The 72,089-nt window shown below is 40.5% G+C and overlaps 2 protein-coding genes across 3 annotated transcripts; one reads left to right on the top strand and one right to left on the bottom strand.

The window, feature by feature from the left end:
- Positions 1 to 4,417: 4,417 nt before the first annotated feature.
- Positions 4,418 to 35,257, top strand: TNFAIP2 (TNF alpha induced protein 2). 2 transcript variants are annotated; one of them, XM_063439236.1, is made up of 12 exons: positions 4,418 to 4,449; positions 7,766 to 7,989; positions 8,801 to 9,425; positions 10,923 to 11,037; positions 14,252 to 14,374; positions 14,453 to 14,553; positions 16,594 to 16,692; positions 20,911 to 21,037; positions 23,311 to 23,433; positions 24,163 to 24,318; positions 29,442 to 29,563; positions 34,685 to 35,257. In XM_063439236.1, exons 2-12 carry the CDS (start codon positions 7,872 to 7,874, stop codon positions 34,833 to 34,835), a joined length of 1,860 nt encoding a protein of 619 aa, XP_063295306.1. In that variant the 5' UTR covers positions 4,418 to 4,449; positions 7,766 to 7,871; the 3' UTR covers positions 34,836 to 35,257. The 2 variants fall into 2 exon arrangements, with proteins under 2 accessions (XP_063295306.1, XP_063295307.1); XM_063439237.1 differs by lacking the exon at positions 4,418 to 4,449 and adding an exon at positions 5,703 to 5,725 and having other exon boundaries at positions 7,790 to 7,989.
- A 14,248-nt stretch (positions 35,258 to 49,505) lies between these two features.
- LOC134582567 (tumor necrosis factor alpha-induced protein 2-like) lies at positions 49,506 to 62,012 on the bottom strand. The gene is made up of 12 exons (XM_063439245.1): positions 61,823 to 62,012; positions 59,259 to 59,303; positions 57,837 to 58,461; positions 57,040 to 57,154; positions 56,814 to 56,936; positions 56,628 to 56,728; positions 55,717 to 55,812; positions 54,482 to 54,608; positions 53,873 to 53,995; positions 53,601 to 53,756; positions 52,404 to 52,525; positions 49,506 to 50,971 (listed from the first exon to the last, which is right to left on the bottom strand). Exons 1-12 carry the CDS (start codon positions 62,010 to 62,012, stop codon positions 50,830 to 50,832), a joined length of 1,965 nt encoding a protein of 654 aa, XP_063295315.1. The 3' UTR covers positions 49,506 to 50,829.
- Between the last annotated feature and the right edge of the window lie 10,077 nt (positions 62,013 to 72,089).

Below are 72,089 nucleotides of genomic sequence, written 5' to 3' on the forward strand. Positions count from 1 at the left end.
ATCTGATCATCATCTAAGTCACAACAATAGACAATAGGGAGATGGAGGGGAAAGAGCATGATGAAGGCGGGGGAGATGGAGATGTATATAAGTAGAGGCTTCCATGGCAGCAGGGCCACCATCAGGAGGATAGGGCCCATAATCTTTATTTATAATTGGTTTATTCTCAAGGTTTTCTTTACAAAATAAATGGATAAAATGAGCCAGTCTCCCCGCATTTCCGAGAATGTATTCCTTTTACATAGATATGGCCAGGGGTCAAGTCCTGGGGAATAAAGTGTGGGAACTCACTCGAGTTCCACCCTCACCCCACCACCAGAAAAAAACAAAACTTGCATGCATATATAAACACGTACACACACACACAGACTCACAGACACACACACAGACTCACAGACAGACACACACACACACACACACACACTCCCAGACACATACACACACACACACTCCCAGACACATACACACATACACTCCCAGACACATACACACATACACTCACAGACACACACCCAGACACACACACACACCCAGACACACACACACCCAGACACACACACACACACACACACACACACACACTCACAGACATACACATACACACATACACACTCCCAGACACACACACAGACACACACACACACTGACAGACACACACACACACACACACACACTCACAGACACACACACATACACTCACAGACACACACACATACACTCACAGACACACACACATACACTCACAGACACACACACATACACTCCCAGACACACACACATACACTCCCAGACACACACACACTCCCAGACACATACACAGACACACACACTCCCTGACACAGACACACACACACACACACACATCCACTCACAGACACACACACACTCACAGACACACACACACTCACAGACACACACACACACCCAGACACACACACACCCAGACACACACACACCCACACTCACAGACATACACATACACACTCCCAGACACACACACACACACACACACTCCCAGACACACACACACACACACACTCCCAGACACACACACACACTCCCAGACACACACACACACTCCCAGACACACACACACACACACTCACAGACACATACACACACACACACTCACAGACACACACACACACTCACAGACACACACACACTCACAGACACATACACACTCACAGACACATACACACTCACACTCACAGACACATACACACTCACAGACACATACACACTCACAGACACATACACACTCACAGACACATACACACTCACGCTCACAGACACACACTCACGCTCACAGACACACACACACATACACTCACAGACACACACACACTCACAGACACACACACTCACAGACACACACACACACACTCCCAGACACACACACACACACACTCCCAGACACACACACATACACACAGACACACTCCCAGACACATACACAGACACACACACACATACACTCACAGACACATACACACACACATACACTCACAGACACACACACATACACACAGACACACTCCCAGACACACACACATACACACAGACACACTCCCAGACACACACACATACACACACACTCACAGACACATACACACACACACTCACAGACACATACACACTCACAGACACATACACACTCACAGACACATACACACTCACAGACACATACACACACACACACTCCCAGACACACACACACACACACACACACTCCCAGACACACACACATACACACACACTCACAGACACATACACACTCACAGACACATACACACTCACAGACACATACACACTCACAGACACATACACACTCACACTCACAGACACATACACACTCACACTCACAGACACATACACACTCACACTCACAGACACATTCACACTCACAGACACATACACACTCACACTCACAGACACATTCACACTCACAGACACATACACACTCACACTCACAGACACATACACACTCACAGACACATACACACTCACAGACACATACACACTCACGCTCACAGACACACACATACACTCACAGACACACACACACATACACTCACAGACACACACACACACACTCCCAGACACACACACACACTCCCAGACACACACACACACTCCCAGACACACACACATACACACAGACACACTCCCAGACACATACACAGACACACACACACATACACTCACAGACACATACACACACACATACACCCAGACACATACACAGACACACACACACAGACACATACACACACTCACAGACACACACACATACACTCACAGACACACACATACACACTCCCAGACACATACACAGACACACACATACACTCACAGACACACACATACACTCACAGACACACACAAACACAAAAATTATTTGTATATTTTTTTTTACATTTAAAAATGTCCACCCAGCCTCCCTACCTGGAGAGCTGGCGTGGACCTGTCCCTGGGTTCCAGTGGGGCTTCAGTGCGGCCGGCTCTTGTCTCGCTGTCAGACGCGGCGAGGGAGCTGTGTCCTCTCTGCTCCCTCTCGCCGCGCGGGCTGTCTGCTGATGCCGGGTGCCGGAAATGACGTCATATTCCGGCTCCCAGCATCAGCAAACGGCGCGGCGAGAGGGAGCAGAGAGGACACAGCTCCCTGACAGCGAGACAAGAGCCGGCCGGGGGGGATCCTTCAGGTGGCCATTAGGCCACCTCTTGGGCCCCCCATGACAGGGGGAACACGGGGACATTTTGGGGGCGGCATTTTTTGCCGCCCCCTGAGTGCCTGCAGGACCATAAACGGGAACTGCGTTCCTGCACTAGAAAAAGTGCAGGAACGCCGTTCCCACGCGTTCCTGCAGGACTCGAGCCCTGGATATGGCACTATTTGTTCTTCTCATTTTACCCTTTGAGAAGGCGCATTGGAAGACATCAGCTCTTGGAAATACCCCTGATGGGACACAGGCTCATTTTATTCATTTGGTTTGTAAGTTCTCTCCCTCCTGGGTCCCCTGATGCGATCATTCTATACTTCACCATATATCGTTTCCTTGCTTTTTAGATTCAGCACCAGGTTATACTTTGAATTATCCTGATTTTTAGGTTGTATTTCTGACATATATACTTCCTATGTGCATCTGATACCACCCTTTCATACACATCATTTTTTTTTTTTTTTAATAAAGTATATCCCCAAATACAAGAAGGAATATAGATGTGAGAAGGTTTTATTTTTTTTTTTCTTCTTCTTCAATTTTTGTACTTTTATTTTTATTTCTGTTTCAATACTGAACAGACTGGTTACATTTAATCACTGGGTTTGTGATTTATTACTTATTAATAAGAGTAAGCATACACACTCTTTTTTTTAAGAATTAGCATATTGAGCAATATATCCCTTTAACTGGGATTGTATATTTATCATTTATTGGGCACAAGTAACTTTAAAAAAAATAAAAAAATTATTGTATGCTTTGGTGCTGACGTGTACTATAGTCATTGCTGCTGCCCAGGAGTAGTGGGAGTTTGAGCGTAGGGCTTAAATTTGTATATATGATTTGCTTTTGTATCACACAGCTATGTTACAGTGCTGCCTGCCGCCCACCACCCACCCATGTGTTCCCTATTAGTATGTAATTAGTATGTAAGGGTTTAGAAAAACATCCCTCTCTGTCTCATTAGAGATTTAAATTTTAGCTGAAGGAAGCAAGGTGGATTGTTAGTGTAGGACTCGCCAAAGAGGTAAAACCAGTTCACGATTCTTACAATTATTGCATCCTATATATATGTAATGATTTTGAAATGTATTTGTGATCCTGATGAAAGTCCACACGATGGACTGAAACGTTGATTTGTTTTAAGAAGCTGGAATAAAAGTTATATTTTATTGGAATCCGAGAGTGCAGCCAACTACTTTACTATATATATATATATATATATATATATATATATATATATATATATATACACACAGTTGCAAGAAAAAGTATGTGAACCCTTTGGAATGATATGGATTTCTAAGTCACAACAATAGACAATCACAGTCTGCTTAAACTCAGGGCCGTCTTTAACAAGGGGCAAACAGGGCAGCTGCCCCGGGCCCAGTTGCTCCTGGGGGGCCAAAAGCAGCTGCCCTGTGGGCCCCCTGTCCGCAGCCAGGTCTGAACAGCCCACGGGAATACTGAGAAATATCCCGGTGGGCTGCAGCAGGTGAAGTAATCAGGGGCCCCGCCCTTTCAGAGAGCTCCTGACCGAGCCCCTGTCTTCCGGCCTGCTGGGAGGAAGTGTTGTGAGGTCACTTCCTCCCATTTCACAGAGTGCCGCTGGGGAGGATTAGACATACATGGAGAGAAGGAGGAGGTACAGACCAAGAAGAAGACTCCCATCAATCTCAGCCATCCAGCTCCCACTGGACTACAGGGAAGCCACACTTCTGTAAAGGTAAGGAGGGTGGCTAAACTATGTGAATTCATATGACTGTGTGTATCCCACTGTGTGTGTATCTCATGGTGTGTGTGTGTGTGTGTGTATATATATATCTCACTGTGTGTATATCTGACTGTATGTGTATCTCTCTGTGTGTGTGTATCTGACTGTGTGTATCTGTGTGTGTGTGTGTGTGTATCTGACTGTGTGTGTGTGTATCTCACGGTGTGTGTGTGTGTGTGTGTATATATCTCACTGTGTGTGTATCTGACTGTATGTGTGTATGTGTATCTGACTGTGTGTATCTCTCTGTGTGTGTTTGTATCTGACTGTGTGTGTGTATCTGACACTGTGTGTAAGTGTGTATCTGGCTGTGTGTCAGTGTGTGTTTATCTGTCTGTGTTTGTGTCAGTGTACATGTACCTTTGTGTCAGTGTGTATATGTACCTGTGTGTGTATGAGTGTCAGTATGTGTAAGTGTGTATCTGTGCGTGGATGTGCCAGTGTCTTTATCTCTGTGTGTGCACGTGTATTTATGTATGTGGCTGTGTGTGTATACGCCAGTCTTTGTCAGTGTGTGCATGTGTCCAGATGTTTGCATGTATCAGTGTGCTAATGTGTATGTATATCTGTGAATGTATATCATTCATCAAGGCAATCAAACACAACATGCAACCACACCCCTGCAAACATTACATACAAACACACCCCTGAATTCAAACTCAAAAAGTATATAGAAACACATCCCTACACTTAAACACCAATACTACACCCTACATGCACACACATACTGTATACAACAAAATGCTCACATTCAAATGCACAAACACTGCTCACAAATACAGCCCTGCAAGAATGGTCAAATGGTAGATCCCCAGCTGGCATAGCATCGTGGGAATTGTACAACAGATGAGGATCTATCTTTTCTCTGCTCTTGCGCTAGAGGGAAGGCTCAAAACAATGTCTTGCACCAGGGCTCTGTCTACATTAGTTCTGCCACTGTGTTGGGGTGGAGGGCGTGATTGCATGCCAGAGAGTGAAAGTTTTGGGGGAGGGCGAGGGATGGCAGGATCCAGGGGGGCCAAACAAATGCTTGCACAGGGTCCAATCAATGTTACAGACGGCCCTGAATGCATATGTTATAACACATTCCATGTCACACACAAGACTATCTTGTGATTTAATTGGAAGGGTGGGGCATCTCTTCTCTGCTGAGTTACATGATATAAAGCAGTCAGCAATCCTTTTCAGTACCAGATTCTCAGCCCCAGCTGGTGAATTCCTGATAGAGGTAAGCTGTCCCGAACGCATTCTATCTGCTTCGTCTTCCTTCGGCTGTGTCTGTCTGTTACTAGGGACAATAAAAACACAGTAGCTGATCTCTTGAATTCTTTAAAATAAATCATTTTTTTTAGTATTTTCCAAAACAGGGGTGCCCAAAAGGTAGACCCCCCCAAGATGTATTTAAACTAAAGCTTCCATGATGCTTTGACATTCTAAAAGCATGCAAAGCATCATGGGAGTTGTAATTCTACCACATCTGGGGATCCCTGTTCTAAACTCTGTCAGATAAGGTAAGATCTACAAAATATCTGGCATACTATTGTATGTGTTTATTAGTAGTGTAGTAAAGCAAAAAAAAATACATATATATATATATATATATATATATATATATTTTAAAAACATTTTTACTTTTTGTTGTTGTTGCTAAAACGTCGTTAAAAAGAACAGAAAATAAAGATGAAAGTAAGCATGCAAATCACAAGTCTGGTGGAATACAGCAAACGTAACGAGCTATTAGATTTGATTCTGTATTATGTGTGATTAGATTTTTTTTGGTAGCATTGAAGTGCGTTCGTATTATACAGAGAATCCTTTTAACCCCTTAAGGACCAAAATTCTGGAATAAAAGGGAATCATGACATGTCACACATGTCACGTGTCCTTAAGGGGTTAATAAAGGGGCTGTTCAAGGCTGCATCTTTTCACAAAGTCATCTCTAATGATAACTGCAGGGTGTGGTTTATTGATTCCGTTATCCATGTTATTGTTTGACTGCCCACCTCAGGAGGGGTGGGGGGTTACTAAGCTTCAACAAGGGATGTACAGCAGGGAAATACATTATTGTTATTATTATTGCCATTTATGTACGCCAACAGATTCCTTAGTGCTGTACAATATTATGAGAGGGGGGAATGTAACTATAAATAGGACAATTACAAGAAAACTTACAGGAACCATAGGTTGGAGAGGACCCTGCTCAAACAAGTTTACATTCTATATATACTACATTGACAAATTCTAGCATTTTTCATATTAACCATTCATTGGGGTCTGTTCACTAAACATTGACTTGTGAATTATCTGGCAAATAAAAGTAGTTTTTGAAAATATCGCTGTGGCCTGGGGAATATTTCGAGGATATTGCCTTTTTCAACTCATCTCAGCTTATAGTGATACAGTTTTTTGCAAATGCGCTGTATATACTATTATTACAAAATGAATTATAAAATCTTTCCAATACATGAATATCTAGCTGCTGCCACACTGTATGTGCAATGCTCCCCAAAGCACACATAAATAGTACAAAATCAATCATAAAAAACAGTGGAGCGCTATTTTACCCGTAAAAAGTAATTGTGATCGAAAAAAACAACACTTCGCTTTTGGTTTGTAACCAGTGTATATCCCTTTAAAATACAAAAATACAAATAGAGTGAAAATCCTTTATCTCAGCTTAGTTTACCCATGAAGTTAAAATGTTGAACAATACTACTTACATGGTGCAATGTCCACGTACAGTAAGCAGAATTACCTGGATAAATTCAGGCATCTTTATTATACCGGACATTGCAATCTCCAATTGCAAATTATGGAGAAGCCCTTAAATGTGTAAAGAGACCCTCTTCTCCTGCTTCCCATAACTCCTGTAATGCAGCTCTGTACATTTGAGCTCAGTATTGTTTTGTACAGTTAAAGAATGACATTCAAAGTCCTATAGCATATTACCTAGGGCAGGCATAGGCAACCTTCGGCACTACAGATGTTTTGGACTACACCTCCCATGATGCTTTGTCAGCATTATGGGTGTAAAAGCATTATGGGGGATGTAGTCCACAACATCTGGGGTGCCGAAGGTTGCCTATCCCTGACCTAGGGACTCAATTAAAGATTTAATTCTAGGCCAAGCACTTGAATACTTTTTCAGTAGGGATTGTTTAATTTTTATTTTCTAAATTTGAAATGGTCTTATTCTCTGAATGTCTTTAAATGTTCTATCATGTCTCCTTTCACCTAAAAATTTATAGTAACATTCTTTACTTGAAAGGGTTTACAGCGTCTATAACGCAAGTAATAAGCATCACGCAGGGACATTTCAATCAGAGAACTTCTAATAAAAATGCAATCAGACCTAAAGAAAAGCTGTTAAAAATATGGAGAAGAAGCCCGGACTACATAAGGGACTGCAAAAAAAATTTGCGGACTATTTGCATGGCAAAAAATCTGATGGGAGCTCTGCAGACAAAGCAGGCAAAGACAGAGAAATTACAGGTAACTGGAGAAAATATTGATGATGCTTTAATAACAAGTGTGTATAAAGTTTATTTAATGTATTAGAGGACATTCTGTATATTTGAGTTCAGTAAGCATTCAGCATCATTCTAAAAAAAAAACAAAAAACAAAAAAAAAAAACACATTCCTTTCCTGGAATCCTGGAGGCTAATCCTCAAAACACAGATTCCGATTGGCTGCTAAATTCACATGCTCTATGCCAGGCTTCCCCAAACTCCGGCCCTCCAGATGTTGCTGAACTACAACTCACATGATTCTCAGCCTATTTCATTCATAGAATCATGGGAGTTGTAGTTTAGCAACATCTGGAGGGCTGGAGTTTGGGGAAGCCTGCTCTATGCAAACATTTTGTTTAAGGAAATATAGGGGAAATCCCAATGGCCACCTCCTCTGAGGAGGAGATCTTCAAACAGCAAATGCAGTTTAAATTGCTATAATTATTTTAAGATGGATAGAATGTTAAATTATTCAAGTAACATCTTCTTGGTATCACTGTAAGATACTAATGCACAGCTTGCAAACTTTTAATTTTCCAAACATGAACAGATGTTTATTTAGTGTTAATATGAGCATTAAAGGAACACTAAGCATCAAAACAACTTTAGATTTAAGGGACACTATATGGTCAGGACGACAAAAGTGTAATTCCTGACCCTATAGTGTTAAAACATATTACAGGTGCTTCCTGAGAATTCCTGAGAATGATTGTGAGCAATCAGGTATGTATTGTAATCACGTACTAAGATGAACATGATGCTATCTTGATTATCTTATATATTTATTTACCAGTTGCGAATATCGAAGAACATATTCTTCAGAAACGATTCATGAAAGCCAGTCAAGATCTGATTGCTTTAGAACATAAGATCTTTGGCAAAACGGATGATGATGTACTTGAAGAAAAAAAGCGAGAGATAGAATGCTTGTATGAGAGGCTGGGTGACGAGGTATTTAAAGTCGTGAAGGTATCGATTGTAGAAGACAATGCATGTTTGTTGGCAGAAGCTGTGCAGGCCATTGTGGAACAAGAAGCAGAAGACACTGCTTTTAGCTTGGAGGCCACCACTGAGCAATGCAACACTGTTCGACCAAGAAAATGGAAGCAGAAATGGCTTGACTGTGTCGAACAATCAGTGAGAGAACAGATAAAATATAGAACAGAAATTCCATCCACTGACTCCAGTTCCCTATTCTCCAAGAATTTTGTAAGTCTAGGCAAGACCTTAAAAACAGATCTAACGCATGTGGTTCAACATCTCAAACCACTTTACCCGGCAGAACTCGATGTGTGTAATACCTACGCAAACTATTATCACGTTCATTTCAAATCCTACATTGAACATATTACGGCAAAGGAACTCAATGGCAAAGACATACATTTTGTTTTATGTTGGATACATGATATATACCCAAAGTAAGTAAATCAGATTACATATTTCTTATTTACTAGTAATGCTCTGAACAATTAGGATTGCCTTCAAAATTCACATTTTCAATTGGAATACATTTTATACTAGTTATATTTCCACTTGTACCAGCACATCTAAATTATGTCAGTGACGATAAGCCACTGATTGGCAACACGTCAGATAATAGAAACAAGACTATGCTTGCTGCAGTTGTTTCCCAAGTGGCACATGTTTACTTCGACAAAACTGTTGCAATTTTGGAATAATGTGCTAGGTAGATGAGTCGCCAAAAAAAAAAAAAAAACCCAGCAGATGTCAAGATTAGTTTCAGGTTAATATACAGATTTTTTTGTTTTTGCATAGATTTTTTTTAAAAGTGTTTAAATGGATTAAAACAAACAATGTATTAAAGGGACATTATATAGTCACCAGAACAACTACAGTTTATTGCATTTGTTCTGGTGAGTAGAATCGTTTTCTTCAGACTCTGCAGTAAACACAGAGAAAATGCAGTGTTTACATTACAGCCTAGTGATAACTCCACTGGCCACTCCTCAGATAGTTGCTAGAGGTGCTTCCTGGGGCAGTGCTGCATGCAGACATTGAACTTTCCTCATAGAGATGCATTAATTTAATTCATCTCTATGAGGAGATGTTGATTGGCCAGGGCTGTGTTTGACTTGTGCTGGCTCTGCCCCCTGATCTGCTTCCTTGACAATCTCAGCCAATCCTATGGGAAAGCATTGTGATTGGCTTAGAGAATCACTTCTGATTATGCCAGTTAAGCAGCCAGATCAGAGGCAGAGGCAGAGGCAGCAGCTGCAGACTTACGTACTGTACAAGTAAAAGTGTACTATATTTAGGGAGGCAAAGAGAATGCAGGGGGGCTTGATGGTGGTTTTAACACTATAGAGTCAGGAATATATGTTCGTGTTCATGACCCTATGGGGTTCCTTTAACAAACTAGAGATGTGAAGCAAATTCTTAAATATCTGGTTTGTTTTTCTCATTCCTCCAAATGTAGCACTTTGCACCAAAATTACTCTGTTTCCCCCTCTCCAGCCCCCATGTCTGTAAACCATTTGAGAGACAAGAAAAGCAATATTGACTTTAAAACAGAAACCTTTTAATTCTGACCATTGCATGCAGTCTGACAAATCAGTTAAACTGTTCCATTTATATTCGTGCTAAAGGACTTGAATTATGAGCCAATGTGACTAATTCATTGATATTTTTTCTCTGGCAAGCACGCTATTAAACATTAGCACCATGACTTTATTGCATAACAGATGTCTGTGCATTTAACTTCCCTTCATTCTAATGTAACATTTTTAATTTTTTGTCCTTCTGTCATTCCTCTGGCACTTGAATGGTTAATTAAAACCCACAAGAAGCGGGGGTTAAGTGGTTGAAATTGTTCCCTGTAATTGTACTTCTCTTCAGCCTTTCAAAACATCTGTATCAAGAAAGCTATAATTTCTAGACAGACGCTATTTTTACAGCAGTATTATGAAAGATCCGGCTTTGAATGGACTCATAGAAGCAACAAAATTGGGAAGCATTTTGCCACCAGACAGGATGGAAGAGTTGGAAAACAAGTATATCTTCCACGAAGTGGTAAGAAATGTATTTTACAAAATCTAGCTAAAAGTTCCCTACGAAGCCATTACAGGTTTTTTTTTTGTTTTTTTGTAAGGTTGATTTGATTAATCTCTAACCCCTTAAGGACACACGACATGTGTGACATGTCATAATTCCCTTTTATTCAATAAGTTTGGTCCTTAAGGGGTTAAAGGGACAAGATAGCTTAAAGGGACACTCAAGGCATCCAGACCACTTCTGCCCATTAGAGTGGTCTGGGTGCCAACTCCCATCATCCATAATCCTGCAAGTGTAATTAGTGCAGTTTTTAAAAACTGCAATAATTAGCTTGCAGGGTTAAGTCCTCCTCTAGTGGCAGTCTATCAGACAGCCACTAGAGGGACTTTCGTGTTCTGTGCATGAGGACCTCCAGCGTCGCCGAAATCCCCATAGGAAAGCATTGAAGGGGTTTTAACCCCTTAAGCAACATGGGATGGGGGGTGGGAGGGAAGGGGCACTGCAGTGTCCTGCAGTGCCAGGAAAATGGATATATTTTTATGGCACTGGAGAGTCTCTTTAATGTAGTTGTTCTGGTGAGTATAATGAATCCCTTGAAGCTTTTTAATGTAAACATTGCCTTTTCATAGAAAAGGCAGTGTTTACATTGCTGCCACAAAACACCTCCAGGGACAGTTACTCAGACAGCCGCTAGAGACGCTGAACTTTCCCCATAGAGACACATTGATTCAATGCATCTCTATGAGGGGGTGCTGATTGCTCATGGCTGTGTCTGGCTTCGGCCCCTGCCTTGCCTCCTTGGCTGAGATAATCAGACTCCTATGGGAAAGCATTGTGGTTGGCTGAGATCATCAATTCTTACGATGTCAGCCAAGGAGGTAAATCGGGGGCGGAGTCATTGCCAGTGGACCTGCGCGGTGCTGAAAATATGGTGAGATTTTACTATATTAAGAGGGCAAGGGGGTGTTAAATATTGATTTTAACGCTATAGGGTCACTAGTAAATCTCTTTTTTTTTTTTTTTTTTTTTTTTAAATTCTTTATTTTGGTAGTGCATAAGAGTATTACAAACAGGCATGAGGTGCCCCGAAAGCAATCCCCAGGCATTTTCCACGCTAAACATGCGGGACCAGTGTTTAACAGGCACTATTTTTAAAATTTATATTCAGCTTAAGGTCAGTTTTCACAATAGATTAATACGGTTACAAGGCTTGGTCATATTCTAAACCTTGGTGTCGAGTATCGTCGCTTCAATATCTATACATTGATAAACATCGGCTTAGGGCTATCGTTGCCGTCGAGTGTCGTCGCTGCAATATCTATACATTAATAAACATCAGCTTAGAGTTAACATTGATGTCGAGTATCGTCGCTTCAGTATTTATACATTGATAAGCATTAGTTTAGAGTTAACATTGATGTCGAGTGTCGTCGCTTCAAAAACTATACAGTGATAAGCATTAGCTTAGAGTTAACTTTGATGTTGAGTATTGTCGCTTCAATATCTATACCTTGATAGGGTTCCGCTTGGCTATGCTTAAGTAGGGGGGCATACGTTTTATGCGGAGAAAACAGGCTCATAGGATAGGCTCATAGAAATGCTAACAAAATATATGACATTGACATTTCGTTATAATACGCTGCAACTATGCTTAATAGTAGTTTGCTCTGCTTAAGTAAGGAATGGCAGTTATAGAAGGACTTGTAAACTTATGAATTACAGGCTCGTGAGACAGGCATACTATAATACTAATAAAGGAAATCAAACGTTAAACAACATGTGTGACATTAGCATTTTGGTATAAAACATGCTAGGCCCTAGAGGCGGTGTGGGTAGGCGCCAAGTAGGCATGGTAGGCATCTGTGCCAAAAATTTCTACTAAAAGGTAATATGATGGCAGTTCATAGGTCTGTACATTATGTGAGGAGCAGTTCTTGTGTAAGGAGGCATGATGGGGGAGTCTCGCTTTAACAAGGTGTGCCTGTCGGACCCTGTGCCATCGCCTGGGCTCATCCAATCCCTTCTGGGTGCCGCTCGCTGACCTTGTGAGTCTTTGGTTCCTGGGGCTTCTGTAGCTTATGTGTGGCTGAATGCCAGGCATCCGTGTTGTGGTGGTGTTTCCCGCGGTTCAGCAGGTCAGAGAGATGTTCCCGGCCTCTGGACTTCGAGCGTGACATGTGGGGCCAGTCGGGTCCGTGGGTTGTGGTTGGTGAGGGTGTCCGAAGTCTGCGGCGATGAGCATAAAGAGATCTTTTGTGTCGGGTGCGTTGCTTCAGCTTCAGCTTGCATTGGGGTGATGTGCTGAACCCAGTCCGCTGCCTCTGTGTGAGTGTCTTCCCTGCGGGAGCCGCTTGTATTTTTTGTGAGCGGAAGACCTGCAGGGGGTCTCCATAGAATCGTCTGCGGGTCGCCGGTCGAATCCACCCGGCCACCGCCTGCGCCGCTTGGAAGTGAGGTATACCCCTGCTGCGCTGTAGGCTATAGAAGGCTGAACACAGCCAGTCGAGGGCCTCCAAGGAGGAAGGCCTTGTTCGAGTGCTCGTGGTTTGCCTCTGTGAGCCGTTACGGGCGGCCATCTTGGACGCACCTCGCCCGACTCGTGTGTCTGCCAGATTACCGAAGTTGAGCGCCGTCGCTTGTCCGCTTGCCTTGCGGGGACCGGGATGACCCCCACCGGTCCAAAGGGGGGGGGGTTCAGCAGCTATTTGTGCTTGCCGGGATGTCCGGCTCCAGAGAGAGCGGCCGCCTCTCCCCGGCTCCATCTCCCGCAGGCCTCAGGTAGCTTATTGGGCTGTATGCCCCGATCAGCTTCAGGAGGGTATCCTCCACTTCCTTGGTGTGTCCCCGATGTGGGTGGCGCACCTTGGGGGGTCTGTGGGCTATACAGCCGTCGGTATTGCCCGTTGTTCCGCTTGCCCGCCGGGAGCTCCTTCCTTGCACGTCTGTTCGCCTCGCCGGTCAGACTCCGCCCCCTAGTAAATCTCTTTAAACCTTTCCTAATTACCGAATGAATAGATTTAAAGATCCTTGTTGCCTCCTATATTTCATTATCCCATGCATATCTTAACATTGAATTGATTATATCTTAACATTGCATTATTTAAGACCGAATTGTTTTTACCTACAATTAGACATGAAGCTGAAAATACTGTGATATTTTACCAATGTCCAGTATTTAAAGAACATTACTGATTCTCAAGTTATCTACCTGTTTTCTTTATCTCCACAAAAGCAATCTATAAAGGAATGGATGGACAGAAGCTTACAGATGGAAATTCAGCATTGGAAGGACGGGATGGAACCATTACAATTGGGCAATTATTACCATTCTGAGTTACATATTGACATTATTCAGGTACGAGAAAGGTTTCGTTTGTGTTTTAATGTCAATGTATTTCTTTTTTCCTAATTGAACACATTTCCTGTTGTGCAGAGTTACAACGGAGGAATCCAGAGAGCGGGGGAAATAGGTCCAAAGATGTCACAGGACATGTCACCTTTCTTGGAAAACGAGCTGAAGGACATTCTGATGAGGTACTACTGTTAAGGTCACTATTCATGATGTCTTGGATACAGGAAGGAATATATAGTTGGATAGCTTTATTACGTTTATAGTCAAAGTTACAATTAGTATATGATTAAATGGGATTTCAGTTTAAATATATGTAGATCTATAATTTTGTTAACCATTTTTTAAAATCAAGGACCCAAGTTATGTAATAATAATTTGCGATTTTTATAGCGCTTTTCTCCCTTTGAGACTTAAAGCACTTTACAAATATACAAACATAAAGACATAAAAGTTAGGAGTTTCTGATGGTCAGATGAGCAGACTGGATGCCTGATGGAAGAGGTGGTCTTTAGCTTTTTTTTTTTTTAAGTCTGTAAGGACGATGTCTCTCTGATTGGGCACAGTAAAGAGTTCCAGAAGGTAGGGGCAGCATGGCCCTGGAACCTGAGTCGGTCTTTATTCTTGGCACTGACCGGAAGGATTTGCTGGCTGACCGAAGTAAACGGGATGGAATGTAGGGTGTCAGGAGCTATATTAGGTACTGAGGGCCTTGATTGTTTAAGACTTTGAAGGTCAGCTGGTCAATTTTAAAATATGTTTGCCATTTAAATTGGAAGCCAATGCAGGGAGTGGAGAACAGGTGTTATGTGGCAGGAGCGAGTTTGATTGTTCAGTAGTCTGGCTGCTGCAGGCGATGGAGTGCTTATTCTGGGAGGTCCAAGTAAAATACATTACAGTAACCTACCCAAGAGGATACAAATGCATGGATTAATGTTGGCAAATCATCTGGTGGAATTAAGTGTTGTATCCTGACTGATTTTCAGATGAAAGTAGGCAGATTTTATTACAGAGGAAATCTGCTGTATAAATGATAGTCAAGAGTCAATCAGCACTCTGAGGTTTCGTACCTCTGATGAACTAATGAGCACTCTGAGGTTTCGTACCTCTGATGAACCTCCAAGCTCCAGGCCAGTTAGGTGATCATGGGATATTTTTTTTTTGTCCGGGGTCCCCTCACCAAGAGTAACTCTGTTTTGTCTGGGTTCACTTTTAGCCAACTAGCATTCATCCATTCTATGAGGTCTGCTAAGCAACTGTTAATGCGGCATTTTGGGTCTCGAACAGGGACGGACTGACAGCTTTCTGAGCCCCCGGGCAAAATTACATCCTGGGCCCTTCAAAGACCAAATATTAACTATTAAATAGGACACTATAGTCACCAGAACAACTACAGCTTAAGATAGTTGTTCTGGTATCCACAGCCAATCCTTGCAGGCTCTTCAATGTAAACACTGCCTTTTCATAGGTTTCAGATAGGGGACACAGTTTTTGGATGCTGGTGAGTCATTATCAAACAATCATTTCTTAGATTATTATGAAAATACAAACTTCACACAACATTTTTCCTAAGAAATATCATACCTCCTCTCGGCCCGCGCAGCTCCGGCCTCGCCGTCCGTCCTGTCCCTCCACTGCATGCAGACGGCCGGTGCGCGCGAGAACGCTATTACCAGCTAGTTGGCATGTGTCTTACTTGTCTCCGGCTTATTAAAAGGGGAAGTACCATTTTTTTTACAATTGAACTAGCACTCTATTTAGATCTATTTAATTACGGCCCTATTAGGTTCCGTAGCCTATCAGCTCTCGCTTAGCCCTAATTATGCCTTCCTCTTTCATCACTTCCTTGTCCTGTTGTGGTCTTTTGTAGCTCAAGAGTGCGTTTTTCATTGGTTTGTCTTTTCTGGTATCTGACTTTGGCCTGTTTCCTGGTTTTCCGTCCTTCTGGCATTCTTGATCCTTGGCTTTATTCTTAGTTTTTTCTTCCGTCTCCAATCCTGACCTCGGCTCGTCTGACCATTATGTTCTCATCTCGGTACTTTCACACGTTAAGTCTGGCCATTCCAAAGACCGGTAATACGTCTGGCTTTGTGTATCTATTGAGCCCCTTAGTTTGCATATTGGTGAGATTGACCTTGACAATAAATACATCTCGCCTTGGTAGTAGTAACAGCTTTTGCTTTTTTTTGCTTCTACTTAAACTTGTCTATAATCATTACTTTCAGATACAAGATCTTGTTTGAAGAATATAAAGAGCAAAATAAGGACGACACGAATTTCCGGTCTATAATCATAGCCAATATAAACTGTTGCTGGAATTTCAGGTATTTGAAAAAATTTGAAATGGCTCAATGTATCGCAACGTAAACCCTGGTATAATATACATTTCATGGTTTTCCTAGATCAATTTTAAAAAGTGGATTAATAGGAGTATTTCGTTTAGGTCTGAGTATCATATTAAAGCACGAAGATAGAGTGTTTTATACTTACCTGACACACTACCTTGTTGGCAGGGCCATCTGATCCACCAGGAGCCAACGTCACTGCGTTACTTCCATGTATATGTGACATACAGCACAGACTTTGGGGACAATACTGTGCAATCCTCCATCGACTAAATTTTTTTAATACAGAAAATTATGCCTGTTACCCACAGCTATCACATGTAGGTTCATGTATTATCTAATTGTCCAAGTAGCATATTTGTGGCTGCTAACCCGGGAAATATGTGGCATAGGAAGATAGGAAATGTTCGAGCTGGTCCAAATCTATATAGGTCTTCTATATAGACTTTTAAATGTAAAAATATCTGCTTATGGCCACTCTGCTTATTTGCATACCTTCAATGCCTTTATTCTTGGGGGGAAATAGAGTTTGCATGGATTGCGTGACACTGCTACCAGGGGGGGAGGGGGGAATCTGATTTATTATGAATAAAAGGCTTGTATTGTGACCTTGCCAGACTCATAATGTTTCTTATATATTGTAATACTACCCTCTCCCTCTGCGGAATTGATTGAATCCAGGAAATCTGGCATGGACGTTTAACTAGATAAACAATGAATGCAAGTTCTGTAAAACTCCAAGAATAATGTCAGGCGGTGATAGAAAAGAGAGGATGCGCTAAAGAGAGCACGGGGGAATAGGAGGGGGAAGAAAGTCGAGATACACATTACTGTAAATGGGAGGAGATGATGGAGGGTGTGTGATTTATTTTAAACATTTACATTACATTCAGCACTAAAAAATTACATTACAGTTACATTACAATCCATCTGGCTTCTAGATGTAACTTAACCCCCTAAGGACCAAACTTATGGAATAAAAAGGAATCATGACATGTCACACATGTCATGTGTCCTTAAGGGGTAAATAAAGATGTTAAAATAGGATGAAGGAAGATAATTCAGTTGGTGCCTTTGATTGTTATGCCTGACAGTTTAGAGGTTTGGGAACATTACCCATGATGCTGTTCGCTTTAAAAGTGCCCAAAACAATATTTATGAGCATTTAATAAAGAAATAAGATACTCATAAAGACTGCATTAACAGTTCACTGAAATTCCAAACCTGTCAAAAGATATCAAAAGGAACCAAGTAGGGACTGCTTTCTCTTATGGTAAACTTAACGTGATAAAACTTGACAAAGAACTGAGCTATAATGTTTATGGAAGCTCCTGCGGTCCCGTAGGATCCTCCATAGACAGATATCGGTGTTTTCTCTCGCGCCATTGGCGGATCCAGAGCTTTATCTCGGGAGGGGCACTCATAGATTATTTAAAGAAACAATCCGGCACAATAACCACTACAGCTCTCCGTAGTGGTTATGGTGCCAGGAGTGCCGTGGCGCCCTCCCAGAGTAAATAGTCATACTGTTTAAGAACAGTTTGACAATTTACCTGGGGTCTGCCAGGATAGGGGCTGTAGCAGCGTATAGGGCCTCTAGTAATGTGTGTGTGTGTGTATGGGAGGCACTGAGTGTGTGAGGGATGCAGGGTGGGTATGGGAGGCAGAGTGTGTAAGGGGTGCAGAGTGTGTGTGTGTGAGTGTGTACGGGAGGCAGTGCATGTGGGACAGTATGTATGGAGGTGCAATAGGTGCGCTGTGTAGGAGGGGCAGTGTGTGTTTGTGTGAGGGGAGTAGTGTGTGCATGAGTGTGCAGTGTGTGTATATGTGGGGTGCAGTGGGAGCACTGTAAGTGTATGAGGGTGTAGTGGGGGCAGTGTTTGTGTGGGGGTGCAAAGTTTATGTGGAGGAGCACTGTGTGTATGGGGGTGCAGTGTGTGTATGGGGAGAAGTGTGTGTGGTGGGGCAGTGTGTATATGGGCGGCTGTGGGGGCAGTGTGTGTGTAGTTGAAGGAGGGGGCAGAGTAATTTTGTAATATTCTTTATATCCCCCCTCCCTTCTTACCTTTTCCTGGGAGAGGGGATATTATTTCCAATCCCTGGTGGTCCTCTTGGTGAATCCCTGGGGTTCTAGTGGGGAGTGAACTCGAGCCTGCAGCTCTTGGCCTAGAGTTCACTCTCACGAGAACGGAGCGTTGCCATGGTAACTGCGGCACCGCTCTGTGCTCGCGAGAGAAGACCCGGCGGAGCTGCAGGCTGAGCTCCCGGGTCTCCTCTCCTTCCTCTCTGTGTGCCGGCTGCCCAGCAATGTGCCTGCGGACCGGTGAGGGATATCTCTGATTTCCCCTCTGTGGTGTATCACCAAATTAATATAAATATTACACAAGGTTCGTCTACATTAAAAGGTATTTATTTAGAAGGCAACAACACAATACTATAAATGTATCACAAACACACAGCCCAGACCCACGGAGCAACAACCTTTTTAAATCTATCTATTTAGTAATCCCCTTCCCCACACGTTTGATCTCACCCACGGTTAGGCCTTCACATCTAGTAATGGCTCACTGCTGCAAGTCCAACATCACATCTACCAAGGAAGAAAAGGAAGCAATAGAGTGTAACATGGTTCCCCATGCTAGCACATGGTGTCTGCCCACGTCTGCTCTGCAGCACATCCAAGAAGGAACAGAGAGGAATGAGGATAGTGAGGGAGTGGCCTTCTCTCTCCTGACTTGTAAAGGTATTGAATTACCTACTTACCATATCAAAGTAAAGCTTATCCCCCTGTAAGAAAGATCTACATGAACTTGATCACATGACCCCTGGTCACCATGTTAGTTTGATGACAGAATGTCACCACACCCTCCAGTCCGTGAAGGCACCTAGCAGGGCCAGCGCTTGGATAGCACCGGCCCTGCAGGAGAACGCATCGGCTCTCGGTGGGGATGGGGAGGGTGACAATTGCCTCGTAGCCCCTCCCCCGGATCCACCACTGTCTTGCGCATGCTCCTAGTGGGTGAAGCACCAGGAGCTGATGAAGAACTGAGCTATAATATTTATGGAAGCTCCTTGCGGTCCTGTAGGATCCTCCATAGAGATCGGTGTTTACTCTAGCCCAGGGATAGGCAACCTTCGGCTCTGCAGATGTTGTGGACTACATCCCCCATAATGCTCTTACACACATAATGCTGGCAAAGCATCATGGGAGGTGTAGTCCAAAACATCTGCAGAGCCGAAGGTTGCCTATCCCTGCTCTAGCCCATTCTCCTAGTGGATGAAGCGCCAGGAGCTTCCGAACTTAGATAATGGTGTCTCCAGACTCCAGGTGACTGCTATTGGTAAGTATAACTTACCTCTGCTGCCCCCCCTAGGCTACAGCATCCAATGCGATGTCATCACAGCTTTTACAAAATTAGCAAAGGCGACCAAGCTGCTTTAAATAGAACTGTACTGCAGCAGGTCTCAAACTTATGGGGTGCCAGGTTTAGCCTTTACTTGTTTATGTCGTGGAGAAATTCTGTGTTTATAAAAAATATGTTTTATCCAGGGAGTTTGTTCTAAACCAGATCAGTTTTAAGATTGGATCACAATGTGCACAGCATGATCTTGGAAGCAGCCGGCTGAAGGTGGTCAAGATGAAGTAGTTTAATTTGAATACCAAATGGTTGGGGAGACAATGAATTTAGAAAGAATAAATTGAGACATTACTTTGCTGATCACCATAGGAACTGCAGTAACAGAAAGGACCCTTATTGTTGGGAACCGGGACATGTGAATCACGCTTGGCGAGAACACAGACACTTCAACAATAACAAAAACATTCAGTATAAATTACTTTGTATTGTGTGTATGTATATATATCTATCACCAAGAGCCAGATGACATAGGATTGACGCACAATGTTTTCATATTAAAGAGCAGGGATGTAACTTTGAAGTTTGCATGCTGATCACGGAACGTTTCTACAGATTTAATGAATTACACTAAAATACCTTAAATTAAAGCAATGCTAACTTTTTTTTTTCCTTCTAATAAACAGAATTTTTCCAAATTGGCTTAAAATTTGAAATATCCAGCAATTCACCCTTTAGTAACTAACCATGTAAATGTAATATATGAAGAATGTTGGGGCCTATATTCATTTTTGACATTGTTCATAATATTGCACTCATTTATTGTTTGCTTGTGTTTTAGAGACTTTATCGAGCACAGAGACACATTGTTACAACCTACATCTAAGGAAGCTATAAATGGGATTTTGACTGAGCTTCAGGCGCTTGGTTTAGACACCCTTCTCCAGGATTTATTTATCGATCTGAAGGTATCAACCCCCAAACACATTTTTTATTTACATCTTTAAAGTTCGCTTTCTTGTGGATAGGTTTATAACTTTCTGAATTCTGGTGGGGTAGCAGCAAAAACTGGGTAAATTCATGGACAGGTCATTTTTTTTTGTAAGCAGAAACCAGTGTTATATTAATCAGCTTGGGGTGGAAAGGTGATATGGAAATCTATCACACCTTCCTACATGGGAAGGTATGAAATTGAGTGGGTAACTGGTATAAAGGGGGAGGGGTGAGTGGTGCGACCGGTGTCACTAGCACTGACCAAATGGGCGGGCCCTCAAAAAAGTTGCAGGTCATTGTAGCGTTAATGCATGCCAAGCTGACTGCTAATCACATTTTAGATAATAACCCTGTATGTTAAAGTGATAAACAACCAATGACATGGTATAGTAAAGGGACACTGAGACCACTTAAGCTCATTAAAATGGTCTGGGTGCAGTGTCCCAGGTCACGTAATCTGCAATGGTTAACTCCATCTCTAGTGGCTCTCTACCAGACAGCCACTAGAGGGACTTCTGGGTCATTAGGTTACTTTTCATCCAGCGTCACCCAAACCTCCATAAAAAACATTATACATGCTTTCCTATGGGGGAATCCATAACGCGAGAGCGGCAAACGCCATGCATGCGTATTAGGTCTCCCACACCGGCTGACATCAGTGGGAGGAGGAGTTAATGCAGAGCCCAAGCCAGCACTGAGGGGCATCGGCGCTAGACTCAGGTAAGCCAGGCAAGTGACAGAAGTGTTTTTTTTTGTTTGTTTTTTTAACCCTTTCAGCACCAAGGGTGCCTATAGGGAGGCATTATAGGGCGCTATAGTGCCAGGAAAACAACTTTAACCTGGCACTATAGTTTCCACTTTAACCCCTTCAGGACGGAGTCAATAGTACACGTTCTGATCAAAACAAAACGTAAAAAAAAACTGGAATTTGCGCTATATGTCTGTTAAACCGTAATTCACCTCTTTCATATTAAATGCACCCGCACTTATTATATATCATTTTGTTCAGGAGAAACAGGGCTTTCATTTCATATCAAATATTTCTATACGAAACATAATTTATTCTGAATAAAATTTAAAAAACTGAGAAATTAAAAAATTTTCAAAAAATTTGTAGTTCCGCCTCACATTTTAGCTGTAAATGTCATAATACTGTTAGGTTTTACTGCAAAAAAATGCACATATTTGTAATCAGCGATGTGTCACGAGTACAACAGTACCCCCATTAATAGGTTTTATGGTGTTTTGGAAAGTTACAGGGTCAAATATAGAACGTTCCATTTTCAATTTGAAATTTGCCAGATTAGTAATGTTACCTTTGAGACGGTGTGGTAGCCCAGGAATGAGACTTACCCCCATAATGGCATACCATTTAAAAAAGACAACCCAAGGTATTGAACGTGGGGTATGTTTAGTCTTTTTTAGTAGCCACTTAGTCACAAACACTGGCCAAAGTTAGCGTTCATATTTGTTTTTGTGTGAAAAAAGCAAAAAAAACTAATATTTGGCCAGTGTTTGTGACTAAGTGGCTACTAAAAATGACTGGACATACCCCATTTGCAATACCTTGGGTTGTCTACTTTTGCAAATGGTATGCCATCATGCATTTAATCAATGATTGGCATCAGCATTTGCTGTACAATCTTTTCCTTTACTGTAGGGCTCAGGCAGGATTTGTTTCTGTACAGGGCACCTAGTTTTGGATAAAGTTTAGATGCAAGCTTTTCTATGTGGAGGCCAAAAGAGTGGACTGCGGTCAGTGTGCCATTTGAATTTGTTTTGATGGATAGGTGGGAATTGTGTAATTTGTGTAATTTAGGTACTGTTCCAGAGATCATTGTGACAGTTTTGTCAGTGTTCAGGAAGAGTTTGTTTTTTGCAATCCACTTTTCTACCTCTGTAAACTGGTCTTGGAGCACAGCCTCAAGCTGCGGTAGATTGGATTTGCTCGCATAGATTACTGTGTCATCTGCGTACATGTGTACATTTGAGGATTTGCAGACATTAGGCAGATCATTTGTAAATAATGCAAATAGTAGTGCCCTGTTCTTGTGAGCTTACAGTCATGTACAGCAATGGCCAAAAAAGACTCCAAGCTGTTTTGGCATTCCAAGTCCCATGATGCCTTGACAATCTTAAGGCTGACAAAGCATCATGGGAGCTGTAGTTTATCTGGTGGATCTGCCTTTTTGTAATTTTATGGCTAGTGGGTGTAGAGAACAGAAAATAACTAGACTTTTATATTTAGGTTCATTTCAAAATGCTTACTCGAGAAAGTGGCCTGCACAGTCACCAAACTATGCTGGAGATCATCAGGATAGTCGAAAAACACATTCTATCGTTCAGGAGGCTCGTTCCTTCTTGTTATACGGTGAGTGCCAAACGACATGTTTTTTTTTTAAATCACATTAAATACCTAAATGGCCAGGGGATTCTTTTAAATGTACAATGATGATGGTGAATAACTTTGTTACCTATTCTTTATTTGATGCAAAGTCTTCAGTTAACAAATCCACTAAAAATCTATCATTCATAATTTGTTGTACCCTGTGAATGTTAAGACTAAAGCACTAATCAAAACCGTATTTAAGTGGGAAATATTCAATGACTTGTATTGGGACCATGACTTCTCTGGAAACAACATCATGGCATGAAACATTTAAAATCACTTATAACTTCATTAACCTTTTTTTTCTTTGATGATTTTTTTTTTATTAATGCATATTAATGATTTAGCAATTGACATTCCAGTGTAGTTAAGTCCAGGTACAGTCAAGGCATACATTGCATTGAAGGGCATAAAACAAACATTGTATCTTGTATAATTTTCTCTTAGCTGACTGACGGATACAACGGGCAGAGGTTATAAAAGTGATTGGTACGGAGCCAAGACGGAGGTCCTCCGTTCCAGCAATGCAGATTTCCTCATTTAAAAAAACACTGTAGGCACCATAACCAATCTAATGGTACAAAGTGGTTATGAAACAGGGAGCTCATGGGCGCCGGGTTCCAAATCATTACAAAATTATGATTTTGTAATTTAATAGAGTCCTAATAAGCAAAAATATATATATTTTTTTATTTTATTTTTTATTTCTAGGAAGTGATCGATAAGCTTCATCTTAACCTGGTTAAAGAATATGTCACCAGACTCCTGAAGAAAAAATTCAGCATAAAAAACCCAGAGATGCTTAAAAATCTATCAAATGAAATAAAAAGCAATGCAGATCTCATACAGGACTTCTTCTCCTTACATGTAGGTGCTGATATTTCACGTGTATTGTAGAAATGCTAAACCACTATTTAAATCTCTTTAGTTTTCCTTACCAAAATAGTTCTCTTTCTGCTTTCTGCAGAATAACTCCACCCCTTTAGTCACGCCTCCCCTTTTCACAAAACATCTTCCTGATTGTAAAGAAACCAGTGTACAGCCATTGAGAGATCAGTATAAGTGGCTGACTTGAGTCTGCCCTCACAGCCAATCACTGCCCTGGGTGTATGCCGGGTCAAGCTGCAAAACCTTTTTTAAAAATCAAAAGTAATAGAAGATTTGAATTTGGAGAAAGAAAGATACAGCATGAATATTAAACCACTTATGTTGTGATGGTACCTGCAGTATGACTGGAGTGTTGTGTCCTAGATACACATATGTCCATTTCATGATGCTTCATCTTAGACCAGGGATAGGCAACGTTCGGCACTCCAGTGCCAGTGGCTGTAAGAGCATTAAGGGGAATGTAGTCTACATCATATGGGGTGCCAAAGGTTGCCTACCCTTGTTTAACCCCTTAAGGACCAAACTTCTGGAATAAAAGGGAATCATGACATGTCACACATGTCATGTGTCCTTAAGGGGTTAAGACAATGGACTACTTGGAAGTGTCTCCTTGCAGTAACCTTCATTGTAAAAGAAGCTGAAGGTCGCTGAACTGGAACCATAGCCAAGTGAGAATTTTTCCATTTCGACTATTTTGCCTAAAATGCGAAATTTACTCTAAATTCTCACTTTAAGTGATTAACCTTTAGGTTTCAAAAGCCACTTGCATTTTGGATGATCACCCCCTTTGTTCCCCTTCTCCAGCACAAATAAAGAATAGAAAAACATCACTACGCAACCAGAGACTTTGGCAGGTTCCAAAAATATCAGCTGCTCGAGCCCAAAGCAAACGAGAGAGAGGCACATACTTTGCACTCGGCCTTGTACTCGGCCAGGGAATACTGTTTGTCCTGTGAACTTCCTAAAACTCACAGCATGATTGGTTAATAGTAATACAATGTAAAATTACTAATTTAAATAGCTGAACTGGAAAATGATCTAACTCAGCTATTGTTTCAGTTTGGCTACTCTGGCCTTAAAATTAAAATTTCACCTTGGATTCTCATTTTTTGTAAATAACCCGAATAACAATATGCACTTTGTATCTGTAAGTATTACAAAGTAATAACAAAGATAAACCTCACAGTAATGGATTGTGCAGTGTATCACAGAGCTCCACGTAATAAAACATATGGTGATATGCTGTGTGCAAGGTGTGTATCACAGAGCTCCACGTAATAAAACATATGGTGATATGCCGTGTGCAAGGTGTGTGTATCACAGAGCTCCACGTAATAAAACGTATGGTGATATGCCGTGTGCGAGGTCTGTGTGTGTGTGTGTATCACAGAGCTCCATGTAATACAACTTATGGTGATATGCCGTGTGCAAGGTGTGTGTATCACAGAGCTCCACGTAATAAAACGTATGGTGATATGCAGTGTGCAAGGTGTGTGTGTGTGTGTATCACAGAGCTCCACGTAATAAAACGTATGGTGATATGCAGTGTGCAAGGTGTGTGTATCGCAGAGCTCCACGTAATAAAACGTATGGTGATATGCAGTGTGCAAGGTGTGTGTATCACAGAGCTCCACGTAATAAAACGTATGGTGATATGCAGTGTGCAAGGTGTGTGTGTGTGTATCACAGAGCTCCACGTAATAAAATGTATGGTGATATGCAGTGTGCAAGGTGTGTGTGTGTGTGTGTGTATCACAGAGCTCCACGTAATAAAACGTATGGTGATATGCAGTGTGCAAGGTGTGTGTGTATCACAGAGCTCCACGTAATAAAACTTATGGTGATATGCCATTTGCAAGGTGTGTGTGTGTATCACAGAGCTTCACGTAATACAACTTATGGTGATATGCCGTGTGCAAGGTGTGTGTATCACAGAGCTCCACGTAATAATACGTATGGTGATATGCAGTGTGCAAGATGTGTGTATCGCAGAGCTCCACGTAATAAAATGTATGGTGATATGCAGTGTGCAAGGTGTGTGTATCACATAGCTCCACGTAATAAAATGTATGGTGATATGCAGTGTGCAAGGCGTGTGTGTATCACAGAGCTCCACGTAATAAAACGTATGGTGATATGCAGTGTGCAAGGTGTGTGTGTGTGTGTTACAGAGCTCCACGTAATAAAACGTATGGTGATATGCCGTGTGCAAGGTGTGTGTGTGTGTTACAGAGCTCCACGTAATAAAACGTATGGTGATATGCCGTGTGCAAGGTGTGTGTGTGTGTATCACAGAGCTCCACGTAATACAATTTATGGTGATATGCCGTGTGCAAGGTGTGTGTGTGTGTGTGTATCACAGAGCTCCACGTAATAAAATGTATGGTGATATGCAGTGTGCAAGGTGTGTGTGTATCACAGAGCTCCACGTAATAAAATGTATGGTGATATGCAGTGTGCAAGGCGTGTGTGTATCACAGAGCTCCACGTAATAAAACGTATGGTGATATGCCGTGTGCAAGGTGTGTGTGTGTGTATCACAGAGCTCCACGTAATACAACTTATGGTGATATGCCGTATGCAAGGTGTGTGTGTGTGTATCACAGAGCTCCACGTAATAAAATGTATGGTGATATGCAGTGTGCAAGGCGTGTGTGTATCACAGAGCTCCACGTAATAAAACGTATGGTGATATGCCGTGTGCAAGGTGTGTGTGTGTGTATCACAGAGCTCCACGTAATACAACTTATGGTGATATGCAGTGTGCAAGGTGTGTGTGTATCACAGAGCTCCACGTAATAAAATGTATGGTGATATGCAGTGTGCAAGGCGTGTGTGTATCACAGAGCTCCACGTAATAAAACGTATGGTGATATGCCGTGTGCAAGGTGTGTGTGTGTGTATCACAGAGCTCCACGTAATACAACTTATGGTGATATGCCGTATGCAAGGTGTGTGTGTGTGTATCACAGAGCTCCACGTAATAAAATGTATGGTGATATGCCGTGTGCAAGGTGTGTGTGTATCACAGAGCTCCACGTAATAAAACATATGGTGATATGCAGTGTGCAAGGGTTGTGTGTATCACAGAGCTCCACGTAATAAAACGTATGGTGATATGCAGTGTGCAAGGTGTGTGTATCACAGAGCTCCACGTAATAAAATGTATGGTGATATGCCGTGTGCAAGGTGTGTGTGTATCACAGAGCTCCACGTAATAAAACATATGGTAATATGCAGTGTGCAAGGGGTGTGTGTATCACAGAGCTCCACGTAATAAAACGTATGGTGATATGGTGTGAGTGTGAGTGAGTGTGTGTGTCACAGAGCTCCACACTGCTGTGCTTACATCTAATGTAGGGGATCCGACTGCACTGACTCTCCCTATCCTCCCACCAGTTCAGCCTCCCTACCTTTGCCGGCCTTTCTGGGCTACCTTGGAATCGTGCATTCACTGTCCTTCTCTGCATAGGAGTCAACTCTCTCAGCTCCGGCTTCCCCACCACGCGGAGCACTGAGAGAAGGGAGAGTGTGATGTCACTTCCTGTTCCTCTCTCCCTGATTAACCCTCACAAGTCTGAGATATATATATATCTATATATATAGAGAGAGAGAGATGTTATGTTCCTGCTGCTATAGAGACAGGGCTCTAGATGTGGGACTGACAACGTAATGGGTGTGATATCCCTAACTCTGGTCAGCCCCCTAGGAATGTTTGTTTCCCAGAAAGCTGTGTCAAGGCTATCTACATTGTCCTTTTAAATGTAACTCTTCCTTTTACATGTCTATAGGCTGATGCTAGCATACCTCCAAACATTGAGAGGTATAAAATTCGGACAGGGAGTAGGTAGTCCTAAAAAGGAGTTCCACAAACTCCACTTGTGTTACTGGCATCTCCCAAAATGGTTGGTCACAGTGAACGTGCAGTGAACGCGCAGCACTACATGTTTTAGCATATAACTTAAAGAGACACCACTCACTTCCCCCAAAGAATAAATCACTGTTTAGTAGATATGCCTTCAATGAAAACATACATGCATTTAATTATGCAGTCTTTTTCATTGGAGGCATATCTAAGAACAGATTGCAAATGCTACAGATCTCTTGTCTGCTGCCTTTGCAAACCCTCCCCTTCTAACTCCGCCCAGACTTTCTGTGGCTGTCCAATCACAGACTTCCCAATACAGCTCAATGAGAAGTCTTTGCATGGCAGGGGCTCTGTGCAATTTCTGCCTCTTGCATACCTCCCAACTCTGCCGTCCAGAGAATCGTCAAGGAGGTAAAAGGGACAGAACTGTGACGCATAGAGCATGCCAGGTTAACTGTAAATCTGTAAAGCCAGCACCCTGAGGTAGTCCCTGTAGGGTCCTAGCACCCTGAACACAGAGCTTGCACGTCTAATGATGTTATCGATCTATGCTTGTTGGGGACAGATCCCTGGTAACCCTAAATTGTACAGTGGCACAGAACCTGAATATCAGGACTGCCCTGACGAACTCAGGACAATTGAGAGGCATGCTCTTGAGTTTAGCTCCAAAGAACTAAACAACCAGGAAGGAACTGGACCTGCTTTCTGGCTGACAGCCATGACGATGTAACAAGGTTCATTTATAAAAGTGTCAATTCCTTTTGAAACCTGCACATTTTGAAAAATGAAAAAGAGCACCCACTCTTCATGCATAAAGCACTCAAGCAAGCTAAAGTGCTTTAGTTATGGAGAGTTCCTATAAAAGTTTGCACAAGTCCACTAAACAGTGCAAATCCCAATATATATCAGTAAAACCGTTTCTGTCAGCCTTACAAAATGTGCTTGTCCTCGCCCACAGAGCCCTGGAATTTGCAAATGTTACATATAGACCTCTGTTTTCTTTAGCATATCCACCCCTTAAACAAACGTCTTCCCAAATTCACAGACATCACATTTCATCCTGTTCTCACCACAATTCTTGTGATAAATGAGGAAAAATACACATTTCGCTTTGGCTGCACAGAAAGTGATTTTATTTCTTAAGGAAATTTGAAATCTAGTGACATTCGATCTGATATTTCGTGTCAGAGTATTAGTTCTGCGTTTTAACAATATTTTTCTGGTTTTATCAAAGGAATCCCAAGCCGTCTGGCTACACGCTATGATCCCCCGGCTGGCTGAAATCATCAAACTCCAAGACGTCGGTTCTATACAGATAGAAGTAGCCGCTCTCGCTAACAATTACCCAGATATTGGGTAAGACTATGGAAATACATAGTAATTCTGATAATATTATAAGATGGCAAAAACTACGAACTACTCACAGGGCTATTGAGACGCATTAGGTGCTATAAATGCAATAATACAACTCTCAGCATCTTAAAGGGACACTGTATCGTCCTCATCTAATTAATCTGCTTATAGTGTCTGGAGTCTCATGTTACCATCATTTTATTCAGCACTAAATAGTTTTTAATGGTTTTATGCTTTAATACTAAACGAGAGTCCCCAGCAGCCCATCCCCCTCTGTACTGCTTTAGCAAATGAGGAAGTATTAGCCTGAGCAACAGTTGGCAGCTGTAATTGGCTGAGAATGTCAGCTGACTGATTTTAGCCTATCAGAAGTCCTATTGATGGTATGAATGGGTCTGGCTACAAGGAAGTGTGTAATATCTGCTTTAATCACACCTCCATAAGAGGCCGGACTGTGAGTGGCCAGGAATTCGTATTTAGTGTTAAACTGCTCTAAAGTGGGGGCAGTGGAAGGAGATTCCATGCACTATAATCAATTCAAAGAGATGAAATGGTTATAGTGCCTACAATGTCCCTTTAAGTTACCAGTGGTGATGGGAGTTTGTAGCTTCCACCAGGAACTAATTAATCTTTATAAAGATGATACCAGCCAGAAAAATGTATAGTTGAATATAGAGCATCCCTCTGGTGTTTTATTGCTCCAATGTTCTAAAGCCTTCGTTGGTCCTCTGGTGTTTTTCACACAGATTTCCATTTTTTTCCATTATCTCACATCACCATCCCTTCTCTGTATATCTCTTTACCCCCTTAATGTCTCTCTTGATCTCCATCAGTGTCTCTTCTTCCTTACAGGATCATGCTGTTTCCCCAATCCCCCCGACCCTCCCCATTTACCTTGTCTCTCAAACCTCCACTCCATGTGTCTCTTGCCATGAGCCCTTATGTCTCTCTAACGTTGCCACCACCTTCGGCTTCTTCGTCTGCGGTTTGTCCTGGTTGTTTAGCAGTGAGATCTAGAATATAAATCTGTGTCACTTTGTGCTCATTCCATCTCTGTCGTCTCAGGGTGCCGTGATGCTTCTTGTAAGATATTATGTCTTCTATAACCACCTTGACACTAGTATCAGGATAAGGTAAAATCGAAAACTCAAAACTTGAAACGGTATTAATAAAGGAAAGGACAGAGAGTATTGCAAGTCCTTGGGGATGGCCTGGCTTAACGCAAATGCCTAAGAGTAGTTGAGACACATCTACAAGTAGGTAAAGCAGAGTCAAAGTGAGCCGAGGTCAGAATTTCAGATAGGCAACAACGCGATAAAGCAAATCCAGGTCAGGAGTGCAGAACGAGGAGAATTCAAGAACAAGCTAAATGTAAAAAAAAGAAAAGAATAACAGTGAGCAGTAAACAGTAACGCACTCTTGTGCACTCATCAAATATCAAAAATAGATTTAAAAACACAAAAGAGTAACCACTGCAAATTACAGAGATTCAATTCCTGCCCTTCATGCGGTGGGTTTCCCATGACAGAGGAACAAGTTTTCCTCAAACATTTTTCATTAAATTCCAAGATGTTTGCTTTTCCAGTCCATGCGAGTTATAAACAGATCACAAGATGAAGTATCCTGTTTAGAAATCACTCAAATAATCAGTTATTTTATTGTTAATCTGGATTGTATGTTTAGAGAAGTCACATTGCTCACACACGTCTTCTGAATCCTACATCAAAATCAAGTGTTCATTTTATTGGGATAAAACATTTTTATTCTAAGCAACCTAAATGATATTGGGATTTGCTCACTAAATTAAGAATTGATGAGAACTAGCAGGGTTATTCGTTAACTTCAGAATTGTTGAAAAATGTAAGAATCATTCAACTCATTATTTTTCCAGCTCAGCAATTTAAATATTCTTTGATCAGTTCCCGGACTATCACAGAGGTTAGTGAATAACCCAAATTGATTTGTGTTCTTACGTACAGGGGTCGATCCACAAAGGGCCAGATTTATAATTAAAATAAGCCGGTTGAGCCAAGTTGGAATGAGATTGGCTCCAGTTGAGTTCATGAAGCTGAACATCCACAAATCATTGAGTATAGAGTAAAGTCAGCATAAAAAGCACAATATTTAATGTCAAAATGACGATATTGTTGTTGATTCTTTTTTATTGGAAACTGAAAATAAATCAAATTAATTAAGGAATTAAAATACAAAATACAATAATGTTTTTTTTTTTGCAAGTTGATAAAATATAAAAAATCATGTATACAAGGGGTTGGGATGTAAATGCATGTTATTGTCGTCTGAGTATGCACAGTATTGGTATTGAAGGGGTTAGAAACAAATTAATAATATTAATAGAGCGTCTAACTATGAAATCACATATGAACAGCTTTATAAAACACATGAGACACAGGGAAGTGAAAGCTCACACCAAGCTAATAAAGATGAAAGCTTAAAAGCTGAATGCAACATTCTGCCAGAGTTGTGGATCGGTACCCTGCAGTACACAACTTTCAGAGAAATCTGGAGATAAGAACAGGTCCCAAGGAAGTGTGTGGTGGTACAGGGACTTACCAGGAAAAAGAAGAAAGGAATGAAGGGAACAAACCAGGACAGGAACAGTCTAGCCCAGTGATGGCGAACCTTTTTGAGCTCAAGTGCCCAAACCGCAATACATGCCAACTTTTTTCCCCTCAAAGTGCCAACATGGCAATTAAACCTGAATACTGAGGTTTACGTTTAGAAAAAACTACCCGTACAGTTAACAACTTTTGTTTTAAAAGAAGAACACAACAGAGAGTTAAATTATAAAAATTTTAAATAATGATATAAGTTAAGCTTATATTAGTATCTCCAACAAATGCAATACATACACACAGACTGCTGAACACATTCACACACCAACTGCTTAATACATACACACACCGAGACACAGACAGACTGCTAAATACACACACAGTCCGCTAAATACACGCACACTGCTGAGTACGCAGTCTGCTGAATACACGCACGCAGTCTGCTGAATACACACACACACACACACACACACACACACACACACTGCTGAATACATAAAGACTGCTGAACACACACACATATACTGAATTGAGGGGTGTGTAATGTTGTGTGTGGGGGGGTGGGGTGCTGTGTGTGGGGGGGGTTGGGGTGCTGTGTGTGGGGGGGTAGGGTGCTGTGTGTGGGGGGGTAGGGTGCTGTGTGTGGGGGGGTAGGGTGCTGTGTGTGGGGGGGTAGGGTGCTGTGTGTGTTTGGGGGAAAGGGTGCTGTGTGTGTTTGGGGGAAAGGGTGCTGTGTGTGTTTGGGGGAAAGGGTGCTGTGTGTGTTTGGGGGAAAGGGTGCTGTGTGTGTGTGGGGGAAAGGGTGCTGTGTGTGGGGGGGGAAAGGGTGCTGTGTGTGGGGGGGAAGGGTGCTGTGTGTGGGCGGGGGAAGGGTGCCGTGAGTGTGGGGGGAGGGGTGCTGTGTGTGGGGGGTAGGGGTGCTGTGTGTGGGGGGGTAGGGGTGCTGTGTGTGGGGTGTGGGGGGGTAGGGGTGCTGTGGGTAAGGGGGTAGGGGTGCTGGGAGTAGGGGTGCTGGGGGTAGGGGTGCTGGGGGTAGGGAGAGTAGGGGTGCTGGGAGTAGGGGTGCTGGGGGTAGTGGGAGTAGGGGTGCTGTGGGTAGTGGGAGTAGGGGTGCTGGGAGTAGGGGTGCTGGGGGTAGTGGGAGTAGGGGTGCTGGGAGTAGGGGTGCTGTGGGTAGTGGGAGTAGGGGTGCTGGGGGTAGTGGGAGTAGGGGTGCTGGGCGTAGGGGTGCTGGGGGTAGTGGGAGTAGGGGTGCTGGGGGTAGTGGGAGTAGGGGTGCTGGGGGTAGGGGGAGTAGGGGTGCTGGGAGTAGGGGTGCTGGGAGTAGGGGTGCTGTGGGTAAGGGGGTTAGGTTATTACATCAGTATCCCCCCCCTTCCCTTCTTGTTACCTTTGGTGAAGGGGAGGGGGGGAACACAGCCATCCCTGGTGGTCCGGTGGTGGTATGCAGGACAGGAGGACAGGTTCTGCAGCTCTCTTGTCCTCCCGCGCGATGCTGTGTGGAGCGTTGCCATGGTAACGCGCGGCAATGCTCCACACAGCTCGCGGGAGGACGGGAGAGCTGCTTCCTCGATCCCTCCCCCCTGCTTCCGGTCCTCCTCTGCAGTGATGGCAAAGCTATGGCCGCGTGCCCACAGAGAGGGCCCGGCGTGCCACCTGTGGCACGCGTGCCATAGGTTCGCCATCACTGGTCTAGCCTATAATCTAGGTACAGATCCTAAAGTAAGGTGCACAGGGGAAGAAGCAAAACCCAAGAGTAGAGCTCAAAGTTAGAAGTCCCGGACAGCAAATCAGGAATATGAAGGGCAATGCCTGGAGAAGGGGGTGCAGCAGTGATACACAAGATGCAGAAAGACATTGGGATTCTGGAGCAATGACATCCCAATAACTGAGCATTGACCCAGGGGTGCTCTGGGGAGCAAGTAAGGGGAGCCCCCAGAAGCCATGACAGCCAGCTTAATTGGTGTTTAACTCATTCACAAAAATATATTAAAAGAACACAGTACCAAGAAAGACTATTTTCTTTTTTTTTCCTTTCTCTTTATATTCTTTCATATTTTTTAGGGATTCTCTAAACATTATAACCAGTACAGTTCAGTGTAGTGCTTATATTGCCGAGAGTTTCTGTGCCCAGTTTATGTCAAACAGTTTAGAAGTGTGTTTATAAAAAAAAAAATACAGGAAGGTCCAAGATCAAACCTTCTTCAGGATCACTGATGTGTGAAATTATCACTTCCTCAATATTAGTGTCAATTCCATAAACTCTCGGCTTATTCGACTTGACATCAAGGAGGCCCAACTGGGGACAGTCACTGGTTTCCGATGAGAGCCTTGGTTTTGGTCAAAGCGTGCAGCAGCAGTTATTTGCACACAGTGTCCGTATAATGCCATGAAGAATTCCTGCTCTCTCAGAGTCAAATGTGCATTGAGTCAAAAGATGCATTGCATAAAGAGGCCGCTGATTGCAGAACACATGAAATTGTTTAAAATATTGTATTGAGTTATAATTTTATGGTAAATTGATTGAAAGTAACGTTTGTTCTTACAGGAAGAAACACGTTAAAGCAATTCTACATATCAAAGGAAATCTCAGTAGGAGTGATGTGAAATTAGTCCTGGGTTTAATCAAGAGCCTGGAAAGGAAAGACAACTCAACCCCACCTTTCTTCTCATTAATTACAATCCCTAAATGGGTTTAATGCGGATCGATGATATAACACGTCAGTATCCCTGTTGCAAAATATTTTGCACGGACCCTGGTATGAGTGTCGATACTAAAGCATCTTATCCCAATAACTGGACATTTTAGATGGACAATGTATCAGGAAGATGCTGTGATCTGGATTTGGACCCCCGAGTTTGGAAGCGCGACAGTTGACTATCACTTTGGACTCCAGGATTTCTTTTTTTTAACTGTGTTACTGTATGTGGTTACAACATTTTATTCTTCGGACATATATGCATACAGTAGTCCTAATAGTTCCCAGAATCCTTTCGCACAATCACTATACCATTTTGAAGATGGTTATAGACTGTTTCGGAAAATCCATGAATTTGTGCATCCGACATATTGAACATTTTATAAATTTTTCATTTTTGTCGTGCATGTAAATACATCAGTGTCAGCTTTAACAGACGCATTTGTGTACATCAGAATAAGACATTGGTGTAGCATGAGTAAAATCACACTTTTTAGTTATATAGTGGTTCGAGGTACAGCATAGCATTTGAGTCAGCTGTAAGCCTGGTACGCTTCAGTGTACTGATTCGGAAACTTGTACATGTAAACAGGAGAAGCCGTGTCATTGTGAAGTAGCCTAGTGTTATCGGTTTTGTGGTGCAATGGGGAGTGTATGCGTGCTGCCTAGAAGTGGGGCTAGTTAGAGTGAGAAACTTCTCTACTTGTGAGACACGTCATGTAACAAAGGAATAAAACCTAACAGAGAACATAACATAACATTCTGGGATGTCATAGCGAGTGATGGCATTGAGGGCGAAATGTATCCTCATGATATACTAGGGCTATGTGTTGGCACTGTTCGACGTCGTTTAGGAGGCATATCTATTTTAGACCTATTTAGTGTAGAGCCTAGGTGGGTGTGCGCAGCAATGTCACGCTATAGCGCTAGTCACGACCCAGTGTGGGTTAGATATTGGTGGCTCTCTGTGTGCCTGCCCCTATATCCTAGGAGTGAGGGGGGGGGGGCAATGGAGCAGTTTTGGTCAACCCTGTGAGGGTTTTCTCTCTGCCTTTGGGGAGCGAGTGCGGTTGTAGTTCCTAAGGCATAACTAAACATAAAATAAACTAGTTAAACAATATTGTAAGGTAGAACGGATCTGTACGGTTGGTACTGGACCGCTAGATCAAGCGGAGGGAGCTGATGATGGGGCCCAGTTCATGTCTTTGCAGGTCTCGCCTCTCTGGGCCAGAAGACTGTGGCCTTGTCTGCTTTCCACCATTGAGGGGGAGGTTGCGTAGCTGTCGTGTTACTCTGGCTAGTGAGTCCCAATATGTCCAGTATAGTTTGGCCATCCTGGGGGGTCGTTGCCTTGTGTTGTTCTCCATTTACAGTCACCCATAAGGTTCTGGGAGTCGCCCATTTGGAGGTTATTCCTGCTGCGTGGAGCGGTTTGGTGACCGTTTGCATGTCCCTACACCAGAGGAGTGTGGCGCTGCTTGGAAAAATGAGAGTCGGCTTCATTCAAACTCCAAGGGGGTCTTCCCCCGTAGTGCAGCCAATAGCCCTAGCTTGTCTGACATTGTTTGACATCTGAGTATAATGTACCAAGGAGCTGCGTTGGGGGCCTGTGGTGATTTGGAAATCCTGTATACTCCATCAAATAGGAACGATGTAGTCTCATCGCCAGTACCTCTGTCACTAGGCGGCGAATGTAGTGGGGTAGTTCCTCTAGCGGCACGGTCTCTAGTACTCGTCTGATCTTAATATTTTTGCGTCGGCTCCTGTCGTCCAGTAGGTGGACTTGGTTGGAAAGGCTTTCCTGGGAGGTTTGTATTTGTCGGATCTTGTCGTCCATTGTATGGATGCTGTGTTTCAGATCCATTATGTCCCCCTCTGTGGCTTGAGTGCGTGCGGTCACTGCCTGCACTTTCATGGTAAGCGCTGATAAGTCTGCTTCCCACATTTGTTTAAGGTTGTGTTGGAGGCCTGCCAGCATGGTTTGAATGTCCCCTTTCGTGGCTGGGGCACAGTCATTTGGTGCCAGTGAGAGTTCTGGTCCAAGGTGTTACGCTACTAGGGGTGATTTGGGTTGGAACTCAACTGCAGCTTGTAAACTCCCTAATTACAATAGTGAAGAAATGGAGAATCCTTAAGTATCAATACTGTAGCTTTAAGAAAAGAGAGATTGACTGGTAACTTGATTCAACCGAAGTTTTAATAAGTGTTAAACTTAAATGAATTGCATTTAGGCAATAATCCAATAATAATAAGTGCAAGTAATCCACAACGCAAAGTTCATTATTAAGTATTTCTTCAGAGATGCATTAAGTAACATTAGTTCATGAGAATAATCTTCAATAGGAACAATACTCAATTAGCTGAGAATATCTGCAAAGCAAGAACAGTTCACAGTGAATAAGCATGATGGGAGTTGTCCTTCATGAGATTAGTAACTTGAAGCACTGAATGTAATTGCAAAGCAAGAACAGTTCATAGTGAATAAGCAAGATGGGAGTTGTCCTTCATGAGATTAGTAACTTGAAGCACTGAATGTAATTGCAAAGCAAGAAACAGTTCATAGTGATAAACATGATGGGAGTTGTCCTTCATGAGATTAGTAGATTGAAGCACTGAATGTGATTGCAAAGCAAGAAACAGTTCATAGTGAATAAGCATGATGGGAGTTGTCCTTCATGAGATTAGTAACTTGTAGCAATGAAGATTTGAGTAAGCAAGCATTAGTTCAATAATAAATGATATTGTAGACAATTAGCTGAAAGATATACTTAAGGTTTATATGGGTAGTCCTCCAATAGTCCAGACATATGGTTCACTTGTATAGTAGCAAAGTATCCGTTCTCCAGTAATCCTTTATGGCATCCAGCAATCCTTGCATTTGCTCAAAGGCTGGAAGGGCTTGTCTGAGCTTGTGGAGAGGTAAGTCTGGTGGAAGTAGTTCCCAGTAGCTGAGCCTGTGGAGCTCACAGAGGCAGCTCACACGTTAGCTCAAATAATCAATCACCAAGCACCCTCCCTCTGGCCCAGTCTCCCTAAATACTGTCAGAGCTGTGTCAGAGGGGGGCAGGGTCCGTCTCCTCACAGCTGAGTGCAGAACCCGGAAATGTTACTCCATGACACAAGGGGGTCTGGTGGGGGGCTTTCATATGTGTATTCCTCTTCCAAGGGTGCAGGTGAGGCCTCACGGGGGGTGGGTGCCTGCGACACCCTGGGTGTTTGCAGAATTTGACTGATGTCCTGCCGTGGTTTCGAGGTGGCTGGGTTTGGTTTTGGGGTTTTCCATCCCATTCACCTGCACTGTGCTGGCTTGTCTGTTGGTCTCCTGGGGCAGGTATGTACCACGGCCAGTCCCTCTCCACTTGATCCCCGCGCTGTCCGCCCGTGCGGTAGGCGTTACCGCCTCGTTTTTGAGTTTTCGTGCCGGGTGTTAAAAAAAACGGCATCAGCCTTATTGGGGAGGTGTACTGCTTTTAGCGGTGCCTTTTGAGACCACAGGTTCCGTTGTATGGTCTCGATGTTGGCGGATTTTTATTGTTTTTTCACGGAGCTCCGAGTAATGGTGTCTGCTCCAGTGCGGTGTTAGGCTCCGTCCCATATTGAACGTTTTATGTGTCAAAATGAGGAGTTGGACATTATCGATAATTCTCTTTAGGGCATTGCAGTGTGATCACACAACACAAAGAGGTTTAGACACAAATCTGTACTAACCAATCAGTTATTTGATGGAATTAGGTTGGCAAGAACTGAAAGGAGTTGCAGACACAATGAATGTAATTTCTTTAAATCCACATTCTATTTTCCAATTTCAATAGCTTGTTATATATATTTCACCTCTATAGTTATTTTTTGTCTAACTTTTTTTATCACCGTGTCTTTCATAACGGTCTATAGCAGTTTATTTTGTCATTGCAAGGGTCATTCTTTATATATTTTGTATATATATTGTACAAATTTATTTTCTTTTACATTCATTAACTTTCATGAGTAAAAGCTAAGTTATAATTAGCGATCAGTTAAAATATGACAATAGTGCCAATTATTTTATATTTAATGTTACGGTTTACAGTGCTCTTTACTGTTTTAACCTTATTATTTGTCTGATTGTTTTTATTGCTTGTTTGTTTTTTAAATTTTAAATAACATTGTGATCTCTATGGGATCTAACCCAAAGTGGTTTATCATTAAATGCTTGATTAGACAAGGATCTAATGTATTTAGATGTAATGTGTTTATTTATTTTGCTGCAATAAACAGACACATAATATAGTGTGGAAAATACATATGACCAATAATGAAAAATCTTAATTTAGGAATAAAAATCCACTCACCTCTCTCAATGGTAAAAAAAAATATTTGTAATCCCCATGATTACCTAGAAAATTCAGCAAACATGTGCCTCTTTATAAATCAATGTTGAGATCCCACTATGAATATGCAGTACAATTTGGGGCAATTATTTTAAAGATCTACATTATATAACCAGGAAAAAACAGAAGTAAGCTACGAAATTAATACGGAACTATCAAAAAAAGCAAAATGTCTTCAATATGTTTGCTTTAGAAAACTGGCGGTTTTGGGGGGGATACAATAACATTCTGCAGATAGTACAAGGACAGGAGAGACAGATCCTTTGTAACCTGTCCATTAAAGCAACACTTTATGTTAGGGATACAGAGCTGTAGTCCTAAAGTTTTTTCTCTGCCCCTGCACCCCCTACCAGCAAATAAAGGGTTAAAAACCATTGTTACGCTCACCTTATTCCAGGACTGTGCAGGAGCAGTGGGTTTCCCCCGGGCGCTGACGTCGGAGGAGGTGGAGGCGGATCCACCGCAGAGGGGAAACCTAATGCGGATGCGCAGTGAGCACTACACGCACATTAGGCCTTCCCGAAAGGAAAGCATTGAACCAATGATTTACTATTTCGTATTTTAAGATAACGGACGTCCCTCATGCAAAGTGTGAGGACATCCAGCGTTGTTTCTCTGAAACTGCAATGTTTTAGAATGCAGAATTAAGGGAACAGAGCACCCAGATCAATTCAATTAAATGAAGTGGTCTGGGTGCTAATAGTGTCCCTTTAGCCCTACAAAATATATAAGGTCACCATTTGTAACTTGAAGAAAGAAGATTTCACCTACAACAAAATTGTTCTTTAGAGTACAAACAATTACATTGTGAAATCATTTGCCTATATACAGGTTGTTTTATTATATTCTGTAGATACTTATTTTTTTTTATTTTTTATTCCTGTTGGGAGAACACAGATAATTTGCTTCTGGGCACCCCATGCTCCTTGTTGCTTCTTTAAATACTTCGTAATTCAAAACTGAGTTCTATAAGAGAAGCCATGATGTGCAAAGGTTTACATTAGTTCCATTTAGATAATAAAAATGTCACCATCCCACATTACAATATATTCTGTTCATCTGTAGAATAATAAAAAAATAATAAAATACATATTCCTTTTCATTTTTTGGACCTACTACTTGGCTACTATTACAATCTAAAACAATTTCTAACAGATCATGTCCGCTGAGAGTAAATGCTGAGTGTAATTTCAAGTAATCTAATTTGTGAGTACAATTCCTACCACTAGATGGAGACGTATGTGCTTAACTGTATTTTTAAAAAAAAAGTTAACATGCTTAAAATGGTTACACGGAATTGTGCACTGTCTCTGTTTGTCACAAGTTGGCCTTGAATTAAAGAGTTAATTTGTCATTTCTACAAGCTTGGAGAGATAGTGCATAGTTTGTAGCAATGGCACATGCTTAAATGAACAGGCTACCCTACATAATCAGTGGAAATGAATACAGCCTTTTGTAATGGAAAACAACACAAACAGATAAAAGATTAATTGGGGGCACACCCAGAACATGCATTTCAAGCAGTGGCGTGACTTTAAAGACCAATATATATATATATATATATAAAATACAGATTAAGGAGCGTTAAATGCTAACTTGCAATACTTAAAAATTATGCTTTCCTGTGGTCACTTACAAAGGGCCACCTATAGTGGATGGGAGGGGTGCTCAACCCAGTAGGAATCTGGTCTGTATTCCAAATCTACACAGAAAAAAGGGGAGATGGGAGCACACCCGATACATGAATTTATCAGCAGTGGTCCTTCTTTAACCCCTTAAGGACCAAACTTCTGGAATAAAAGGGAATCATGACATGTCACTCATGTCATGTGTTCTTAAGGGGTTAACGATTAAAATATATTTAAAATACAGGTTAAGGAAGAGCGTGGACACGAAACCAAAGGTTTCACAGGTTTAAATTTTACAAGGCTAGTCAAAATCATCTATCTTAGCAAACAAGATGCATTGTGAGAATTGTGAGGGGATGAATTTAATATGCCATTGTGTTTATACAAGCTGCTTAAATATATATCACATTAGTTTAGAAAGTGATTCATTGTACATTGATATTAATTTTATATTGACTGAAGGTGAATGAAATGCAAGTTAGAGAACAGGTTTATCAACTTCTCTTGTGGGCATCTGTGGATTTGTGCTATTAAACTTGTCCGACTCATTAGCAGTAAGGATCTGACCAATTCACTTTTAAAACACACCTCTTATACACACACACCACAGGCATTTGTAGTTAGGAGGCACCTGGTCTATTGTGGTTTTCTGACATTGACACATATATGGGAAAGTGACATAACGGAACACAGATTTCACATGGAGCTTCCTTGTGTTCTCTCAAATGATACCCTGCTCAGGACTGGATTTCACATTAAGCAGAGTAGCCACCTACCTACAGGGGCATGACTGATGGGGCACCACAAGTGACTACTCACACACAGATTGCTACCCACATTGACAATGCCACACACACCCACACAGTGCACACACTGACACACATATAAACAATATACACACACAGACAAATGCATACGTCCACACACTCTATATCTGTGTGTACAGCACAGTGTTTTTGTCAAATTATTTTTTTAGGTTGTTAGAGTGAGGTGAGGGGTGATTGAGGGGGTCACTTAACCCCTTAAGGACCAAACTTCTGGAATAAAAGGGAATTATGACATGTCCTACATGTCATGTGTCCTTAAGGGGTTAATTAAAGGTACACTCTGATCACCATAAGAACTTCACCTAAATTAAGTTGTTAATGTGCCAGGAGGCCCACGGGCACTCTCATACCTCTTATCTGAATTGTGAGCTACTGATTAGCTTACAGCATCTTAGAGCACTCTAGCCAATGAGCAGCGCCCCTACATGGCAGAACTTCGCACTTCCTGAATCCCGGTATCAGAAGCCATGATGCCGCTGGGGGACCTGGAGATCCGACGCAAGAGGCAAACCTTTGGGATTAAACCGTTTGAGAACGGTTTAACACCTTAAGGTAAAATAGTGCCTGGGGGCCACCTGGCACCATAACAACTTATTTGAGATAAAGTTATTATAGTGTCCGCAGTGTTCCTTTAAGAATTCTGTGCATACAGGTGTTTGTGTTGTAAATCTGTCTCTTACTCTACATGGCCTGATTCAATCTTCAGACAACGCCAGGTGATAAGAGAGCCCTAACAGAGATCTGCCTATGTACAAACACATATCTATTCATTGCATATGGGCCAACACAATTAAGGCACCTGACCATCAGACATACATATATAAAAAGGGAACAGTAATATGATAGTGGTGGCATGTGGATCACAGAACAGGGAACTTCCCAATCACTGACACAACCCAGAGCACAACAGACCAAACTTACAAAAACATAAAAATATAAACATACTTTGATCAGTGAAATTAGTACAATGTTTGATCAAATAATTATGGAAAACGTTTTTTTAGAAAAGGAGAAGTGAAGAATGTCCACATGATTTGAGGTTTTTCACATCATTAAATTCTATGAAACGCACGGGGGAGGTGGGCTTTCTGTTCTTACATTTCGCAATGTTCGTTATTGCAATTCACGTTGAGCTTTCATATTTCAAAAGCAATTTAAATTGACACTTTTCAGGAACTTTTGATATTTGCACATATACTTCCCCTAATTTCACATGTCCACATAGTGGTTGTGATGAAGAATTAAGCTAATGTACAAAAACGGTCCACGTGTTTTACAAGAAGAATTCCTATGGCTTGGAACCCCTATGACGAAACCTTGTTAATAAATATAAATCTGAAAAATCTTGAATATAGCTGAATTGAATCAAAACTGCATTATAATTATATATTTTTTAATTATAGGAAGCATTGAAATGAGCAAATATGTTTGCTGCTTGCACAAATTAATTAATTCCAATGGGGCACTATAGTCAATAAAACATCTTTAGCTAAATGAAGTAGTTTTGGTGTATTGATAATGCCTCTGCAGTCTCACTGCACAATTCTCTGTAATTTAAGAGTTAAATCACTTTTGCTTCCGTTTATGCAGTTCTAGCCACATGTCCCCTGGCTGTGACGTACTCACCCTGCATAAAAAATGGTTTCATTTTCAATCAGATTTTAACTTACTTTAGAAGTTCTTATTTCCTACTGGGTAACTTGAACTTTATTCACACACATAAGGCTCAGGCAGGCTCTAGAAGGCTGTTAACAGTGCAGTAGATTATAAATTCTAAATTAAACAGAATGTGCAATAAAGAAAATGTAAGCATTAGATCTTTCTTTACAGGAAGGCTGTGTAAGTCACATGCAGAAAGGTGTTACTGGGGCTAAATAAAGAAAGTGATTTGACTCCTAAATGGCAGAGAATTAAGCAGCGGGACTGCAGTGGCATTAAAGGGACACTGCAGGCACCCAGACCACTTCAGCTCATTGAAGTGGTCTGGGTGCATTTTCCAATGTCCCTTAACCCTACAGAGGTAATTATTGCAGTTTCTGAGAAACTGCAATAATTACCTTTTAGTGTTAACTCCTCCTCTGGTGGCTGTCTAGAAGATAGCCACTAGAGGGACTTCTGAAATCGAAACCTATGGTCCGTTATCTGACGCTCTGCATGTGGATCTCCAACGTCAGATTTTCCCCATAGGAAAGCATTGAATAATGCTTTCCCCTGGGGAAATCCTAATGCGAGCACGGCCATTGGGGAACATGGGCAGAGCCTAACCCAGCGCCGAGGGACATTGGCGCTGAAATCAGGTAAGTGACGGAAAGGGTTTTAACCCCTTCAGCTGCGCGGAAAGGGGGGGGGAGACGGGGGAACCAAGAGAGGGGGGCATTACAGGAAAATGGCTTTGTATATACATTCTTAAATGTAAACTTCATTTTTTTTTAAAAACTTCTTTTCATATAGTTTATTCAAACCAATATATTTTGAGGCAGTACGGGAATCATTACTTAGATGACTAAAGCAACAAGACCTGCCATTTTGCCTCTATTTCCTTTTTCTGATTGTCTAAATCTAAAGAATACATATTTAGTTATTTTCCCTCCGGAACTAACGAACTTCCTTAACTGGAAGTCCGAGCTGAATTCACGGAGAAGTCATTAAAAAGATGATGAGCTTCTATCACAACAGGATAAAGACAAACTTATCAAAATATCACTGTCTTTTTTTTCTTTCCGTTTTCCCTTCCTTATGCCCCTTGTATCTCTATAAATGGAGACTCCAGACCTCTATAGCACTTCGGCTTGCTGATGTGTTTTATGTTTTAACACGGTTTTTATTTTTTGTTGTTTTTAAACCTTGCAGTTACGGTACCCTTCCCCCAATTTTTATTAGAAAGTGAAAGCGTTATTAGACCAAGGATACATTGCGGGAGTTGTTCTCGCTTGAAGCTGGTAGTGGGTGGGATTAAGTGGATTACAACAACCATTGTTCTCAGCCAGGTGAGATGGCTTGTTCTGCATGCATGTAACCTCTATTGTTTAGAAAAAAAAAACAAATAAACATTAGCTCACAAGTATTTTCAAACTCGTATTCTAATGCTAAAAGTGAGAAAAGAAATACAACAAAAATATATCTTGCTTCAGAGCAAAGTTTGGATTGTAGGGAGGAAAGAGGCTAAAAGATACTGCAATCTTTGTTGAGACAGTGTGTATTCATAAAACACGACGATGAGGCCTACAGGACACACAAAAATAAACATAAAAATAAATGTGCTAAAATAAATAGCAAAAGTAAACCAATTCCCCCAAAAAGGCTCAGACAGCTATACCATAGAACACGTGAACTAGCGGCTTAGGGGAAACATAGTTCGCTGGCTTATTTCCACAAATGGAATTTAGGGGGATATTAACGAAATGTCAGCTGACACTCTCAGCCAATTGCAGCCGTTCATTACTGCCCAGACAAATGTTTTCTCATTAGCCCAAGGGGCACAGATGAGATGGTCTACTGGGGACTCTTGTTTAGCATTAAAACAGGCAGCAGGGGACTCCAGACACCATAACCACTACGAAAACATGAAGCAGTATCAGTACTTACAATGACCCTTTAATGTGTTGGTTACCAAGAAGTTCCCTCAAATTTGTTCATTTCATTGTTAAACGTTTTCAGACTATATGTGTTGACACATAGGAATGTCTTATTTCCTGATGGGGAAGTAAGCTAATTGGTGATGGCAGATGGGATTTCCCAAACTTCCAGAGGTTATATAATTTTTAGCACAATATCCAGACTTCATTAGTCTGTAGTTGTCCTTTGTTTGCCAGAAGGCTCTGTCTGCTTTGTATTCATTTTAGAAACTTCTGTTACGCGAATCTCTTTGTCTCGTTTCCCATTGACAAGCCTCATAATAAATTCTCTGTAGGATTGTGGGAAGTTCAAACTCTCTTAGTGAAACATATTATCCCCTTTTCCTCCCAGGAGACAAACATGTATTGTGCGAGTCAAATGTTTATGACAGTGATTACCTTTTGTGACTCATGTAGAAGTTATAGTTTTAAGACCTCTGAAGGAATTAGCGAAAACGTTCCAATTACGAAATTCTAGTTTAAAGTAGTACTGAGTGCATCACAAAACATTTGTTTTCCTTTATAAATTATATATTATTTTAGAACCAGACAAAATAGGAAGAAATTTGGAACTGTTATGGTGTATATGCTATGTTTGTTTAAATTCAAATTAAACTAAACTAATAGGAGTGTAATCAATCTTTAATGTTCTGTCAAGGCTTGCTTTTACTTTAAGTAATAATTAATCCATTCTAACTGCAGGGCTACTATAGTAACACATTCACAATGTCCGAGAATCATTGGACATTGCTGCAATGGCATTAACTTCATAAGAGAGCAAATGTATTTAGTGTTCTGTGTTAAATGGCGCGTGTCTTTAACCCCTTAAGGACACATGACATGTGTGACATGTCGTGATTCCCTTTTATTCCAGAAGCTTGGTCCTTAAGGGGTTAAAGCATTAGGCATTGCACTGTAGTTACCGTAATCCCATGTACATTCGTGACACTAGAGATACTGTAGACTGTAACTCCCATCACTCTTGGCCTGGCAAAATCCCCACTTACCTCCCGGCATTTCGAATGGACAAAGAGGGACACTTTAATTTAAGGAATGTGGTCAGGAGCCGTTCTGAGATATCTTACAACTTAGAACATTTTATCCAACTAAAATGTAATTTAGAACGAGAACTATGTGTCTTATTCAAATAGACTAATCTCTGAACACATTTATTGTAGTTTAACCCCTTAAGGACCAAACTTCTGGAATAAAAGGGAATCATGACATGTCACATATGTCATGTGTCCTTAAGGGGTTAAAAACACGTTACTGGGAGTACTATTGCTGTGGAGCTCTGTTATACACTCAGACACATTACTGGGAGTATTATTGCTGTGGGGCTCTGTTATACACTCACACACATTACTGGGAGTATTATTACTGTGGAGCTCTGTTATACACTCACACACATTACTGGGAGTATTATTGCTGTGGAGCTCTGTTATACACTCAGACACATTACTGGGAGTATTATTGCTGTGGAGCTCTGTTATACACTCAGACACATTACTGGGAGTATTATTGCTGTGGAGCTCTGTTATACACTCAGACACATTACTGGGAGTATTAATGCTGTGAAGCTCTGTTATACACTCAGACACATTACTGGGAGTATTATTGCTGTGGAGCTCTGTTATACACTCAGACACATTACTGGGAGTATTATTACTGTGGAGCTCTGTTATACACTCAGACACATTACTGGGAGTATTATTGCTGTGGAGCTCTGTTATACACTCAGACACATTACTGGGAGTATTAATGCTGTGGAGCTCTGTTATACACTCAGACACATTACTGGGAGTATTAATGCTGTGGAGCTCTGTTATACACTCAGACACATTACTGGGAGTATTAATGCTGTGGAGCTCTGTTATACACTCAGACACATTACTGGGAGTATTAATGCTGTGGAGCTCTGTTGCACACTCACATCAACAATATGGAGCTCCGAGAAAAGAAGGACAGAGGGATTAGGTACCAAAACAGGGACTGGGGATTGCGACTAAATATGGATACTTGGTTGTTTTAAATCCATAGTGTTCTGAGTGCAGATACCCTTAGCCAGTGTAAACTATTCCCTAAGTGCCACCTCCGTTAGTAACTGCCACACTGTAAAAAATATTGCATTACAGAGTGTTGACTTTTTGACAATTATAAGGACGAACTCCAAACCAAAGGAGTTAGCTCTGTTTAAATACTATTTAAATTATTGTGTTATTATCTGCCTAACTGCACTTCTGGAGTTTATATATCTTTGTACGTAGAGGATGAAAACACAAATTGTAAACGTGGTGAGATTACAGCACTCTTGGCATTTTATCAATACATTACTTTTTGAATTAAATGTTATTCCTCTGAGTACCCAAGCATTTTTACTGAGAAAACAGTTGAGATTTTTCTAAAACTGCTTAATCACTTTGGGACCTGATTCATTTCCATGAAGTCATGATTTCCATTAAGTCGTGGATGGTCTTACCCAACAATATATATTTTTTGTAAGGTTTCTGTTTCTATTGAACTTTAACTCCCTATTACCCTCTGAATTAATGCTTGTTTCTATCATAAGCAGTCCTATTTTTTCATTTATTTTCGGATACATGCCAATTTTTCAGTTATATAATAAAAATAACTGTTGCATCTATTAAAAAAAGTGGGATTTTAAAAATTGAGTTACACTTTAATAATGTGTTGCGGTTGGCCCACAATCTATACATTTTTCCCAATGCATTTTTCCCTAATTTAAGATTGTTTTGCTTACTGTCAGTCATACTATGATATACCGATAGCCTATCCGTAATAGTGTTATTCAACAAACTGTTGCCTATGAAAATTCAATATTGCTAAAATACCCTACTGGAAAAAAATAATCTTCAATCCAAATATTTTGCAAGTTTGGCTATTTTGGTCGAATTCACTTTCCATTCCCCACAACTCACTTTGTGAAAAATTCATACAATTCCAAATTCCCAAATGTCATGGTAACTTAAAGGACCACTCTAGGCACCCAGACCACTTCAGCTTAATGAAGTGGTCTGGGTGCCAGGTCCAGCTAGGGTTAACCATTTTTTCTATAAACATAGCAGTTTCAGAGAAACTGCTATGTTTATAATAGGGTTAATCCAGCCTCTAGTGGCTGTCTCACTGACAGCCACTAGAGGCGCTTGCGTGCTTCTCACTGTGAAAATCACAGTGAGAAGACGCCAGCGTCCATAGGAAAGCAATGCAAATGCTTTCCTATGAGACTGGCTGAATACACGTGCGGCTCTTGCCGCACATGCGCATTCAGCCGAGGAGGAGGAGAGGAGGTGGAGAGATCCCCGCCCGGCGCTGGAGAAAGAGGTAAGTTTAACCCCTTTCACCCCCAAGAGCCCGGCGGGAGGGGGACCCTGAGGGTGGGGTCACCCTCAGGGCAATATAGTGCCAGGAAAACGAGTATGTTTTCCTGGCACTATAGTGGTCCTTTAAACTCTCACTCAAAGTCAGGAAATTCTGAGCAACCTTCTCTAACGACATTTGATATCACATCAGATACACACAAAATTGATCACTCAAACATAGGGCCAGATTTAATATTGTTGGACCCATTTTTAAATGATTTCATATTTTTGGATAATTATCCAAAAATATTAAATCGAGGCCATAATTACTAGTCAGCTACCAGTTGCGTCCTCCTGGATACTTGCAAGCAACACAAGCAGTGGACTGGACAGACACAACAACAAAAACGTTAGTCTTTAGAGAAGACATACACAAACACACGACACACTACACATTCATGGCACAAATCACACACATATATTTTATGCATTTAAAACACTACGAGATTAACTTCCAATCACACACTACATGCATAAATCCCATCACAGACACATCATCTAACACATGGGCATAAACATGGCCCCCAAAACACTTGCATTATACACACGAGTTAAACAAGAAACCCACAATACACCTAGACACCCACAACACATATCGTACACCTTTACATCATACTCTTTACCTACATATCTTAAAGAGGTTTATGTACGGGAGAGTGTGATAAGGTGTATCTTTTTATATGTTGGGGATACATATGGCTGGACGTACAGAAGCAAAAAATATAAATACATTATCACATAATGCTAAATTATCCTTACTAGTCATGTGCACTGGTTAAATATGGCCTTAGCTGCACTGTTTATTCTTCAATACGCGACAAAATTGGCATGTTTAGTTCTAAACCAAAAAAAAAAATACGTAAACAAGATAATACAAACAATTGAAAACTTTATGTGAAAAAATAAAAATACAGTTTTGGGACACATGTCCCATATTATACAGGCTAAATATAACTTAGCTATAACATCTGAAAAAAATACAACAAGCAATACAAAAAATATTTCAATACAATATTATAAACACTATCAACAGAAACTCTTACTTGTAAGTACTGATGTTTGAAGGCAGTCTAGCTTCAGAAACATACATTTAACTATTCCTATGATTGCTTTTCGTCTTCCAAACTTCGTGTAAACAAGTGTATTGTAAACAAATTGTTCAGCGCTGTTTTTGCTTCCGAAAGAAGTCATGACGAACATGTTGTGAAAACATAATGGCTATAACCGTGTCCAAAAATTAGCCACACATTCCGTTGAGCCAGGGATGAGATCACATTGTTTCGGAGGTAAAATATGTTCTTAAAGTAAAAAAGATACAAAATATACAAATCCCTACAAAAAGTGATTATAGGATTATAGATTAATTTGTTTAAAAGTGAGCTTATAAAAATGAACTATCTAGAATTCGATTGAAATGTGAGCACCATTTCTCGCAGAGTCACGGTCATATTTAAGACCTTTTCTGTTTAATAAACACAAGATGGATGGGAGAAATATAAGTGGTGACCAATGTTATGCTCCCTGCTGTTATCAGACGAAATGTCCAATACTTCTGTTGGCTAGCAGAGATTCATGAGGAATGCAGGTCAACAACCAGCAGGAAAGCCACCTCTGTTCTAGGATAAATAGTCTAACCCATCACATTAATTCCTTCCTATATGTAACTAACACAATGAATTTCTGAATTGTTGTAGATCCTGTTCAATATACTGTTCTATGAATAATGTACTCTAGATCTTAACTCAAATCCAATGTGTGTAATACTTATTGTCCGTCTTTTTCAATGTTCAACGCTTCTCTTTGGCAGAACAACACACAACAACTTCACATATACTGGGGAAATCCAAACTCATATGTGCAGTTTATGTCCTTTTCCAAGATGGTACAATAAAAGGTCCAACAGATGATGCTGAGAACTATCAAACATTTTCTAGACCTATATGTCTGTAGTAATAAAAATGGAACTATACACAGTACCAAAAATTTAACCAAATTCCATTATATCCATCTTACAGCGACATTAACTGGGAGTTCCGAGTATCAACCCATATGGACAGGTGACATTGACCATCCGGCCAGTCAATCCTGACCTTGGTATCTTCCTGCTACATTGTCTAATGTAATATAGACAGTTACAGGAATAGTGACATGCTTAAGCACCAGTTCTCATAAAACATATTAAGACGGTTTAATTAATGAAAAGAATGGTTGGGTTGTGCTAGTGTTCTTTTCTTGGCTGTCAATGATGCCGACGATTGATCGGACTTCACTCTTGCTGAGATTCCCTTTGATGTATAAAATAGCTTCAACTTGTTTTCGCCTGTGAAAAATAAGGAACACTGACCTCAATATGCTGTGAACATTTTGTACAATAAAAAACAAAAAATGTGTCAAACTCACAGATTCTAAACATAATACTGATAATAAGCGATAACATATCCACTATGTGGTGTAAACGCTAGACCACGTTACTCAGCACATGTGGATTAAATTCACTGTAAATATGGGAGACACTGGCCGCTATCTTGTGTGATTAGTGATATTCAACAATTATGAAAGTTGAACTTTTAAACCAATTTCTGTTTCCATTCACTGGTTTTAGGGACACTATAGTCACCAAAACAACTCTAGGTTAATGAAGCAGTTTTGGTGTATAGATCATGCCCCTGCAGTCTCACTGCTCAATTCTCTGCCATTAACCCCTTAAGGACACATGACATGTGTGACATGTCATGATTCCCTTTTATTCCAGAAGTTTGGTCCTTAAGGGGTTAAATCATTCTGTTTATGTAGCCCTAGTTACACCTCCAGGCATGTGACTTACGCAACCTTCCTAAACACTTCCTGTAAAGAAAGAACTAATGCTTAAACTTGGACATTCTGTTTCATTTAGAATGTCTTATTTCCTGCTTTGTTAATAACTTTCTAGACCCCGCAGGAGCCTTCGGTGTGTTATTAAAGTTAATTTTACAGAGAAGGAGATTTAAACTTCTAAAGCAAGCTAACATCTGATTAAAAAACTAAGCCTTTTTTCATGCAGGCTGTGTCAGTCATAGGTTGGACAAACAGAAACAAAGGGATTTAACTCCTAAATGGCAGAGAATTGAGCAGTGAGACTGCAAGAACATAGTCTATACCCAAAACTGCTTCATTAAGCTAAAGTTATCTGTGTGCCTATAGTGTCCCTTTAACTAAGACCCTACAGCTACATTATGGAGTAAACTGCTGTACCCAATGTCATTACAGCAGTATACCTGGTGCTGTAATGGTGCCCCATATTATAAACGCTGTTATTTAGAAGTCACAATAATGGTTACAACTTTTAAGTCAAAATTTTCATGGACTTTTTAAAGTTAAATTGAGCTTATCTGCTGATGGACTAACAAAGTCTTTTTTTAAAAAATGTATTTCTTATTAAAATGTAGGTGTAATTTTGAGGGTTTTTTTTTAATTCAGTGTATAGTTTATTTAGCTCATTTTAGTTTAACCACAGAGAGCACCGCAAGGTAATTTGTGAATATCTGTATTAACCCCTTAAGGACCAAACTTCTGGAATAAAAGGGAATCATGACATGTCACACATGTCATGTGTCTTTAAGGGGTTCATTTCTTGCTTTATCATGGAGTCTAGAGGTCAGTATATAATCCTGCTCGGTATTTCATTCCAATAAGCACACAATCAGAGGAACACAGTTACACTTAAAACAAACATAATTAGAATAGTTTGAAAGAATGTAAACCATTAGTCTTACCCAATATCTGGATATTCTGCAGCAAGTGTAGCTACTTCAAGCTGAATTGCACCGATATCCTGGAGTCGAATTATATCAGCCACTTTGGATATTATATTTTCCAGCCAAAATGCTTGGGATTCCTGTTATAAAAGTAATAAAAACATCTCTTTAACTAACAATCTTGCATTATTTATTATACCTTTTTATGTTTCATGTGTAATTAAACAAATCACCTTCCAGTAAAACATTGGGTATTTTTACAGACTTATACCCCTATATCTACTTGCACCAAGCCACAAAATATGTGCAGAGCACACAAAAAGCATGATATACAATACAATTGAGTGAGACCTCAATATTATCAGACTTTACCTTCAGTTACTCCATCAGAACTTTAGTCCCACCATATCAGTGAGACCAACTACGTTATATTGCCCTACCATATACAATGAATTTTGGCAGAGTTTGCATAATGGGTGGATACACTGAAAAACGATTTTTATACAACATACCATTTGATCCAGAGATGGGAATTTGGAATAAGAGGCCCTGGTACTGGGATTTTGTTGCACCCTTTGCCAAAACAACAAAGAGTTTGTGTTTTCATGCTCTACTAATGGGGTCATTGGTGTTTGAAGTATTATTGGACTAACACCAGGACAAAGGTGTGTTTTCACGTTTCTTGCATCAGTAACGACGCACAACACTATAAAAGGTTTACTCAGTAAATGCACACTTCAACCTATGATTGTCTGACATGCCCTTAGTATTTGCATACATTTCACAGGTGTAAACTGGCATAAAGAAGTGGTTCCCAACCCAGTCCTCATGGACCTCCAAAAGTCCAGCATTTATGTATTTCCCTTTTTTATTCAAATGGAGATACTGACAAAGCCTGGACTGGTGGTGGTCCTTGAAGACTGGGTTGGGGACTACTGAAAACCATGCTTATACATCGGCTTCAGTGCTAAAATGTACTTAAATGTACATGTATTGAGAGTTTACAGTATTAAACTACTAGATGAGGCAGGTGCGATTTTTGGTTAGATACCGACAAGCAGTAGTTGTTTCCATATATCATGGTAACCAGGTGGTCAACAGAGATTAACAGAAGTGTGTATGTTAATCTCTGTGGGAGACAATTTTGGCAGCCGCTAATTACCAGTCACTAAATGTTTAGATTTGTTATATGACATGAAAGATACCAGAACTTACGTAAACAGAAAAGAAGTCCTTGATAAGCATGGCCGTCTCGCGAATTTGCTTGGCTAGAGTTTGAAGCTGTTGTACATTCTTGTGAGTGACTTTTTTCTTCAGGAGTCTCGTGATATATTCTTTGACCAAGTGTAAGTGGACCTTACCGATCGTTTCCTACAACGAAAAATGTTATTTCAATGTAATAAGCCACTACAATGCCTTTAATGGACTACATATGTAACGTGGGAGTTCATTCGCTGGATCTAAATATAGACGGATGTTGCATTTACCTTATAACAATGTTTGGTTAACATTCCAAAATGAGAAATGTGTTTATCTGTTATCTGGATGATATCTTGCATGGTTTGATAACTACACATTCCATTTCCTTGAGAAATCCTCTTGAAAACACCCTAAACAAAAAGACTGTGGTTATTTTTTCTTAAAATAAAAATATACATGCATACATGGCAAAAATGATATTTGCCTTTCGATTTCAAATTGTTCAATGAGCTGTTTAATTGGTTTCATATTTTTTTTGAAACTTTTGAAAATAAAATGTCTAAATATTAAAATATTAAAATATTAAAATTATATCACAGGTAAAAAAATAAATATATTAATATTAAAAAATAAATCAATATTATACAAATTTAGGACTAAAACCAAAACAAGTGCTAAATTAGGACCACATTAGAGGTAGTGATAGTTTTAGATTTAAATTATACAGCAAGTCCCACCAAACTGAAAAGGACCGTTGAAAATTCCAAGTTGGAAATATAAGGCATTAAGCCCTTATAGAGTGGACAAATTTACTATGGTTTGTTTATCAAAAAAGTTCAGATGTTTTATATGTAATGTTGTAGGAAAGTACAAGTAAAATTATATTCTAAAAATACCTTTAGCTCGTCATATAAATCTTGAAGAAGTGTCTCAAATCCAACCTTCTCAAAATCAGTCAGGATTGACTTAATTGCTTCTTTTGATTTCAGATCTAACTTTGCATCACTTTGAGCAACAAATTCTCTAAAATATAAAGACAAAAAAAGTTAGGGAGAAATACTCGTAATTGCAGGGAGTGTCCATGATTTAATATTTTTGGATAAGCTTTTAAAACGATTTAATATTTTGTATACGTTTTTAAAAATGATTTAATATTTTTTAATAAACTTAAAAAAATATATTAAAAAAATATTAAAATATCAAATATATTCCATATATAAAAATTATATCAATACTTAAAAAATATCAAAAATATTTGTCAAAATATTAAATAATGTTAAAAGTTTATCCAAAAATATTAAATCATTTTAAACAATTTTCCCAAAAATATTAAGTCAAGGCCTTTGTTAGAAGAGTAAAGACATACATTGTGCTAAACGAACGCCTTATGCAAAATTTAAAGTATCATTAACAAAAATGTATATTACAGTCTTTTCAGCTACTGGCCTTTTCTTATTACATGTGCTTTTATCGCTATTTGTTCTGTGTCCCCTAAACTCTGTTTTTAGTTTAATGGTAGCATACCATAATCTCATCCCCCGAAGCACTGAACACAAATATAATCTGCTACTCTAAACTCTATATCTTGTAAAACTAAGAAGAAAAAAAAAAACAACAACACTGAGTACTGTATGCTCAACATGTATTTTGCAATAGTGCATTGTTTATTGTGTCTAGATTCTAGGACAGGCATAGGCAACCTTTGGCACTCTATATGTTTTGGACTACACCTCCCATGATGCGTTGCCAGCATTATGGGAGTAAGAGCCTTATGGGGGATGTAGTCCACAACATCTGGGGTACCGAAGGTTGCCTATCCCTGTTCTAGGACATTGTTAACGATTGACAGCCTTTAGAGAACTGATACAAGTGCTTCCTAAATAAATGTCAATCAACTCTTGGCTATACTGAGGGACAGTGGCGTGCTAATTGGGGGTGATGTGGACGGGGGACTCAACCTTTCAGTATACACCTGCCTACTGACACATGCATAGTACCAAGATAGGTTTCCTTTAGTTTTCCTTTAACGCAAGTTACCCAACACAGTGCAATAGAAATGATGAAATATAATAATGTCATAATTGGACTCATCATTTGATATATCAGACATCAGACCGTTTAAAATCCGTACCTGAAACTCTGGCAGCAATTTATATTAGCCATAACTATAGGTTTGAAATATTCATCATTTTTATTTTTTCTATATTCTTCAAAGGCTTTCTTGTAACTGTAAATGAAAAAGAATGAAAATAAGTATAAAAATAATATACAGTTTAAATGAAATAATGACCACCTGCTCTTTTACAAAATTTTTATATATAAATTATTTTACACTATACGATGTACATGCATTTAGCTTTTCATTATTATTATTATTATTATTATTTTAAATTTTCGTAAATATATACTTTTAACAAATGTAAATATTAAATGCATTTTTATGTTTTTCCCATTTTTGCTCTTCCATGCTGAACCTGCTAGTCATTAAATGGAACGTAAATGAAAATCGAGGGCAATAAAAAATAAAGTAGCTCAGATTTGCAGATCAGAAATTAATATTAAATAAAACATGTTTTTACCACCTTAACTTTAGAAGGATGAATAGCTGAATTAACACTGATGGATATGGAACAGTGACTCTACAATTTGAGACTGCATTGAAGCATTAACTAATCGGGCAGCTGTTCTGTTGGCATATTTGCAAACTGAGCTATGTCGCTGTTCCATTTCCATTTAAGACACACTAGTGTGCTGCGTTGATTTCCTAATGATTGTTAATATTTCCAGTGTCAGTTGCTGTGGACTACGATTCTCCAGACATTTTGGGTAACCACTTGGGAAGCAAAGTCTACAAGAACAAGAGCCACACAAGGTACCATCCCAGGACTAGATGAAGGGATGTGGTCTACCATGTTATGCCAATACTGAACTATGTATTGCATGAGAAACGTCTCATGGATAAGCAGCACAATGTGTGTCCATTGGATCTGTATTAGAACATTGAAGTATTCTACTTGTAATTATTTCTCCATTTCAAATTACCTTTTCAGAAACTCGACCAGCTCATTTGACAGTAAAGGTATCATATTATTCGACATTTGTTCAGTGATTTCTGCCGCCCTTTGAATTCCTCCATGAAAACTCTGTTAAGTGAAAAACCAAATATCCATATAAATGTGCACACAAAATATAAAAAATACAATAAAATCGAAAGGAAATTTATCTTACCTGAATAACATCTATATGCAACTCTGAATGGTAGCAATCGCCCAACTTCAGGGGTTCTAACCCCTCCTTCCAGCGTTCAACTTCTAAATTTAGGCTTCTGACCATCCATTCTCTTACAGACTCCTTTATAAAATGGAATAAGATAGACACAGAATTATAAAAGAGGAACTTATTGAAACTTTGCTGTAAAGTCCCTTTGACATTTTATTTAAGTAAAGGTCCTTACCACTTCATAAGGGATATAAATGCTCTTCAGTTCTCTGATCTTGCGTAGTGTTAAAAGCCTTTCCAATTTTGTCGCTTGTATGTGATCAGTCAGAACTGGATCTCCCAATATATTGCTGTGATAAATAAATACATGAGCATTAGGTTAACATATCTGGGTCTTCCAAGACATTGACATGATAGAGTGAAAAAATAAACCTGTTTGCAACATGAACAGGTCTCCCAAGATATAATTAACGAAAAGTTAAAGAAGATACACCATACAATTATCCCTACAACACAACTGGGTCTTTAAATATATTGACATGATAGAATAGGAGAAGGGACATAATTATAACATGAATGGGTCCCCATTATATCATTATGATATAAATATGAAATCAACATGTTATTAGGACATCCTATGTCCATGGATTGCTTGTAGCATCTCCTATGTGATAATTTTGCTCACTTGCACCAATTTCTTTATTTCTACAAGCGTTCGAGCTACAGACGGCAATAAGGACATATACAAAGATGGCAAGAAGGTCAATGGTCCGAACAACCCATTACATTTTCATAAGTGTTAATACTCGGCGGGGACATTACAGAAACCCAAGATTAGCGGTACTTAGGTCCATGCCAAGAAACACCCAACAACTACAGCATTCCTTTGACTGTGCTTTGCCAAATGCCTTAAGAAATGTTGATTTCACATAAAATCTGATGGAAGTGTTGTCTTTTCTTTTGGAGAGCAACTTGTTGGCTACTTTTGTTTATAAGCCAGATAAATTGTAAAATACAGTATTCGTGACTTACTTGGGGTAGATATTGAGTACCAGGCTCAGGATAAAATGGCTGTCTTTTCCAGTGAGTTCAAATTCGGTAATATTTTCAATGTGGGTTTTCAAAAATTTGTGATAGCACTTTGCGTAGATATTGCACACATCAAACTCTGCTGTTGGGTAATGCGGTTTGAGATTCTTGACCACATGGGTTAGATCTGTTTTAATGGTCTTTCCTAGAATTGCAAAAGTCCGGGAGAAAGAAGAGCCGGAATCGTTTGGGGAAATTCCAGGTAAATTCCCCATCCGTTCTTCCACTGATTCACTGACCGAGTCGTGCCATTTCTGCATCCATTTTCTTGGTCTTACAGGACTGGATGGCATTGAATTATTTTCCGACACATTTTTATCTTCTTTTTCTTGTTCTGTGATGGCCTGAACAGCTTCTTTCAGCAAACTCTCATCGTTTTCCAAAATAGATTCTTTCACTACTCTGAATACTTTCGTATTTAGTTCATCGTACAGAAATTCCAGTTCTTTATTTTTAATTTCGTGTAGTTCTTCATCTGTATTGCTGTAGATCTTATTTTCTAAGATAATCAGATCTTTGCTGGCTTTCAACAATCTTCTCTCAACAATATGTTTCTGAATAAGTTCAACTGTTAATATTAAAACATTCATCATTAGATGTCACATTATGTAGTATTATATACAAAAAAAGGCTCGTAGCCTTACAAACCTTCAAAAATATGGCCATCCCAAATAAACCCTTCCTCTCCCTCCTCTTCTCAATTTTTTTTTATACTTTCTTTCTCTCTCCCCCCCCCACCCCCAACGTAGAAAACCACCAGAGATGTAATTGATTCTTCTGATTTCATAAATTATAATCACACAATAGATTAGAATCTTCTATTCTGCTCTGGACTATGTTGAATGTTATACATAATACTTAATGAATCGCTTATTTTTGTAATGCTCATTCTTTGCCAAATCTAGGTGTTAAAAAAGTGGTACCTATGTTGAGCATTACAAGTTTTGTGATTTTTTTAAAATTAGAATAGCTACTTTTTCTAATCTAAATTCAACCCCACTTTTCTCTGACACGCACAGGGTATGAGTTATTTTAATTGACAGAAGAATGAAAACGATAACCTAAGGGAAATGTGGTGACTTGAGATATTTGCTAAATTAAAGGGACACCATAGGCACTATAACCACATAATCTCATTGAAAGAAACTTAACATCAACAATTAGTTTTTTGGGGCAAAGTTGGTTTCCATGGTTATTGCTCCATTTTTCTGCAGACCTAATCTGTATATTATTATTTGTTTCTGAGAAGAGAAACAATATTTTGAAATTTGGAAAATCATGATAAACCATTTTTTCTTTTAAAAACATATATTTTAGCCTCAGATAGCTCTTGCTATATGAGCTTTGCATTACAGAATGTCTTACCTGTAACCTCTTCAGGTTTGGATTCAGAATCTGCAGCGTTATCATCTGTTTGGGGAGAAATGCGTTTTACAATGTAAATAGTTCACCTTTCTATTACCGTGCTGTAAATGCCCTTACAATGGATGCCAAACATTACACAGAGACGTATTAATAGATCTTAACATTCACATACCTTACTAACAATGGCCTTGGCTTAATTATCTTCAATATGCTTTTCAAATTATCACAATCTGTTAGAAAAAACGTTAAAAACTTTTTTAAGGAAGTCACCGTCAAAGTCTATAGGAATTTCGGTCGCTAAATAAAAAAGGTTTTTCTAAAAGATTGGGATGAATTTAAAAGCATATCTAAAAATGTTAAATCAAGTCCAATGTTTTAGCTGAAACAAGAATTAAATTCTCATATACATCAACACAATGAATCACTCACATATAATGTAATATTATTAATATTGTTGTCATAGATACAATTGAGTGAATGAGGACGTTATAATCTGCCAACTAATTATTAGTTTTTGTTTCAGCATGCTGAATCCAAGTTTATGGTTCAAAAGATCGTATCGGTTCGACATGATGTATTTCTTTTTATATTCTGTAATTAATAACTGTAATTATGTCTTATTAAAAAATAATGTCTCCGTCAGTCTTTGCACAATTTTTATGCTTTCGTTTTACTCAAACCATAACAACAACAAGCACTCAATGTCCATATTGCTAATTAAAGGTTTCACTTCTAACTTACAAAATAAACTTTGACAAAGTTTGAAGGGTGTTCGTTAGCTGAACGTGTCGGTGGAGAGCTGAGTCAACGAACTCTATCCCAGTAATTAGGAATTGATATTATTAATGCAAAAGTGAAACTTCCACCCTAGTGATACGGACAGAGGCTGGGCTGTGTTTATCCGAGGGACCTTCATTTGTGGCAAACCATTTAAAAATTCTGGCATCGTAACCATAATAGTATGATGTAGTGGTTATGGTGCGCAGAGTGCTCCTTTAAAATATCAGACTGTAAATGAATGTCTCATTGCTGCTTTTGATTATACATTGAAATGTATTTGCCTTTTATTCCTCATATCTACCTACATGTGCGCATTAGCAAGCATTTCTTTGCTCTCCCATTCAACAGCTTCAAATGTTGTTAAGTGTGCAAGAATTTATTGAATGCAATTGCTCTCTGTAGCACTGCAATATTGCTGTTCGTGGCCTTCTTCCATCACTGAACCTTTTCACATCTGTCAGTTTTTTTTTTTTACTATTCCAGTAATTGTCCCTGATTCTCCAAATTGTCTGCTTTCAATCTTGGACATTTTTTTCCAAACGGAAAAATTCCCCACTTACTGACTAATCTTGTTGGCTCCAAAGCCCTAAAGTCTTCTTCACATATTTTATAATTCTGGATGTGACATTAGTTTCATTTTTTATCTTTTGGCGTATGTTAAAATATTGTGAAATGTACTGGCACATTGTTGCCGCCATATAAATCTGGAGTCAGACCACACACATGGCTAGAAAGCTTGCGGTATGCACAGACACCAAGTGCTGGCTAGAGAATAGGTAACATCCCATTTTATTTATCTTACAATATATCACACTGGATTTCTCCCAAATGGGCAGCCAGCTGCCTTTGGAACTAAGTCATCGTCATCGACTTACTATTTATTTCTTAACAAACTTAAGGGCTAGTTTATTATACTTATATATTGTATACTTAATGGAGTACTAATACGTTATTATACCCTTTATGTTTTGACTATGGTAAAAAAAGAAAACTCCTGTTATGGTATATTCAGTATGGTCATATTTGAATGTATATATGTTTTATCAATTAGGGATATGCATGGGCAAAACATTTGGTTCGGTTTGGCACTTCCGAAATTCGTGATTTCGGCACTTTGGTTCGGTTCGGCACTTCCGGAAGCATCTGAATGTCTGAATTGCCTAAATCCGTCCGAATTTAAATTTGGACCAAAACAAATTGCACATGTCTATTATCTATGTTTTATTGTGGCGTATTCAGTATGGTTATATTTGTATGTATATATGTATTCTCATTATTATGTTGTGGTGTATTTTATTTTACCTGGGTCTTTGTCAGCATGCTTCTCTGACAATGAAAGGATTTGAATAATTTTGGGAAGAATGCTAAGTATGAGGTCCTGCTCTAAATGCCTTTTACAGAAAACACGCAAACAAAAACACAGAGTTATATCGTAGGTCAACAGCTGTGTTGCAATTTTAAACCAAACAGTTGGGTTGGGAAAAAAATCCAACTGAGCCAGGTTTTTGAATCTTTTTAGATCTCTGCTAGATTGTCCTAACGTTTACAACAACTTGCAGTTTACGTAAATATTCTAAAACTCGAGCAATCAACTTAAACATTCTAACGTTTTTCAAAGAAATGAATCACACAGAAAGATGCCCTGAAATATTTCTAGTACAGTTTTTAGTGTAAAAAACGAGACAAATATTTGACATAATTGTACCAAAGCAGATCTGACTTTCATAAACCCAATCTAGCTAATTCATTATGCTTAGAATGCAGTATATGTACATTTCACCTACCTTTAAAGTCTTCATTTTTGACATTAATATTAGTAGATTTGTCATCTGTTTTTTTGTAGAAGTACTTCCCGATGTATTTTAAAGGTCCCTTACAAAATACGCCTTTCTTTTTGGCCGTTTGGACTCCGTCTTTGTTTTGATCAGAAAAATTCCCTTCAGCTTTCAACATTGTCCTTAGTATTTTCTTCATAAATGCTATATATTCTAGTATAAAAAAAAAAAAAAAAAATATTTAAAAAAAAAAAAAGTGACATTTAGTGCTACGCATTGCGTTACGCAGAAAAAAAGGCAGTAACTGAATGGATGACTGGGGATCATGGGTAATGTAGTTTACAGATATGTGCAGTACCAAGTTTAGCAATCACTGCTCGATAGCAAGCAAGAAGAGTGACCAACGATTAATTATATGTTCTTCACACTTAGGCTGATAACAAGTCAAGTGTCTCCAGTAAAAGTAGCTATGTTAATAATATAGTAATGATGGGCCATGCCTAAAAATTATTTATTAACAGAAAAAGGATAGGGGGCACTCCCGAGACCTGAATTTTGTATGAAAGGTGCTGCCGCTGTGACCAAAACTTCATGAATGAGAGAATAAATAGTTGCGGCGCACTCAGACTACAAAAAAATATAAGAAACTAAGAAGGCTACTAAAATGCCTAACTAAGTATAAATATGGGGATTTGGTTCCACCATATGGCCATATGTTGTTAAGCCCACCACAACTTTAAAAGTACCCCATTATTGGTGGGTCCTACACTAAAATGTGGGGGGCAAATAAATAGTAATAGTGTTAAAAATAAAAGTGTAAAATTAAATACTAGTAAGAGCATAGTGAGTATACAAACATAAGTGATGAAAGCAATTAAAAACAGTGTTAAAACTAAATAGTTAATGTGTTGGTGCTAAAAATGAGTATACTCACTAATGCAGATGACTGTGCTAGCTGGAAAAAATAATAAAAGTGACTTGACTATTGATAAACTCCTCCTATATATACACACCTGTGGCCACCTCAAAAGGAGACTCTGAAGCTGGGGGGGCCTGGGCGAGTGCTTAACCCCAAAGGAATCTGGTCTGGATTCCAAATATAATATAAACAGAAAAGATAGGGGGCACTCCCGAGACCTGAGACCTTATTTATTGGCACAATCTTGCCATGCACACAGATGACTGATTGCGACACATTTACTCAGAAAACCAGTTTCACATCCTCAAACATCGCACTAAGTATTAGCTCAATCTGGAGCGTTCCAAAATTATTTGGCAAACAACCACAGAATACAAACGAGAATTCCTGCTCGCTTTTATAAACAAAAACCAAAAACTATAGAGTGTGGCTGGCTAGACATCGCCCTCATGACTTTGCACAAAGAGAATATATGTTAATGTATGAAAAGCAGGCTCGTAGTCCCATTGTATATGTGTTGGGTGTTCTGGAATATATGGAAATCACTTCCGGAGGAGTGAGTCGACTCCCTATAACTTGCAATCTGACAGGTGACACCTTAATTTCTTCACAAAAGGCAACGCATCCAAAAGCAAGTTTCAGCGCTTTGTACCCTCTGATAGGATTATTGACTAAACTATGAATATTTTACGAATTGACCAGAGAATTGTAAAATTCAGACCAAAAATCTTCTTCAGCTTCCCCAACTGTGCTATTCTTGTCTTGCATTCGCAGTTCCAAGATGATTACCAACAAGTAACACGTTACTCTGACATTGCAAGTATTTCATCCAAACGATGTGGGGTTTATCTACTAAACTCTAAATTACAGCAAAATTAAATCCCAGTTAAGCCAAGTTGTAGATTCATTCTAACTCTGCTACTTTGGTCTAAACAACGACGACTCTCTTTTTATGTAACTAAACCTTTAGTAAGAGTTTATTGGGCGCAACATTCTGTAAGTGCAGCTATTAACAGTAACATTCCACGGTTTTCCAAACTCATTCTTCCACTTTTAGTACTTTGCTCCCAAATTGCTGGGGAGAGATAACACAGATGTTTGACCAACTGGCCTCTTTATAGGTCATATAACACAAATGTTTTCGCTAGAAATCATTCACCCTGTAATTGTGGCTGCCTTAGCATGATAGCAGTTAAAAGCTGGTGTCGCCAGGTTTACTGTTCGTTGGCTTTGTACCAAGTGGAAATATGAAATTGATTTAAAAAAAATAAAATATTTTTTACAGTGCTTCACATTTTGTGGTCCAACGTACTAATAGACTATAAAATACAGCACAATATAGTTTCCAAGGCAATATACAGATGAAATTAAGAAAGCAGAACAAAAAAAAAACAATAACCAAAAGATAAAAAATATCTGGCAGGTCATATGAAGCCCAGACTCCTATTCTCCGCAAACTGTCGAAGACAGGTTAAGCCCTGTGAGATGTCACCTACATCAAACACTTGACATGCCTTTAGATACAGGATGCGCAGTGAGAACTTTCGTCATTGAAATGGAAAATCTCAACAAATGAAGTATAAATCTCTAATTACTGCTATGCCTCGTTAAAATATATACAAGCAGCGGACAACGTCATAACATATAAAGCTGATACCATTTCCAGAGATAAAGGCAGAAATATATGAAAATTGTAAATAAGTAATATTTTCCATTAAGGGTACATTAGACATAATGATCACATTTCTCACCAATATTAAAAAAAAAACATAGAAAATAATATATATATATATATATATACACACACACACACACACACACACACACACACACACACACACACACACACACACAGTATGAGTAGATATATGTTTGCATATTATTTTAATTTCACACCGTAGTTGATCATTAGATTACATGTTTGCATAAAATCTAAATTTAAACTTTTCACAGCAATGATTAGAAATATTTCAGTGCATTCAGCCAATTTTAATAAAGTCTGGCTTTCCACGTTTGCCGTATTGTAATTATTGTATTATGTATTTTTTAATTGTCAGTTGATGCAGACAACTAATCTGAATGAGTTATTGTTACTCAGTATTGCATTATACTGATGACTGTTCAGATAAAAAAATAATAATATTAAACTCACACTTTACTTACCGATAAAGGATAGAGATGTAAGAGTTGCAAGCTGAAATTAGTTACTGAGAATTCTGCAGCGAGATGCATGCTATATAATGCCTGTGATGTCATTAATGATTTAACTAAGCCAGCCTCTAGCCCAGTAATCCCCCCTCACTTTCCACAGTCTGGCTGTTTCATCACGTTTAAACAGAGCAGATTTCCGGGTTTGGGGAAATCCAACTATTGCACACTTGCCATGGAAATCGTGCTTGATCAGACTAAAAAAAGAAAAAGGGATGTTTATTTGATGGCAAATTTAATATGTTGGGAATCACCCTTTTTTTGGGGGGGAGGGAAGGTATAAAAAATGTAAAGCACATAATTAAAAAATAGTAAACAAGCATTTTTAGAAAGTGAACTTATATTTATTTTAATCTATGAATGCCGGATGTTTTTTTAAGTTTACTAGAATAGACACGCTCTGCGATAAGAAAACCTGAGTTATTAACTACTTCACTGGAAGATGGGGCGATTCACAGATGACTTGAAACATTTAAACAATCTGTAGAATTTTGCCAATTTGTGAGTTCTACACTAAATTCTGGAAAGACAGTTGTCACCTGTCTAGCAAAGAGTCCCAAGTAACTGACAGGAACAAATGTTTAAAGCCATTGCAAAGAGCAGTGCTGTCATCCAGGTATTGCAAGCAAATGCCATTTCTTTCTCTGTTTAAAAAAAAATCCCTGCTGGAAAAAGGGGGGGGCGGGGCCTGGGCTTCATGTCGGCTGGATGTGCCTCGTGTGAGCTCCGAGCTCAATAGTTCCTTCCAGACTGAGTTACCGCACACCAGCCAGCCGGGACCCCTACAAACGCCTGAACTAAGTCGCACCTACCTCAGGAACCAGCCGAAGTGCCCCGGGTCTGCCGCCCGCGGGTGCACGGAGCACCTATCGAAGGTGACGGGAGTGAGGCCTAGCAGCATCGCCGGACGGGTGAGGCGGACGATCCCCCGCTCTGTGCGACCTAGTGCCCTCCCAAGCTTGCAACACAGCCCTGTTTCCCCCCCCCCCCCTCTAGACCGGCGGGGGTTATCCCGATCTGCTTATCCACACAGAGCGCTCACCCTCAGGACGCTCCAAGACGCAGCCCCGACCGACGGATGCCACGAGGCACAAGCAAAATGGCCGACAGCACTACACAGGTCCCGGTCCTGCAGAGCCAAGGGCATCCAACCCACTCACCTCTGGCGTCCGCGGATACACTGGATGCCGCTTTTGAGCACTTCTGGGTGAAATGGGAGGGCCGCTTGAGAATGGCGGCACTGGCGGCTCAGACAGCGCAGGAGGCTCGGAGACGGCGTGCAGAGGAGTTGCAGAGGCCCCGACCGGGCAAGACGACTCCAAGCCTAGCAACAACCAACCGCGCACGTCTACCCGGGCAGATACCCACCAGGAGTAAAGCAGCAACACAACACCCCTGCGGGCGGTCAACCGCTGCGCGCCGTCATCAGAGACTGCCTCCAAAAAGTGGTCGGAGAGCCTTGTACTGCTCCCCACACAAGAGGAAAGGGGATGCTCTGCACCAGCAGACACGCAAGGAAAAGCACAGAAAATTGATCCGATCTAACACCAGGCACAAAAGACTGACAAACGCATATAAACGCCTACCCAAAGACCCATCACACAACAACAAGCCACTGAAGCAACACCTGCAAAACAGGAAAGCAATTGCAACTTTACCCCATCCTCTAATCACTGGTTCCTGGCAGAGAGGAGGAGCAGATAAGGCACTAGGCACCCAGAACCGTAGGGTCCTGTGCATAAAGCTCGCTGGACTTTGGCAAACAAGCTGCGGCGGCCTCCCACCAAGAGGCATCGGCTAATCGGCCCACCAGGACACTATACATACAGGCAAGAGTTGCGGTGCCCACAACCTGGTAACGAGCTACTTACCTCTATCCCTCCCTAGCACCAATGGATGCAAACCAGTCCCCTCTGCAACCCTTCAGGTCTGATACCGGCAAGAACCATCACGGAGTGCTCCTATCTGGCTAATATGTATGATTGTTGTCTCTCCTGTTATTAACATACCAATGTTAAGTACCTTTAATCATGCACCCCCATACATACTCAACTCAAGAACGAATAGAAAAGCCTGTACCTTAATACTGTATGACCAGATCACTTAGTGTAGCACCCCCTTTAGTCATAACCTAGTGCTTAACTACCGCTGCACGTTTAAACCTGTAGTTACAACAACCTGCAACTATTCCTAACAAGAGTTACTCTGAGTGTAGACCTAGCCTGTGGAAAGGCATAATTAACATTGTTTAAATTGATTTTATTTTGTTTTCTCATGCCAGCCCTGGCTTGTATTGCTCAGCCTGTATGTAATTATATAAGGGTAGGATTTACATAGCTACTTGGTTAAAGCGACTTACCCCAACCAGTAATATGACCTCAAGCTCAATTGTTTTAGGCAGCATGTATAGCCTGACTGTTATTTTTATCTTACTACGCCTGTCTATAATTGCTCTTGAATCTCTAGAAAAAAAAAAAGTGTGATGCATCTTGTACCTGTCACTAAAATGTCACCTACTATCAACAACTGTAACATCTTTTGGCAGTATTGAAACTTGTAATTATAAATGCACTTTCAAAAATAAAGATTAAAAAAAAAATAAAAAAAAATCCCTGCTACACTTAGTGGAATATTTTTTAATGAACTTGTGCAGTTAAAGGGAAATTCACATATTCCACAACGGTTGAAGGAACACTATAGTGAGAGAGCGCGGAGAGGCTGAATGCCAGTGCTGCACATTGTGCAGCACTAGATTAGGAAGCACCTCTAGTGGCCGTCTGAGTGACTGACACTAGAATTGTTACTAGGCAGCAAATTTCTCTGAAAAGGCAGTTTTTACAGTGCTCAGCCTGCAGGGACAGGCTATAGACACCAAAACTATTACATTAAGTTGTAGTGGTTCTGGAGACTATAGTGTCCCTTTAAATTTGACTATCTGAGTGACTAGGCAGGTGTAACTAGGCAGCAATGTAAACAATGCTTTTCCTCTGTTAAGCCAGTGTTTACATTGAAAAGCCTGCAGGGACAAACTATACACCATAACAACTACATTAAAGGGACACTATAGTCACCCAGACCACTTCAGCTCAATAAAGTGGTCAAGGATCCAAGTCCCCCAGGTTTTAACCCTTCAGATGTAAAAATAGTGGATTCGGAGAAACTGCTATGTTTACATTGCATGGTTAATCCAGCCTCTAGTGGCTGTCTTCCCGACAGCCGCTAGAGGCGCTTCTGCAACGCTGGATGCGAAAATCACATTCAGCGTGCAGAACGTCCATAGGAAAGCATTGAGAAATGCTTTCCTATGGACTGTTTGAATGCGCGTGCGGCTATTGCCGCGCATGTGCATTCCGCTCCAGTCGGGAGCCGACGTCAGCCAGGGAGGAGAGGTCACCAGCGCCGAGGGAGCCCGCTGCTGGATTAAAGTAAGTAACTGAAGGGGTTTTAACCCCTTCAATGCCAAGGGAGGGGCCCTGAGGGTGGTGGGGGGGGGGGGGGGGGACCTAAGGGTTATATAGTGTCAAGAAAACGTGTGTGTTTTCCTGACACTATAGTGGTCCTTTAAGCTGTATAATGTATATTAAGCTGTAGTTTAACTAGTGATTGTAGTGTCCCTGTAAGAAGAAATATGTCTATTTAGGTAACATTGTTAACCTATATGGCATAATTCTTTTACCTGTACCTTGAGCTCAGAGCCTATATGGGAGCCGTTCAACAGCACTCTATGCATGGACTGCACTGAGGGAGGCTGGCCAGTGCGTTGGTTTGATATGCCCATTTTTTGGGCAGGAGCACTCCTTCACCAACATGTACCATTCTGGCCTGCCTGGCCACTGTCTAAATCAGGGGTAGGCAACCTTTGTCACTCCCGATTTTGTGGACTGCATCTCCTCTGATGCTCTGCTTGCATTATTCTTGTAAGAGCATGATGGGAGATGTAGTCCACAAAATCTGGTGTGCCAAAGCTTGGCAACCCCTGGTTAATATTTTGGGAGGAATGCTTACTCATTGATTTTGCAGAAAATCATGATTATTAAAGAGCAACAAAGAAATAAATCATGCAGAATCAGGTTAAACCAGGCTATGATGGCAAATGACTTGTGGCTGGCAATATGACAGATGGCAAACACAAGTGATTCTGTCACCTGATGGTAAATAATTTGCTGCTTTGAACAATGAAGAATAAGAACACATGAAGCTTTGTCACATGTTGGCAAGATATCTCATGCCTTAAACAAAATAGCACCTGTTATGTGATGGTTATTTACAGATATTTCTTTAACCAACTATAATTTTCTCAACCAAACCACAGGTAATTTACTCAATCTGTACTCCATTGCACTGGATTAGCTAGTTTTCATAGTCCACAATCTCTCAGATTTATTTTTGTTTGCATATCCAGGTAAAAACAAACAGCACGTGTGGACAATGATCTTACGCAACATGTGCAACGGATTGGGAAATTCCATGAAATAGATATTTAATAAAATTTGAACTTGCAACAAATTGTTAAATTTGTTTACAGCAGTCTAAATATATTGGAAAATAGAACAAATTAAAAACTAAAGCAAAAAACAAAACAAAACAACACAATTTGCTTTTTTTTGCTTTGCACGTATATTTTTGGCCAGCAGAAAAAGAATACTCAAATTGATTAAACTAATTATACTTTACTTGCCCTTGAATCTGGGGGCAGGGGGTGAACCTGTAAATTCTTTATACAAGCTCAACCATCCCAAACATTGGAGAAGGGCGGCCACCAGGCCCTCTGCTTGGCCAGATCATTTAATACCCTGCCTTACATCGGATGAAATGGAACTTGGCACTCCTCTCGCTATCAGTTTTTAGGGGAACTTAGAGAGCCCACTACATTTCAAGTGTCTTGAATCAAACAACCATATGGGGGAGAATAACAGAAAAGTATTATCTCTGTAATTCTAAATGTCTGGGTAAAGCAAGAAGAAGAGCCAATTCTGACTTATGATAATTGGGTTACAGGGAAATAATCAATTTCTGAGCAATTCCTGAGTTAAATCAGTTTTATGCACCCCAGACCGCACTCAACAATGCTTGCAAACAGCTTCACTAAGACTTAATTGTATCAGGTCAAGAAAGAAAATGTTAAAAATGCAATGTAAATAACACAATGTAATACTGTGATAGGTACATGTATCTCAACCCCCCCCCCCCCACCCCTCCCCTTCTTCTATTCTGTACCTCACAAACCGCTCACTACGAATAAAAAAAAAAGACAAATAAAGAATTTATTACAAAAAAATCAGCTTTACGTTCAATACAAATTCATAAATTTACAATCAGACAATGTTTATCAACACATTACCAGCTGACGATAAGATATTAATGGTAATGGCGAGATCACATACCCACCATTCCTATATTTTCCAACATCACTTTATTAACCAGGATCTAATTGGCGAGAACTCAAGCTTCTGGACCAAGATTCTGCCATAGAGGAGTTTTAAAACTTTAAAATTACTAAGGCCCTTTAAAACTATCAGAGCTATTGACAACTTTATTGATTACAACTTTATCACCTCCAAGGTCATGGACACGCTGTCAGGATCCCGCAGGCGGCTGCGAGGGGAGACTGCGGTCCCCTTCCTGGTGTGCGCTCGGCGGGCGGCATCCTCCCAGCCACGGAGGCCGCCCGCGTCTCCCTCTACGTCCCCCAGCGGCAGCATACATGACGCTGCACGCTGGGAGACCGCCCATTTTATTAAACGCCGGGGTCAGCCACCTGACCTGGCGTTAAAGGCACAGTGCCTCAATCACAGTGGGAGGTCTAGATATCTCCCACGTGCGATTGTTAATTCTTTTTTTTTTAATTCTTTATTTTCGTTGTGCAGGGGTTTACAATCATTTGACAATGCCACAACAGCGTGGTCCAACGTGAAAATAGAAACAGGTTTTGAACATACGTGGCATGGAAGTAACTGCACATTTTTAAATATTTAAGCAAGCTTATATATGTGCTTCTACAGTTTTTATACCATAAATCTTGTGTTACATAATGCGTCAGTAGGTATGTTGGTATAAGTGTTATATGGAAACAGGCTAGGTAACTGACCTATTGTTAGCTATAATAGTAGATTATAACATGAGTAATATAAAGAACACAGCAGTATTGTGTTAAGGGGAGACAGGAAATTTGCCATGCTGTGTTGACTGACAGTTCTGTTAATGATGTTACCACCAAGTACGCGATATTAGGAAACACATTGGCGAGTATGGTTTACATGAGACAGATTAAGTAAATCGGAGGGGAGTGGACATAACAGGTAAAGCAGGGCTGTACATATTGTGATGAGAGTGTACATGTTAAGAATGGCAATTTAGAGAGCAGTATTACAAGGCCAGTAACAGACCCAGTGTCCTCTCACATATAGGTGTCTCAGCCTATGCCCGAGGCAGTCAGGCCCGATCCAGATCGCACCGTAGGGGGGCATGAATCTTCAAGCTTGTCTCTCTGGCTCCTTGCGTCGGCACCAGCTAGCATTTCCCGCCCGTGGTCGGCAGGAGAGTCGGAGTCTCTATGGGTTCCATGTCGCGCTGCCGCCCGCCTCTCCACTGTACAAAGGTGATTCCTCTGTGGTTTCTGGGGGTCCTTTTTTACTTGACGACGTGGGCCGTGTGTGGCTCGGTGGTGCAAGCGATGTGCTAGTTTTGCAGAGTGTTGCTTTGCATCTGTGTCGGTCCGCCTGGGTCTCATCCGGCGCCCGTTTGTGGCACCATTCCCCTTTGGGAGGGTCTTGGACCGCTGGACTGCAGGAGGTGGGTGTAGGTTCAGGGCTGTGCTGCATTGCCTCTCCCTAATCTTTTGCCAAAAGGCTTCAAAGAGTAAGTCCAGTTTTATTAGGGTTGCGTCTGTCGCCTCATACGACGGAGCAGCAATGTCATCGCCCATTTTGTGCAAACGGCGTGGGAGCTGTTCGCCCGGGTGAGTTTCGAGGGTGAGCACTATCTTGGTGGGGTCCGGGATAACCCCCACCGGACCACAGGGGGGGGGGTGTACAGGGCTCTGGTAGCACCTTCGGAATGCCTGGTCCGGTCCAGAGGATCGGCCGCCTCCTCCGCCAGGCCTCAGGCAAGGCCTCGAGTGCTGTCCGCCGGCCGATGCAGGCCAAAGCT

This window comes from Pelobates fuscus, chromosome 13, assembly GCF_036172605.1.
Source record: "Pelobates fuscus isolate aPelFus1 chromosome 13, aPelFus1.pri, whole genome shotgun sequence".
In the NCBI taxonomy this organism is placed as follows: Eukaryota; Metazoa; Chordata; class Amphibia; order Anura; family Pelobatidae; genus Pelobates; species Pelobates fuscus.

Coding starts and splice junctions, on each gene's coding strand:
- TNFAIP2 (XM_063439236.1), top strand. CDS start 7,872: ATGGAGAAGAAGCCCGGACTACATAAGGGACTGCAAAAAAAATTTGCG. Junction 14,375..14,452: donor TACATATTGACATTATTCAG/GTACGAGAAAGG, acceptor CCTGTTGTGCAG/AGTTACAACGGAGGAATCCA. Junction 29,564..34,684: donor AACAATTACCCAGATATTGG/GTAAGACTATGG, acceptor TTGTTCTTACAG/GAAGAAACACGTTAAAGCAA.
- LOC134582567 (XM_063439245.1), bottom strand. CDS start 62,012: ATGAAGAAAATACTAAGGACAATGTTGAAAGCTGAAGGGAATTTTTCT. Junction 54,609..55,716: donor AATTGCTGCCAGAGTTTCAG/GTACGGATTTTA, acceptor TTTATATTTTAG/AGAATTTGTTGCTCAAAGTG. Junction 52,526..53,600: donor AGGACTTCTTTTCTGTTTAC/GTAAGTTCTGGT, acceptor CTTTTATAACAG/GAATCCCAAGCATTTTGGCT.